The sequence below is a fragment of the Nilaparvata lugens genome, chromosome X, assembly GCF_014356525.2.
Source record: "Nilaparvata lugens isolate BPH chromosome X, ASM1435652v1, whole genome shotgun sequence".
Classification (NCBI taxonomy): Eukaryota; Metazoa; Arthropoda; class Insecta; order Hemiptera; family Delphacidae; genus Nilaparvata; species Nilaparvata lugens.
The window spans coordinates 104,150,061-104,222,149 of record NC_052518.1 but is presented as its reverse complement, the minus strand read 5'-3'; the positions used below and the strand labels follow the sequence as shown (position 1 = coordinate 104,222,149).

General features: G+C 34.0%; 3 protein-coding genes across 5 annotated transcripts; 2 read left to right on the top strand and 1 right to left on the bottom strand.

Moving 5' to 3' along the window:
* The first annotated feature begins 12,539 nt into the window (after positions 1 to 12,539).
* Positions 12,540 to 17,031, top strand: LOC120354734. The gene is made up of 2 exons (XM_039442180.1): positions 12,540 to 13,208; positions 16,690 to 17,031. The coding sequence occupies exons 1-2, from the start codon at positions 12,540 to 12,542 to the stop codon at positions 17,029 to 17,031; spliced, it is 1,011 nt and encodes a 336-aa protein (XP_039298114.1).
* Positions 17,032 to 29,778: 12,747 nt separating this feature from the next.
* On the bottom strand, positions 29,779 to 47,105 carry LOC111045950 (serine hydroxymethyltransferase, mitochondrial). Its single transcript, XM_022331427.2, has 10 exons — positions 46,491 to 47,105; positions 45,211 to 45,357; positions 42,599 to 42,678; positions 41,816 to 42,016; positions 39,774 to 39,978; positions 37,774 to 37,913; positions 37,080 to 37,245; positions 34,310 to 34,568; positions 33,077 to 33,184; positions 29,779 to 31,372 (listed from the first exon to the last, which is right to left on the bottom strand). Exons 1-10 carry the CDS (start codon positions 46,545 to 46,547, stop codon positions 31,242 to 31,244), a joined length of 1,494 nt encoding a protein of 497 aa, XP_022187119.1. The 5' UTR covers positions 46,548 to 47,105; the 3' UTR covers positions 29,779 to 31,241.
* Positions 47,106 to 47,684: 579 nt separating this feature from the next.
* Positions 47,685 to 58,839, top strand: LOC111048219. Of its 3 annotated transcripts, none has more exons than XM_039442929.1 (4): positions 47,685 to 47,997; positions 49,119 to 49,256; positions 50,272 to 50,367; positions 51,406 to 51,867. In XM_039442929.1, exons 1-4 carry the CDS (start codon positions 47,920 to 47,922, stop codon positions 51,463 to 51,465), a joined length of 372 nt encoding a protein of 123 aa, XP_039298863.1. In that variant the 5' UTR covers positions 47,685 to 47,919; the 3' UTR covers positions 51,466 to 51,867. The 3 variants fall into 3 exon arrangements, with proteins under 3 accessions (XP_039298863.1, XP_039298862.1, XP_039298860.1); XM_039442928.1 differs by lacking the exon at positions 51,406 to 51,867 and adding an exon at positions 58,115 to 58,839 and having other exon boundaries at positions 47,695 to 48,052; XM_039442926.1 differs by lacking the exon at positions 51,406 to 51,867 and adding an exon at positions 58,115 to 58,839 and having other exon boundaries at positions 47,697 to 47,997.
* The last annotated feature ends 13,250 nt before the right edge of the window (positions 58,840 to 72,089 follow it).

The following is a 72,089-nucleotide window of genomic DNA, read 5'->3' as shown; positions in this document are numbered from 1 at the left end:
AATAAGAATGATGGATTGGACTATTGCCACATGGAATGTGAGAACGATGATGAGAGCTGGAAGGATGATGGAGATAGCTAATGAAATGACAAAGTTCAAGATAGAGTTGATTGCTCTCCAGGAAATACGATGGCACGGAAGTGGAAAAATAGAGAAAAAAGATTTCTCAGTGTTGTATAGTGGACCAGAAGACAGAACAGGGCAAGGTGGAGTGGGCTTCATGATTGGAAAAAAGCTCAAATCATCTATACTAGGTTTCTACCCTGCAGGCAGCAGACTGTGCCGAATAAGAATCAAAGGCAAATTTAGAAATATATCAATAATTTCTGTGTATGCACCAACTGAGGAAGGGGATGAAAATGAAAAAGATAGTTACTATGAAGCCTTAGAGAGGGAATGCAGAATGGTACCCAAATATGACATGCTGATAGTGATAGGAGACTTGAATGCCCAGATTGGGAAAGAAGATTTTCTGAACACAGTGGCAGGCAAGAACACCATACATGATGTAACAAATGAGAACGGTTTAAAACTCAGTGAATTTGCAATAGCAAACAATATGATCATCAGCAGTACATGTTTTCCAAGGAAAAATATTCACATGGGTACCTGGACCTCACCCTCATCAGAAACAGTCAATCAAATTGATCACGTGTTGATATCTAAAAGACATGCCTCGTCAATCATAAATGTGAGATCCCAGAGAGGTCCAAATTGTGACTCTGATCACTTCCTTGTCTCGGTAAAGCTGAGGGAGAGACTATCAAGAGTCGGATATGAAAGAGGGCTAAGAAGGTGCATGTTGGACATAGAAAAATTGAGAAATGAAGAGAGGACAGATATATATGAAAGAGAACTTGAAAGACTTATCCCTGAAGGCCTGAATGATTTCGAGGGTAATGACAGGAATATAGAGGAGCTATGGGATAATTTAAAAAGAACAGTTAATGAGGTCGCCACAGACAGCCTTGGTGAGAGAAGTAGGGGAAGAAACATAGAATGGTATGATGATGAGTGCAAGGCAGCTGTAAACCAGAAAAATGAAGATAGACGGTCGATGATGCAAAGGGAAACAAGGAGAAATCGTGCTAAGTATATGGAGAGTCGGAAGACAGCCAACAAGCTTTGTAGAAGAAAGAAGAGAGAATATATGAAAAAGCTCATTGAAAACATGGAGATAATGAACGAGCGAAACGAAAGTAGGAAATTTTACCAAGCAGTGAAAAGGATGAGAAAAGGCTTCCAACCAAGCTTGATTGCATGTAAGGACTTGAATGGAAGAGTGCTTGGTGAAGATAGCGAGATAATGGATAGATGGGCTGACCACTTTAGCAGTTTATTGAATCAAGTTGAAGATGAAGAAGACCCAATAGTATATGATAGTGCTGAGCCCCTAATTCAGCCCCCAACATATGCTGAAGTAGAAGAAGTTATGAAAAAGCTCAAAAATAATAAAGCTCCAGGAGGGGACTCAATACCAGCTGAGTTACTAAAGTATGGAGGAAAAAGGATGAGAAGAGCCATGCATACCTTGATTTTATGGATTTGGGAACAAGAGACAATGCCTGATGAATGGAAAATTGGAACAATATGTCCTATTTTCAAAAAAGGGGATAAAATGGTATGCAACAACTTCAGGGGAATAACACTGTTAAGTACTTCATTTAAGATTTTCTCTGCATGGCTTTTGAAGCGTCTAGGTGTGTATGTGGAAGAAATAATGGGAGAGCATCAATGTGGTTTCAGACAAGGAAGAAGTACAATCGATCAAATTTTTACCATGAAGCAGATGATGGAAAAATGTTTTGAGTATGATACAGATCTACATCTGCTCTTTGTTGATTTCCGCCAGGCATTCGATAGCATCAGGAGAGAGAGAATGATGAGAGTATTAATTGCAAATGGAATACCGAGAAAATTGATAAGTCTCATAAAGCTAACAATGTCCAGCACAACCGCTCAAGTTAAGATAGGTAACAAAACTAGCTGAATGTTCAGTGTTACTACTGGTGTTAGACAAGGTGATGCTCTCTCTGCAACACTATTCAATTTGGTTCTAGAGATGGTGCTCCAGAAACTCGGCACAAGCGGAACTATAATCAACAGAACAAACCAAGTATTAGCTTATGCAGATGATGTTGTCCTAGTCTCAAGAAATCAAAATAGCCTCAAAGAAATTTTTAGCAAAATGAGGGAAGAGGCAAGAGAGGTGGGTCTTGAAGTGAACATAAATAAAACTAAATATATGAGAATGTCTGCAAATCAAGCAAGAAGGCAAGTATGTAATCTGGAAATAGCCGATGACTGTGTTATAGAAGGCGTCAGAGAGTTCAAATACCTTGGGGTAACCCTGACAGCAGACAATAAGACCAGTCAAGAAATACACAATCGGATAATGATGGGCAACAGAGCATACTTTGCTAATCAAAAAATATTTAAAAGCAGGCTCATATCCAGAAAAACAAAGGTGAAAATGTTCATGACGCTAGTGAGACCAGTTGTAACCTTTGGGGCCGAAACATGGACTATCTTGAACAAAGATGAAAAAGCATTAAGGTCATTTGAAAGAAAAATGTACAGAAGAATCTGGGGACCAATATGTGACGGAGGAGTGTGGAGAGCCAGATTCAATGTTGAAATAGACCAGGCCATTGGAGCAGGAAATATGGTGCGTTTCATAAAGGCCAGAAGGATTGAATGGCTTGGACATTTAGCCAGAATGAGTGACGAGAGGGTACCATCAAGACTCCTGGAAGAAAGAATGCTTGGGACGAGAAAGAGAGGTCGACCACGGACAAGATGGCTGAACGACGTGATCGGAGACCTCCAGGTGCTGGGCGTGGCAAACTGGCGACGGAGTGCTCAGGATAGAGACGAATGGAGGCGCTATGTTGAGGAGGCCAAAGTCCACCCAGGACTGTAGAGCCGGATAAAGTAAAGTAAGTAAGCAGGGTTGTGTCATTGTTCTCTGCTCAATTTGATTCAAAGAGTTGGTTGCAATTTTTAAAAGCATGATAGCTACTTGAATTTCTTAATATTTTGTCTATGTTATCCACCAACAAAATCTTATAACTTGCTCTGTTCAACTCTCATTACTAGCGTCGCTTAGGAATTGAAATTTAACTAAACATTCAAAAATGTTTAATCTTGGATCAATTCAATTATCTCCATATGTACTTAGTACTTTCATAAAGCACTTGTGGAAAAATCTGATCATCGTATTTGTACTGTTTAATTTATTCATTATTATGTGTAATTATCAAAAGTGTTTTACTTGATTCATCATCATGATTTGTACTGGAATTTTTATCATGAAAATTTTTACTTTTGAGTCATATACCCAATAAAAATTGATTCTCTCGATGCTGAAAGATGAGATGATGATCACAACGATCCCTCAAATTACTGCCCAATAAGAATTTTTAGTGTTTTTTCTAAAATCATGGAAAGAGTAATTTATTCATGGAAACAACTATTCCCTGAAAGAGTTATCATCTTACAAGGAAAAACTATCTGTGTATTTCTTTCAAGAAATGTTTGAAGGCTGACGTGCAATAGGACAGCTCCCTAAAAATTATCTGTTTTAGTGGATTTTTCGTTACTATTTGAGTTGGTTTTTATTTACAAGTGTGATTTAGTTAATCAACCACAGATTCCTGCTCAAATATCGGTATCTAAACATCGTCATGATGTGTATTCTTTTCTTTTATGATCTTTAAATAATGTATTTGTCACCACGAACGACTCGTGCAACAGCCAGTTCGAAAACCAGCAAAGATAAGCCTATCAATCCACTGGCTAAACTTCAGCAGCAAAGTCATCATAATCAGAAGCAGCAGCAGCAACCAAATCGACAACAGAGTGGGGAGACGAGCAGAACTGCCTCCTCTTTGTCTTGCTCCTCGAGTACTGATAGCATTCCTGTTGCCATGGCGACGCAAAAACAAATAACCGAGGCGCTGCTTTTGAAAGATGATTTCATCGACCACTTCCCTGCTAGACTGGAGACTCGTCTGTGTGAGACAATCGGAGCTGCAATGGCGAGCAAACTGGAGGTGGCTCTCGCCAGGGTAGACGAGCTGTCAGGTGAGGTGAAGCTACTCAAGGGCCAACTCACGCATCTACAACAAAACTATGATGACCGTCTGGACGATTTGGCACAATACCAGAGGAGAAACAATGTCTGTATTTCGGGGCTTCCTGAGACCGACGGTGAGGATATGTCCATGGACGCTGTGGCAGCCCTAATAAATGATAAGCTTAGTTTAACAATCATGCCAGCTGACATTGACCGATGTCATCGTGTAGGATGGAGATCGACGCACGCTGATGTGGTGGCTACTGGTGCGCGACCTAGGCCTCGACAGCTACTAGTAAAGTTCATCAGCTATCAGGTCCGTCACGCTGTCATCTCGAATAGGCATAAATTGAAAGGAACCGGCATCGTCATACATGAGGATCTCACTCAAAAAAGACGCTGGTTTTTGAAAAGCATCGCTGATAGATTAGGTTTTAAGAATGTGTGGTCAAGTGATGGAAGAGTGACTTGGAGGGAAAATGGGAGGATTATGTCACAGTTTTCTCCCAGATATGCTGGAAAAAACACTGACGCCTTGCCTCACACTTTAGGGAACCCTGCTAAGTGAACAAGCTGAATATAGTTTATCTGAGGCTTTATTGGTGAGTTTTTGCATTTTTGAGGCTACGATAATGATCTTACCATTGCAAGGTTCTTATTATTATGATTATTATTTTCATTTATTAATTTTTTTTAATAAGCTGGTTTATTTTTGCCTTTTTCCAAGGAATTGTTGCTCTTAGTTGACTGTAATATCCCTTTTCTTATCACACGTATTTACTATTCTGTAATATTTTGTTACTATAATACGTACAATATTCACTATTTTGTAGAACTTTCTGAAAAGGAAAATTATATATATACATATATATATATATATTTCATCCAAACTGAGCTTCACAACTTTAACATGCCTGTATTCACTAGTCAAGCCTAAAATTTATCTGAGAACTCTGACATGGCCTACTCTCCCAAACTGGTCCTCTTTATATCTTTTCTTCTTGGATTAATACCGTATTATACCTTATGTAAATTTATTTCTACAATTTGTAGCAATATTATACTATTTACTGAATGTGCAAGATTGGGAGCTCCAGTGAACCTTGTCAAGCTTCTACTAAAGAACATAAAAACTCTATATTTCTCGGCGACCTAAATATAAATTAAAACTCCAACAACAAAACTACAGCTGATTACTTCAACTGTATGTCCTCAAATGGGTTCAAATCTTACATTAACAAAGATACCAGATTACAGCTCAATTCAAGGACCAAAAATAATAGAAACAAAACATATATGAAAACCCAAGGGTATGCAAACTTGACTGTTCAAATAGCCAAAACTATGACTCAGATCAGAATGGACGTTCATTTAAAAAAAAAGATTCAAAGTATTACCAAGATTTTAACGGTTTCACAGTCTGACAACACTGTAACAATTCAACCAAATTGGCCATAATAATATTGTTGTATACTAAAAAGTGAAACTGCTACAAAAGTTTAAAAAGTGAAACTAAAATGAAAATCTGACAAAAATGAAACAGAAAAATTATTATTGTGTAAATTCTTTTGTTCCTTTTGCTTCAAGGCTAGGATATGAAGGCTAATCTGAAGTACAGTATAAAGTATAATCAGTATAAAGTATACATTACAAAGTACAGTAAAATCTGAAGTATAGTATGCTATTTTTTACATTCCACAGTTTGCAATAATTTACAGGTAGGTTTCAACCTGAAATTTGTCAATTGAAAGGTGATGGGTGATGTTGGCTATTTGAATTATTTTAAAACCACAAACTCTCCAATAAATATTGGCATTTGTAACGATTTATGACAAAAATGAGTGCCAAGAATAAAAGTCGAAATGACCGTGTAAAAAATGAGGGAAATTTTATCATACCAACTAAAAAGAAAGAAGAAAAGATTGCTGGCTGATCAGAATAATGTGCAATCAAAATATAAAGTGGAGATGACAACACTCTACTTGACGGATGAGTCTAAAAAGCTGATAGAACATGTTCTAATATTTATTCATGGAAACAACTATTCCCTGAAAGAGTTATCATCTTACAAGGAAAAACTATCTGTGTATGTTGTTTTGTTAGTTGGATGCGATTATCTACATTGGGAAAGGTACAGTGGAAGCTGGTAAACCAGTTGCTGCAACTCTAGTAAATAGATTAGTCCATTGAAGGATCAAATCGCAATGTAACTATGGACAATTGGTTCAGCAGCATCTCTCTTGTCATCTTAATGCTGAAAGAAAAAAGCTGACGGTCGTATGTACTGTGAAACAGAACAAACCTGAGTTTCCAAAAGAATTTACTAATCCAAAATTGAAAAATAGGGCAGTTGGATCATCCATGTTCTTGTTCCATGAACATTTAACAGCTGTATCATACAAAACAAAAGATAATAAGACAGTGGCATTGCTGTCATCAATGCATAGTGACAGTAAACTGGATCCATCTACAAAGAAACCAGACATTATACTCACATATAACCAAACTAAAGGGGCTGTGGACACATTCAACATGATGTGCAGTAACATGAACTGTGGCAGAAAGACCAAAAGATGGCCAATGTGTCTTTTCTACAATATACTGAATATTGCAGCCATCAATTTATATGTAATCTATGTGAACAATGTTATTGCAAAAGGTGGGAAGCCACTATGTAGACTAGAATTTATGCTGAAACTACATGAGCAGCTCACAAGAGACAGGCAGAGTCTGAGACAGCAAAATGTTCATCTCAATAAGGAAGTGAAGGCCATGTTGACAAAAATTGTTGATGGAGCAATTGAAGAACAACACGCCCCAGTTGTAAAAGACAAAAAAGAAAGAAAATACGGCTCATACTGTCCATACACAAAGAGAAGATACACTACAACCTACTGTTCTACATGTCAAAAACCAATATGTGGAGAGCATCAAAAGAAGACATGTAAGGGATGCTAAATATGATTGATCTCATACTAATTGGACGTATTTCATCAAAGACATTGACTGAATTTCAATTACATCAATATTATCAATTATATCAACATTATCAATTACATTATTTACAAATAAATCAACTGCAGAACTGTATTTCATCATGTTTTCAAATAAAATTATTACATTTCTACTGATTTATTAAGTTATTGCGAAAAAACTAGAATGGGAGTAAAATTTACTCATGGTTACTCTTAAGTGACCTTTTTGGAACGTCACCGTTCTAGGGTTAAATAATAAAAAAAAATTATTATTTCCGTGAAAATGGATGGAAATTACATTGCTGTTTCAAACAATAAGCGATATGTGAAAGCTTGGTGACTCTCAATAACTTTTGACTGATCACACTGTCTCAATACTGGCCATGCTTCCTTCAAATGTCTGCCTTATCAACTGTCGAAAATGAGTTTTAATTAATGAAGGTGAGTTTTAAAACGAATCTTATTTTCACAAGATAATAGTCAATTGTGTATTTTTTAATTTTTCTGATCCATAATTCTAAATAGTAATTTTTGTTTTTTATTATCAAAAAAACTGAACGACCACAGATCAGCTAAGCGAGTAGCCCTTAAATTATTATCTGATTATTATAATCAGAAATTTTGATTGTTGATTATTGTTGTAATCTTTCCTTTATTTCAATTGCATTTGTTTTCCATTTCGCACAGTTTAATATTGGAATATTCGTATTGAATATATAATTTTTGATGTTAAATAAAAACCGAAAGCTATAGTTTCTTTTTCTTCTCACCAGCTACCTTACAATATGATCAGAAGTAACTGAATATAATGTTAAATGAACCAGAGTTTAATTTTGATCAGAATGTTAAAAATAATCTCTGCTATCAATAATATTTAGGAAAAACTATTTAAATTTGATTTCCCGAATTGCGAGCTAGTGCCAGGTGCGTGCCGGTACCAGCAGAAGAAAATTACAAAGAGTTTTTAATCCCGTTTAGGTTTTCCGGTTAACTAACCAAGATTTTAACGGTTTCACAGTCTGACAACACTGTAACAATTCAACCAAATTGGCCATAATAATATTCTTGTATACTAAAAAGTGAAACTGCTACAAAAGTTTAAAAAGTGAAACAAAAATGAAAATCTGACAAAAATGAAACAGAAAAATTATTATTGTGTAAATTCTTTTGTTTCTTTTGCTTCAAGGCTAGGATATGAAGGCTAATCTGAAGTACAGTATAAAGTATAATCAGTATAAAGTATACATTACAAAGTACAGTAAAATCTGAAGTATAGTATGCTATTTTTTAGGGATGGGTTTGGGTATCGATACATCAATACCCACATTCCACAGTTTGCAATAATTTACAGGTAGGTTTCAACCTGAAATTTGTCAATTGAAAGGTGATGGGTGATGTTGGCTATTTGAATAATTTTAAAACCACAAACTCTCCAATAAATATTGGCATTTGTAACGATTTATGACAAAAATGAGTGCCAAGAATAAAAGTCGAAATGACCGTGTAAAAAATGAGGAAAATTTTATCATACCAACTAAAAAGAAAGAAGCTATGATTGAAAAAGAAACTGATTGCTGATCAGAATAATGTGCCATCAAAATATAAAGTGGAGATGACAACACTCTACTTGACGGATGAGTCTAAAAAGCTGATAGAACATGCTCTAATATTTATTCATGGAAACAACTATTCCCTGAAAGAGTTATCATCTTACAAGGAAAAACTATCTGTGTTTGTTGTTTTGTTAGTTGGATGCGATTATCTACATTGGGAAAGGTACAGTGGAAGCTGGTAAACCAGTTGCTGCAACTCTAGTAAATAGATTAGTCCATTGAAGGATCAAATCGCAATGTAACTATGGACAATTGGTTCAGCAGCATCTCTCTTGTCATCTCCATGCTGAAAGAAAAAAGCTGACGGTCGTATGTACTGTGAAACAGAACAAACCTGAGTTTCCAAAAGAATTTACTAATCCAAAATTGAAAAATAGGGCAGTTGGATCATGTTCCATGAACATTTAACAGCTGTATCATACAAAACAAAAGAGAATAAGACAGTGGCATTGCTGTCATCAATGCATAGTGACAGTAAACTGGATCCATCTACAAAGAAACCAGACATTATACTCACATTTATTATAACCAAACTAAAGGGGCTGTGGACACATTCAACATGATGTGCAGTAACATGAACTGTGGCAGAAAGACCAAAAGATGGCCAATGTGTCTTTTCTACAATATACTGAATATTGCAGCCATCAATTTATATGTAATCTATGTGAACAATGTTATTGCAAAAGGTGGGAAGCCACTATGTAGACTAGAATTTATGCTGAAACTACATGAGCAGCTCACAAGAGACAGGCAGAGTCTGAGACAGCAAAATGTTCATCTCAATAAGGAAGTGAAGGCCATGTTGACAAAAATTGTTGATGGAGCAATTGAAGAACAACACGCCCCAGTTGTAAAAGACAAAAAAGAAAGAAAATACGGCTCATACTGTCCATACACAAAGAGAAGATACACTACAACCTACTGTTCTACATGTCAAAAACCAATATGTGGAGAGCATCAAAAGAAGACATGTAAGGGATGCTAAATATGATTGATCTCATACTAATTAGACGTATTTCATCAAAGACATTGACTGAATTTCAATTACATCAATATTATCAATTATATCAACATTATCAATTACATTATTTACAAATAAATTAACTGCAGAACTGTATTTCATCATGTTTTCAAATAAAATTATTACATTTCTACTGATTTATTAAGTTATTGCGAAAAAACTAGAATGGGAGTAAAATTTACTCATGGTTACTCTTAAGTGACCTTTTTGGAACGTCACCATTCTAGGGTTAAATAATAAAAAAAAATTATTATTTCCGTGAAAATGGATGGAAATTACATTGCTGTTTCAAACAATAAGCGATATGTGAAAGCTTGGTGACTCTCAATAACTTTTGACTGATCACACTGTCTCAATACTGGCCATGCTTCCTTCAAATGTCTGCCTTATCAACTGTCGAAAATGAGTTTTAATTAATGAAGGTGAGTTTTAAAACGAATCTTATTTTCACAAAATAAAAATCAATTTGTAGATTTGTGTTTGAGTTTGCACCAATTTGTTTTTATTCATGATTTGGAAAGTTTTAAGTTCACTATTGTCTTTTCATTGGAAAAAATACACATATATAATATAGCATTCCAAACCAAAAACCTATTTTTACCAAAAAATAATAGAAACAAAACATATATGAAAACCCAAGGGTATGCAAACTTGACTGTTCAAATAGCCAAAACTATGACTCAGATCAGAATGGACGTTCATTTAAAAAAAAAAAGATTCAAAGAACACATCAAAAACCCCGAATCAGCATTTGCCACCCACATAATTGAAAACAATCACACCTACACAGACGTAGCCACAAATTTGAAAATTTCACACATCATAAACCTGAACTAAACACCCTAGAACAATTCGAAATTATGATCATATCAAAAGAGACCCCCACAACATCCTTAATGAACAGACAAATTTCAAATCTCACAGCCTCTTCAACCTCCTACTCCAATAACATATTTGTAGGTATTCAATAATTTATTGTTGTTTTGTACAGGAGACTGAATGGGGTTACCTGTTGTCTCCATAAATAAATATAAACTAACTGTATTTGAAAGCATGAGATTTGCTGATCATAAGATTTATTGTGAAAATAATTGAAATTGTGCCATATTATTATTGAAATAAGAGTGTCCATGGAACTTGTTTTTAATGACGGCTTCAACTAGAGAATTGGGAAAGCTGGTGTTTTTGATTCAATCAACTGGCAGAGTTTTTTTTGTAATTTTTTTTTATTTAAAATTGGGAGTGCTTTAACTGGACCTTGAGGAGCAGGCCAAGGGACTCTTTTTAAGATAATAGTCAATTGTGTATTTTTTAATTTTTCTGATCCATAATTCTAAATAGTAATTTTTGTTTTTTATTATAAAAAAAAACTGAACGACCACAGATCAGCTAAGCGAGTAGCCCTTAACCCTAGATTCATAATCATTCGCCTGTCAGACGACGGAAGGGAGTGTGGGGGAGGGCTGTCCTCCCTTCTCATCTACCAACTAGTTCTCCAGTCAGTGCTGTGCATGCGATCGGTGATGTATTGTAACTGGTTTTGAGGTTATGTTGTGTTTTTGTTGTGCCATAGTCTGAGAGACGAGTGTTTATGAATAGGGGAAGGTCAGTTTTCACTTTAGAGGATGAAAGTGAAATACGTCAATTGCTGTGTGAACTTCAAAAAGGTGTTTCTGAAGGTGATATTGAACCTGATATTGACAATGATGAAAGTGAAATATCAGATTATGAAGAATGTGAATCAGAGCATCAAACTTCTGCAGATGACACTGATGCAGACCCTGATTACCATCCATCAGAAGGGGAGCAACAACAAGGCGCAAGTGGGCAACGTTCATCAATACTTTTGCACCTACATAATAGTGAGAACCAGGAGGGAGAGTCTTCATCAGAGTCCATACAATTGGATGAATTAACAGAGAATCCAACAGATTTATCTGATAGGAATATTTCAACAGGAGTTTTTGATCCAAATGTGCCATCAACCAGTCAACAAAGCTCAAATTTTACAATTAATAACAGTGACACCTTCACAACTATGTCAATAGACAGTGACAGCCACGATGACGACGAAGATGCCGAATATCATCCATCATCAAGTGACAATTCATCAGATGAATCCTGCACTGACATGAATGTGGACATGACAGAGTGACTGATATCAACAGATCTCTTGAATCACAAGTGACTTGTATTGATGCCCATGAAAATAATATTTATTTATCTTCTGTAGTTAGTCACAAAATTATTGTTTTATCGAAAAAAGGAGTTTATCTGGCAAGAATGGACATAAATGGTCATCAAAGCCAAGAACTAGAACCAATAGACATCAAAGAAGAAATATTATTCATTTTCATCAAAGACCAGTCAATAATGCCCAGAACATTACAAGACCTGTGGACTGTTTTAAAATTTTTATCTCCCCCAGTATTGTGGATGATATTGTGCAATACACAAATGAAGAAATATCTATGAGAAGTAAGAGCTATCGACAACAATCTGCTACTGTATCACCAACCAATTCAGTTGAAATCGATGCTTTGTTAGGACTCTTAGTGTTAACAGCTGCCATGAAAGACAACCATCTCACTTCTAAAGAACTTTTTGAACCTACCTTTAGTGGAACACGCTATATTTCGGCTATGAGTAGAGATGGATTTGATTTTCTGCTGAACACATTACAATTTGATGATAAAGGCACCCGCTCTGAACGTCAAAAAGTAGACAAATTAGCTTCCATAAGAAATATTTGGGAAAAGTTCATGGATTCCTGCAAAAGTAATTACTGCCCTGGTTCATACGTTACAATAGATGAGCAACTGCTAGGCTTTAGAGGACGTTGTCCATTCAAAATGTATCTTCCCTCAAAGCCAAACAAATATGGCATTGAAATAATGATGCTGTGTGATGTGAAAACAAAATATCTGATCAATGGAATTCCATACTTGGGGAAGGACTCCAACCCATCTGGTCTGCCCTTAGGAGCTTATTATACAAAAGAACTCACCAAAACAATTCATGGTACAAATAGGAATGTAACCATGGATAATTGGTTTACATCCATCCCACTAGCAAAGGATATGTTGAGCAGTCATCAGCTGACAATAGTTGGAACTCTACGTAGTAACAAAAAGGAGATCCCTCCTGAAATGAGCAATGAAAAGTCAAGGAAGATAGGCTCTGTAATGTTCGCTTACAATAACGAGCTGGTTTTAGTATCATACAAGGCAAAGAAGTCTAAAATGGTGTTTCTACTCTCCACTACTCACGAAAATGGTACTGTATCTGAAACAACAGGAAAACCAGATATAGTTGAATTTTATAATTCAACAAAGGGCGCAGTTGACACGTTTGATGAGATGTCAAGTAACATGTCATGCAGCCACAAGACACAGCGATGGCCACTGTGCATTTTTTATGGAATGGTCAACAGCACTTTAGTCAATGCCTATGTGATATATGTTCATAATTCAGTAAAGGAAAAGAAGAAGCCAATCAACCGGAGAGAGTTTGCTAAGCAAGTATGTGAGGAGCTAACAAAACCGCACCTGCAGAACCGAATTGAATACCGACCCTGCGGAAGAATCTGAAAACAAACATTGGAGAGATACTTGGAGCAGAAGCTGGACAGAGTGACCCTGAACTTCACGGACAAGCTGAGAGAAAGATATGTGCATTTTGTCCATCTAAAATAAGAAGAATGACAAGGTTCTCCTGCTTCAAATGCAAAAAGTTTCTCTGTCTACAACATCAAGCAAAAATGAGTACAAACTGTTCATCATTGGACTAAACTCATGAAACATCCTCAAATATTGTAAGTAATGCCTTTCTGCATCATTTAATTCTGTATCAATAAAATAGTTATTTTAAAAACATTTTTTTTTAGTTCCTCTACCAAGGTAGTCTAACAGACGAAAGATTATGAATAGTGCTACAATAATAGGAGATTATGAATCTAGGGTTAAATTATCATCTGATTATTATAATCAGAAATTTTGATTGTTGATTATTGTTGTAATCTTTCCTTTATTTCAATTGCATTTGTTTTCCATTTCGCACAGTTTAATATTGGAATATTCGTATTGAATATATAATTTTTGATGTTAAATAAAAACCGAAAGCTATAGTTTCTTTTTCTTCTCACCAGCTACCTTACAATATGATCAGAAGTAACTGAATATAATGTTAAATGAACCAGAGTTTAATTTTGATCAGAATGTTAAAAATAATCTCTGCTATCAATAATATTTAGGAAAAACTATTTAAATTTGATTTCCCGAATTGCAAGCTAGTGCCAGGTGCGTGCCGGTACCAGTGGAAGAAAATTACAAAGAGTTTTTAATCCCGTTTAGGTTTTCCGGTTAACTAACCAAAATTTTAACGGTTTCACAGTCTGACAACACTGTAACAATTCAACCAAATTGGCCATAATAATATTGTTGTATACTAAAAAGTGAAACTGCTACAAAGGTTTAAAAAGTGAAACTAAAATGAAAATCTGACAAAAATGAAACAGAAAAATTATTAACTTATTGTGTAAATTCTTTTGTTCCTTTTGCTTCAAGGCTAGGATATGAAGGCTAATCTGAAGTACAGTATAAAGTATAATCAGTATAAAGTATACATTACAAAGTACAGTAAAATCTGAAGTATAGTATGCTATTTTTTAGGGATGGGTTTGGGTATCGATACATCAATACCCACATTCCACAGTTTGCAATAATTTACAGGTAGGTTTCAACCTGAAATTTGTCAATTGAAAGGTGATGGGTGATGTTGGCTATTTGAATAATTTTAAAACCACAAACTCTCCAATAAATATTGGCATTTGTAACGATTTATGACAAAAATGAGTGCCAAGAATAAAAGTCGAAATGACCGTGTAAAAATGAGGAAAATTTTATCATACCAACTAAAAAGAAAGAAGAAAAGATTGCTGATCAGAATAATGTGCCATCAAAATATAAAGTGGAGATGACAATACTCTACTTGACGGATGAGTCTAAAAAGCTGATAGAACATGTTCTAATATTTATTCATGGAAACAACTATTCCCTGAAAGAGTTATCATCTTACAAGGAAAAACTATCTGTGTATGTTGTTTTGTTAGTTGGATGCGATTATCTACATTGGGAAAGGTACAGTGGAAGCTGGTAAACCAGTTGCTGCAACTCTAGTAAATAGATTAGTCCATTGAAGGATCAAATCGCAATGTAACTATGGACAATTGGTTCAGCAGCATCTCTCTTGTCATCTCCATGCTGAAAGAAAAAAGCTGACGGTCGTATGTACTGTGAAACAGAACAAACCTGAGTTTCCAAAAGAATTTACTAATCCAAAATTGAAAAATAGGGCAGTTGGATCATGTTCCATGAACATTTAACAGCTGTATCATACAAAACAAAAGAGAATAAGACAGTGGCATTGCTGTCATCAATGCATAGTGACAGTAAACTGGATCCATCTACAAAGAAACCAGACATTATACTCACATTTATTATAACCAAACTAAAGGGGCTGTGGACACATTCAACATGATGTGCAGTAACATGAACTGTGGCAGAAAGACCAAAATATGGCCAATGTGTCTTTTCTACAATATACTGAATATTGCAGCCATCAATTTATATGTAATCTTTGTGAACAATGTTATTGCAAAAGGTGGGAAGCCACTATGTAGACTAGGATTTATGCTGAAACTACATGAGCAGCTCACAAGAGACAGGCAGAGTCTGAGACAGCAAAATGTTCATCTCAATAAGGAAGTGAAGGCCATGTTGACAAAAATTGTTGATGGAGCAATTGAAGAACAACACGCCCCAGTTGTAAAAGACAAAAAAGAAAGAAAATACGGCTCATACTGTCCATACACAAAGAGAAGATACACTACAACCTACTGTTCTACATGTCAAAAACCAATATGTGGAGAGCATCAAAAGAAGACATGTAAGGGATGCTAAATATGATTGATCTCATACTAATTGGACGTATTCCAGCAAAGACATTGACTGAATTTCAATTACATCAATATTATCAATTATATCAACATTATCAATTACATTATTTACAAATAAATTAACTGCAGAACTGTATTTCATCATGTTTTCATATAAAATTATTACATTTCTACTGATTTATTAAGTTATTGCGAAAAAAGCTAGAATGGGAGTAAAATTTACTCATGGTTACTCTTAAGTGACCTTTTTGGAACGTCACCGTTCTAGGGTTAAATAATAAAAAAAAATTATTATTTCCGTGAAAATGATGATGTTGGCTATTTGAATAATTTCAAAACCACAAACTCTCCAATAAATATTGGCATTTGTAACGATTTATGACAAAAATGAGTGCCAAGAATAAAAGTTGAAATGAGCGTGTAAAAAATAAGGAAAATTTTATCATACCAACTAAAAAGAAAGAAGAAAAGATTGCTGATCAGAATTATGTGCCATCAAAATATAAAGTGGAGATGACAACACTCTACTCGATGGATGAGTCTAAAAAGCTGATAGAACATGCTCTAATATTTATTCATGGAAACAACTATTCCCTGAAAGAGTTATCATCTTACAAGGAAAAACTATCTGTGTATGTTGTTTTGTTTATCATTTATATGAATGATCTGCCTGCTCATCTCGTTCCTTCTGATTCAGTGTTGTATGCCGATGATATAAGTATCATTGTGAAAAGTAAAAATCAACAAAAAATTAAGAATGATTGTGAGATTGCTCTCGGAAAACTAGACTCGGAAACTCGGTTACCTGTAGAAGAGTTCAGATACTTGGGGTTTATCTTAAATTGCAAATTCAATTAGTTACCTCAAATCCAGTAATTCAAAATTAAAATAAGATCACTGTAAGCATTCGGTCAGATTAGTCAGGTGTTGGCTGTGGTTCAGTGCAGAACCGCATAATTATGCATACGTTCAATCCCTCCTAGAAACTACAGGAGAACTTCAGAAAAGATTGATGGTGAGCCAGAGGTGTTCAATCTACCCCACAGCTTGAACGTTGCACCGACTATGTTCATCAGCAGGACGACTTCACGCTGGTCAAATGGTTCCTGAAGGCAAGGACTGAGCTCATCCTGCTGAACAAGTACTCCTTTGATTGTGATGTCAAGACATGTTCCCTCTGCAATTTGAAGGAAGATGAGGGTGTGCCTCACTTCATCGCCAGATGCCCTGTTCTCGCTGAGATCCGGACGAGACACCTGCGGAAGAGTATCCTGTCTGAAGAGGAGTTGCGGGCACACCTGAATGGTCAACACTGGCAGGCGGTGAGCCGGTACTGCAGGGAGGCATGCCAGTACACATTCTTTCTAGTCCAGCAGTTCAATTTTTGATCATTTTTGTTCAAGTTATTGTTTTTAAACTTTCTACATTTCTTTAGAATCTGAACATATAAATTCCATTTACTCTTCCAGAAGGCACTCAGCCATGGAGAAAAAATGCTGATGATAAAATGTTATAATTGATTTCTTTTGTAATGCATTTATTGTGAAATTGAATAAAGGCCAATTTATTTATTATTATTATTATTCAATCCCTCCTGGAATATGGCATGCTTGCATGAGTTGGTTCATCTTCAGCTGATTTGAAACCTCTTTCTGTCTCAGAAAATGCTATTATGAAAAACCCCTCAAGAAGAGGGCAAGATATCCCATAAACTTTCTGTTTCAAGATTTCCCCATTCATATTATAAGGCAGGTCTACATGAAAAGTCTTGCAGTTTATATATTAAAAAACATAAATATTCACAACATTAAAGACAACTATCCAATTAGAAGAAGATTACATATGGGTATTCAGATTCCCAGAATCATTCATCACCTAGATTCTTCCAACTCGTATTACTTGGTTCATTGCCTTTACCATAACCTTCCCTCGGTTGCGCTCCGAGGGGACCAGCATTGCTGTCTTTAAGCGTGGGTTAGGGAGGTGGCTGCTCAGCATTGAACATGAGGTCAGCAAACAAGTAATTAGATCATCATACATTTAGGGCCGTTTTCCGAGCTCGGTATCTATAAGTTCTGGACTTACAGAGTTCAGAACTAAAATAAGCTCTCTGATCTAAATTGACTTTCTGAGTCACGATTTTATCTTCTGAACTCCAGGGTCTATAAGTTCTCAACTTATTTGATTCCAGGACTTTAACGGGGTCGCCAGAGTTCCATCTGCCCTGAAAGCCGCCACTTACCATAAAAATGGTCAGTTTTTACGTACGCTACCAAAGTGGAACAGTGAAAGACAAACTGGGTCTATTCCTATTTTACATCTATCATTTTTTGGCAGCACTGAACCTGTATTCCTTTTAGTGTGTAGTAACATTAAAATGGCTGAAAAGTAAATAGGCCTATTAAAAGTGTTTTATAGGAGTTATCATTAGTTTTAGTAATATTCTTGAATTGGGGAATTCCATCATATTCAGGGAAACAATAAATTTATGAAAACATAATGTTGATATCATTTTTTCTTGAATCTCCTTCTAGTATCTAACTGTATCGGAAACAAATCTAAGATATTTATAGGCTCAGATCAGAGAAGGTGGTCAATTTGGGTTATCTATTTTATAGCAATTCTAATAATTATTAGTGATCATCATCCTGGCTCTACTAAATAGGAAAATTCTATTGACCGAACTGTTGACTGCTTGACCAGTTACTCGAAATTGATAGTTGAATATGATGAATAAAATGGAATACTATTTATTACTTATACAAACGTTAATATTATATTGAAATGAAATTATTATTTATATTGATTTTTTGAAAGCATGGATTTCTGCGAGTAAACCAAGCTTGTCCTGTGCGTGAAGTGACCTAGTTTGTCGTTGCCCCAGTTTGACAAAATAGCCCAATTCGTCCCAATTTTATGGTTGTGATGGTATTGAGGCCTGGCGATACTCTGCGACCCCCTTTAATGCAGTAAACATGAGGGAAATTCACAATATTTTGCTGTTGTATTGTTGGCATTATAGCAAAACGGAAACAGCTGATTACAGCGGGACAATTCAAATGAGCATGCTCTCCAAACTATTTTGTAAAAATACATTTCGATTTCTTTTTAGGCCTATTCAAAGCAAAACCTTTGAAAGGTGAATGAATAAACATTTGATTTTACGTTATGCTATTATTGATCATTGATCCTAACCAGTGATTTTGGAATAAAAATGTCATTAGGCTATTGAGTTTCAAAACATATTTGATTAAAAAAAAACTGGAATAGACGAATAATTTGTTATTGTTATATTATTATTAATATGTTGAATATGACATTGATTGATAACATTCAGATTGGCATATAAATTCCAAGGTAATCTTTGTATTATTTTTCTTGAACATTTATAGGTTATGTCACAGTCATCATAAAATAAGGTTATGGTAGTTTTTTACTCATAATTCTGATACAATTTTATTCCAAAATGAACTTGCAAACAATAAATTATTAATTTAGATGTACTAATCCAAATAATTTAGGTATTCCATGAACATCTATTTGGCTTTTCATCTACTCCAAAACAATAAGGGACGGTTTCCAAGCTCGGGATCTATAAGTTCTGGACTTACAGAGTCCAGGACTAAAATAGGCTCTCAGGTCTAAATTGACTTTCTGAGTCACGATTTTATCTTCTAAACTCCGGAGTCTATCAAGTTCTCGACTTATTTGAGTCCAGGACTTCAAGTGTAGAAACACACAGGAAAGCGTAGCGTAGAGTAGAGTAGCGTAGCGTATTCGAAATCACACAGAAAGCGTAGCGTAGCGTAAAGGCGGCAAAATTTAAATTCAGATTCAATCCATTTCACAATATTTACAAATTATAATCAAGCAGATAACAAGATCACAAAGCTCAACAAGATGAAAATATTAAGTTAACAATTATTGAGTAGGCTAATAATTAATGATTAAACATTAATTTTTGACAAAAACTTGGAATAATATATTAATATCTATTACCAGGACTAATCCATGAATTGGGATTAATGAATAATACTTGCCGAGAGTTCAATAGTCTGGGTCTGCAAGCAATAATGAATACCTATAAATTTATTAATCCATGGAAAGATGGAAAATAGAAGTAAATGAGTAGATAGGCTACTATTCAGATTTTCAATGTTTTAATTTATTTCAAATTACCCTTGTAAAAGGAATAATGTTGAGCTCTCCATGATTTCCAATAACTCTGTATGTCTACATTTTTTCAACTGTAGTGTGTTGAAAAATTCTATGCTGGGAAAGTTATACCTTATTCTGAAAGGAAGATTATACCTCATAATATTAGTGCTACTTCAAGTTATGAGTTATTATTCATAATATAATAACTACAATAATTATAACTATTATAACTCAATAACTTATGAGTTATAAGTGAGAATTATATAATAGAAGTTCTTTAATCAGTGTTATTATTAATCAGTATTTTGAAAAATGAATGAGCATATTATATTATTTCCAACATATTTCTTATTTCATAAAAAAATTATACTAATTTTCAATATAATTGATTACCACACAGTGTTTAAATGCTCCCGCCAGTCAGAGTTATTGTGATCATCTTAATATTTGAGGTTATACGCTTGAATACGCACCGAGAAAAACAAACTATAGTAAGGTCCACGTTATAATGACAGTATTTGTTCAACTTTGGTGTTGCTATCCTTGTCAATCATTCGACAAAGCCGGTGGTACTATCCTTTTCTAGGTCCACAACAATGACAATTTATGTTTTTGACAGTGTAGAAATATAATTAATTAATGCAGAAAATCGGCATCGCTTTTCTTCTATCTTTATCCACTGCCATTATAACGTGGACCTCACTATAGTTTGTTCCTCCGGTATACGCTACTCTACGCTAGCTCCAATACGCTACCCAGTGTGTACAAACACCATTCAATGCATGACTTTGTTCACACAAAACATACGCTAGCTACTCTACGCTGTCTGTGTGTTTCTACACTTAACGCAGTAAACATGAGGGAAATTCACAATATTCTGCTGTTTTATTGTTGGCATTATAGCAAAACGGAAACAGCTGATTACAGCGGGACAATTCAAATGAGCATGCTCTAAAAACTACTTTGTGAAAATACAATTTGATTTCTTTGTAGGCCTATTCAAAGCAAAACTTTTGAAAGGTGAATGAATAAACATTTCATTTTACGTTATAAAAACTACTTTGTAAAAATACAAATTGATTTCTTTGTAGGCCTATTCAAAGCAAAACTTTTGAAAGGTGAATGAATAAACATTTCATTTTACGTTGGATTGATCATTGATCCTAACCAGTGATTTTGGAATAAAAATTTAATTAGGCTATTGAGTTTCAAAACGTATATGTTTTAAAAAAATGGAAAAATAATTTATTATTGTTATTATTATTAATATGTTGAATATGACATTGATTAATAACATTCAGATTGGATTATAAATTCCAAGGCAATTCTTGTATTATTTTGCTTGAACATTTTTAGGTTATGTCACAGTCGTAAAATGAGGTTAGTTTTTTATGCATAATTCTGATACAATTTCATTTCAAAATGAACTTGCAAACTATAAATTATTAATTTAGATATTCCATGACATCTATTTGACTTTTTATCTACTCCAAAACAATAACTGAATTGTGTTTGCTCAGTTGAGTCTAGAACTTGAATTTAAACCCTACCCCAGTCGAGGGTTTAAAATCACGCTGTTTTAAATCCTGGACTAACGATTTTTGATGAATCCTCGACTCGGAAAGGTGCGAGAATCTAATTCAAGTCCTGGACTTATAAGCCCTTCACTCAGAAAGCGAAATTATAAACTCCAGGGTCTAACGTTATCTCTAAACTCCATAGTCTATTCAAGTCCTCGACTAGGTTAACGCTCTGACTCGAAAAGCCAATTTTCTGACTCCAGAGTTTAAAGCCAGTTAAAGTCTAGAACTTAGCTAAATCCCGAGCTCCGAAACCGGCCCATAGTGTATATTATTTTTTCTCCACCTCATTCTGAAATTTTCAAAACTTATTTCTTCTCCTGTACTGCTGGATAAAATATGAAAGATTCTAATAGAGTATTAACTTACCTGCTCACAACATAATTCATTAACAGATGGAAATCACAATTATTCAAATGCTAATGAATTAATAATTTCTCACACACAAATTCGTTGTAGGTGAGGTGAAGTATACTTTTTCATTCAATCAATTGTACTTTCTAATTTGCATACATCCTTCAAACAGGCTCCCGTTATGATACAAGATAATTTAGGATTTATAAAAAAATCAGATGAAGAATATTGCCTTCCAGAATCGAAAACCTTATCAACCTTCATACAAACATTGATGTTTCTCATGTGGATTGAAACTGTTTCACGCAATATATAATGAAGAATTCAAATAATCACCATTCTGAGTGTGGAAGTATTCAGTTGAAACTGAGTATTCAGTCTGAAACTTTGCAAGACAAGGCGAACTCCTTGAAAGAGAGGGTTCCTGTCTATTCTGTACCAGTCCACGATCTACCAACATGACCGAATCTACTTCCAGAAACGTTGCAAAACAAAGCAAACTATAATGAGGTTGACAGTAGCCTTTCTCAGTTGATCATTGAGAACGAAAGAGAGTTTCAAGTTCAACTGAGCCAAGCGACCAGCTAAAGAGGGGGATTAATTTACATTTTGATTTACTCTTCAGTGTTTTTAGTTGTATTAACGCTAAAATCATGGAATCTATTGTATCACTGTATCTTTTATTATTTATGTAAGACCTTTTTGTTGTTTTGTTGAGATGATGAGAGTGAGATTGCAGTTGCAAGCTTTGAAAACAGGAGAAAAAGTTTTGGGTGAAAGTAGTGGAGACCCAGCTAAAGAGGGGGATTAATTTACATTTTGATTTACTCTCCAGTATTTCTTAAAATCATGGAATCTATTGTAAGTATCACTGTATCTTTTATTATTTATGTAAGACCTTTTTGTTGTTTTGTTGAGATGATGAGAGTGAGATTGAAGTTGCAAGCTTTGAAAACAGGAGAAAAAGTTTTGGGCGAATGTAGTGGAAACCCAACAACAAAAGTTAAGGATATCATTCAGCCGAAACATCAAAGAGTAGCTCAGAGAATATATGCTGAAAACAGGAGAAGGGCGCAGGAAACACCTAAATTAGAGAAGATGGAGAGCGAAACTCCACCACCTAGAATTTTCCAGTTTAAAAGTTTGTTGGATGCGAAAAATCACAATGATTCCCTAAAGAAGTTGCAGGAGCACATCAGGAGAAAACGAATTCGTGAAAGAGAGAGTGGAGATAAGGGAGAATCTTACTCTCGCCTCAGGGTCAGGAACAGGGTTCTCCAACCTACAGCCCGCGGATAGATTTTGTCCGGCCCGCCGAGAGTTATTGCTACAGATTTTCAAAAATATATATTTATAAACATTTTTGACAATAACTGTGAGTTCAGTACTCTTCTCTTACTAGCCACTCCATTTCTTAATAAGAGTAAAATAAGCAGTAAACAAGCAGCGATCAACCATTGCTAGATATTAGCAAATGGTCTGCACGGACTGTACATGTCTCTCCCAGAAAAATACTAAAACATAAAAAACCATGCTGAAGCTATTTTTTCTCTTTTTGGATCTACCTACAAGTGTGAGCAGACATTTTCAAAAATGAAGTTTGCTAAATCCAAATACAGATCTTCCTTGTCAGATGAACATTTGAAAACAATTTTAATGATCGGAACCACAAAGTTTGATCCTAAATGAGCGGACATTTCAAGTGGAAAAGGAATGCAATCTTCTCACTAAAAATAAGTATTCTCTTTTAGCTTGGCAACTTTGTCCTATTACTATAAAAAATTTATTATCATTTTGTTTAACTTGCTAAATTCATGCATTGTCAAGTTTTCTTATGACCTTTTTACACTCAATAAATTGGACTTTGTATTGAAATGAAATGGCTTGTTTCTTCCTGTGTTTTAATTAAACCTACTTAAAACTCCTCATATTATTTTAATGGAAATATAATAATTTTACACGCCCCAAATCCGCCGTCGTGTGTCCCCCCAAAAGTCAAATTCCACGTACATCCTTGCTATTGTCCCTCTAAGTATCCCAAGAATTAACAATGTGGCCCTTGGCTAAAAAAGGTTGGAGACCCCTGGTCTGGAAGACTCAAAAGTGGAAGGAAAAGGATGAATTTAGTAATGAGTTGCTAGGAACAGGAAATTTGGAAGAACATCACATTGCAATGAGAATTTACTCGGACAACAGGAAGAAGGCAAAGGAATCCCACGCGTTGTTGATGGAAATTGTCTCAGTTCAGTCGTAATCGGGCAGCCGATGAGAAAGCATCTAGTTTCGAGTAGCTTATCGTTATCTTTCTAACCAGCAGGCGTTTGCTTCACCGTGCTTTAACGTGGTCGTTAACAATTCAACAGATTTCAATTTTCAGTTGTTAATAATTTCAGTTTGTAATATATTACATTATCAATTTCTGGTTTGTGTGCATTTAAAATCATGGATACGTGCAAAAAGTGCAACAGTGCAGTTCCAGCAAAGGATAGTTTTAAATGTACTGGTAATGGGTGTAATAGTTCTTTCCACCCAACTTGCGTTGATTCTACTTCAAGTGATCCTAATAAAAAATCAAGTTTACGAAAAAATTGGAAGTGCGACAAATGTTCCACCCGTCTTGATTCCGAAACAGACGATTCAAATTCTCTCACGGAACTAATTAAGGCTTTTCGGAAAGAGAACAATGACAAACTAGATAAAATAAACAAAACATTAAATACGGTGGTTAGTGACATCAGTGACTTGAAAGCTAAATACAGTAATATTGAAACTAATTGCATTGAAAACACTACCGTACTAACATTAATAAAATAATACTAGAAAATACGCGCCTATCCAACGAAGTGAAAGTATTAAAGCAAGATATCGAAGATTTACAGCAGCAAACTAGGAAGAACAATATAATAATTTCCGGTGTACCTAGTACTAAAAAGGTGAAAATATTCTTAACATATTGCAAAAGCTTGCATTCCTACTCAACGTGAAATTCGAAAGATACGACGTTTCAGCATGTCATAGATTGCCTAGCAGAAACAAAAACAATAGTAATCCGCCTACAATAGTAGTAAACTTTGTGTCCCGCCTAACAAAGGGAGAGTGGATTTTCGCGAGAAGAGATAGAAAATCTCTGTTTGCGCTGCGACCTGTTACCGGGCGTGATCTGCTGGGAGCAGTGGCCGGTATGAAGGGTCGCTCTGCGGCAGGTTGGGATGCCATCCCTACTCAACTGCTTAAGGAGAGTGTGCATGAGCTACTAATCCCGCTTCTGTATGTGATAAACCTCAGCATTTCATCTGGGAAATTTCCAGAACCATTCAAAATTGCCAAGGTTATTCCCATCTTTAAATCTGGTTCGAAATCCTCTGTTAGTAATTTTAGACCTATTTCTCTTTTGATTGCCTTGGCTAAAATTCTAGAAAAGTGTGTTAAAATTCAGTTGAGTGATTCTTTAAACGTCAATAACATAATCTCAAACAAGTTTGGTTTCAGATGCTCTAAAACTACCTCTGATGCTTTATTTGAAATAACAAAATATGTAACATCAAAATCAGGTGAGCAAGTACTAATCACATTTTTGGATTTAGCCAAGGCTTTCGACTCAATTGACAGTAGTAAACTTATCACTAAACTTGAAGCAATAGGAGTTAAAGATACCACAATCAACTGGTTCAAAAGCTATCTTGAAAATAGACAACAGAAAGTTTCATTGAATGGGGTGGAAAGTGACCTCAAGACAGTGGATTATGGTGTAATCCAGGGGAGTACTTTGGGGCCTTTACTCTTTCTTGTTTATATCAACAACATATCAAGGTTGAACCTACAGGGTCAGTTGTTTCTTTTTGCCGATGATACTGCCCTGGTCTCAGTGGGTTCAACTTGGAATGAATGTTTCAATCAAGCATCCATCGATCTCGTCAAGCTGAAGGACTGGTTTGACAACAATGTCCTGTCAATTAATATTAAAAAAACTAAGTGCCTCCCAGTTTTCCAACGTAACAGCCCAGGACCAATTGAGCTCAGGTTGCATTCATGTGGCAATCCATTGTCTGCTGTCTGTGGCTGTCCACCTATTGAACAAGTTAAACAGTATAGGTATCTGGGTGTTGTATTCAATCATAAGCTGAGCTGGGGGGCTCATGTGCAGTACCTGAGGCAGCGGCTGCGAAAGCTGAATTACACATTTGGTCAGCTAGGGCAAGTCCTGGGTGCCGGTCACTGTAGGAACGTTTATCATGCTTATGTTCAGTCCCTGCTCGAATATGGCATCTTGGCGTGGGGGGGTGCCTCATCCAATGTATTGCAGCCCCTTGCAGTTTCACAAAGATCATTCATTAAAACGCTTCTTTTGAAAAATAACTGATACCCTACTGATTTGTTTTTCCTCGAATTTCCAGTTTTGAATATTAAACAGCTCTTCATTAAAAACCTTTTAATTTTTATTAAAAAAAAAACAATCCCCTATTCACAGAAATTCAGCATAATTATCCTACCAGGAATAGATTAAATATTAACATCCAAATCCCTTGTCTCGAAAACTCAATGCAATTATCAAACTGTTTCCATTTGGCCCATTGGCTTTATCGTAATGCTCCTCCAGAAATTCTATCAATTGGTGAGGGGTGTAGCATCGCCATCTGTAAGCGTGGAGTGAGCAGGTGGCTTCTCAGTATTGGCCCGGTGGCTGCAGAGGCTCTGTTGCGGTCTCCTTATGTCTAGCTGTAATAGCCCGTCCTAATAGTTCGTCCTTACCTATAATTGGGGTGGTTCAGTTTTTTCTTCTCCTTCAACCACAGATACTGTACTTTTTATTTATATATTGATTGTATGATACCTTAAATGCCGCAAATTAATTTAATAATTTTTTTTTTCGTTCGTCACTTAGTTGAGCCCTATTATTTTTTGCTTATTATTTTCAATTTCTTATTCTATTGTTAAGTTTTTAGTTACTAGATTTTTTATTGTATCTAGTGTCATTAAAGTATAGTTATAATTTTTCTTATCGATTGTCAGAAGACTCCTCCATGCACACGGACTTGTCGTCCAAGCATGGAGTTATTCATTTACTTTTTACTTGTTTTTCATATTAATGTTACAAACTAATGTATCGTCTTTACTTTGTTTTTACATACTATGAAATGTATAAAGTTTTTGAATAAAATGAATTGAATTGAGTGGGTGCCAGTCCTCTCTCTCTAAAGCGTCATAAACGGGAAGCTCAAGAGAGGTGTGATTTAGAAAGGTACAATTTTCTTAAGAAAATAGGGTTAGGCAAGTTAATAGCATTGAAAACTCTCACTAATGGAAAACGAAACAGGCTCAATATGAAGTGATTCTGAAACAGTTTCCAGAACTGCGTAAAGTTCGAGAAGACCAAAAGAGACAGAATAGGAGAGAGCAGTGGTCGCCAAACAGTCGATCACGAGCTACCGGTAGCTCACAGAAATGCTCGTGCAAAAGAATGTCATCCAGTTTGAATATAAACTCTTTCCTAGTCTGAAGAAAATCAATGACGAGAAAAATCCTCCACAGCACCGCAGCAATAACCAAGAATACGTTACAATTCTTTCAGACTTGAGACAACAGTTTGATCAACGATTTAAAGATTTTAAAAGCATATTATGGTACAATTCATCAACTCTCTCTTGTAGAGATCCATGCAGAAGATTTTGCAGCTTGTGCTGTAAAACATTGATGGAGATCCATTTTGATGGAGATCAGGCTTCAGTTGAAATGGAATTTGTAGATTTTCAAAATGATCTGTCTCTCAGATCACTTTCTACAACAGGAAATATTTTGCCTCAAGTCCCCAAAGAAAAATATCCAAATATTATTCAACTTGCATTGAGGTTGAAAGCTATGTTCAGCACTACTTACTTGAGTGAAGCATCTTTTTCAAGTATGAAATTCATACAAAATCTATATAGGCTGATGAAAATTTGGAGACACTGCATCAGAATGGCGACTAAAAAGTACACTCCAAACAGCAAGAAAATACTTTATGACCAAAAAGAGTTCCGCTGCTCTCATTGAAATGTACATTTCAACTTTTGTTATACTTTTTTATATGAGATAAGTAGATTTCAAAACTAGAAATATATCTTAATAGGTAATAAAAGTGTGAAAATTTCATTTTGCGTAGGTACCGTACTTTCTTCAGTCTAATATTCCTAGGTAGCTGTAGCTCACTAGAAGATTTATAAATGCTATTCTAGCTGACAGGCTCATAAGTTTGGCGACCATTGGGATAGAGGCTAGCAAGATAAATGCCAAAGAAATCACCCAATCAGAGGTGCAGTCGCGTACTGCCATACTGCCGCAGCTGTCTCAAACGAAAGTATTGTATACAAAAATCAACGGAAGGGTTGAAGACTTTCCCAGTGTATTCGAGGACCTAATAAATGTGTGGAGCGAGATTGAAAAAGAAATCTTCAAACAGAAGTAAATCAAATTCCCAAAAATGTTCCATACCATATCGTCGTTTTTGCCTAGGAAAAGCGCTCACGATTGTGTAGAGTATAACTATGCGAGTAAACAAGAGTATGAGTAGAAAAGACTAATTGCAAAGTCGAGAGTGATGTGGCCTTAACCGGTTCAGGACGCAGGTGGGAAGGTGTGCTGAGCTGATGACAGCATGGGGATACACCTCTGATCCTCTGTGCCAATGTGGACAAATTCAATCAATGAATCATCACCTGAGATCTGAGTGTCCACAACACTCCTATCATGGAGGGCTGACACAAGTTCATGATGCTGCAGAAGAGGCATGTCAGTGGCTCCACAACTTACTTGAGTCTATTAGTATCTAACATATCAAGTGTAAAATTATTTTTTTCAACCTTGGCCTATGCATATATATTGCAAAGTCGAGGGGACGAACCAAGTTGAGTCGTCGCACCCCAGCGGGTGCTGAGGCAGCAAGCCCAGAGGCCGTCCTCGTCTCTGCCCCCAACACAGTAGAACAAATGTTGCCGCCTCCACTGCTATCAATGGATCAATGATGTAACTTATCACTACGGCAAATGACTCCTATTTAAGACCAAGACTGGACAGTTCCTATATGCTTAATTAATTATGGAAGTGATGAGGCTCTCAAATGTAGATGTACATCAAAATACAAGGCTGCAAAATTCTTTATAAATCCCAGCAATGTACAAACTAGGACCAATTCATCTTGAACCTATCCTATAAGGTTAGTTATCAAGCTGTCGAAAACAATGCTATTTCTATTCGAATGTTCTGAATTTAGTTTTTCAATAGCTAAGACAAGACCAATATTTTTATGAGTTTATTTTGAAATCAATTCTTAATTCGGAAATGATCATCTCAGTATTTGGATGTAAAACTTTAAAATGTTATATGATGCAATGTAGAAGTTTATCAATTAGTTTTTTATTCATTGATAAGTCACTTATAGTTCTATAAATATTATGTCTCTTAAATTAGTATATATTTGTTTGTTGTTGGAGGACAATGACTTGTTGGAAAAAATCATTAGTGGATCCAAGCCCCATGCAATTTCTAATGGTTTTTCGTCATAAACAACAATTTTCCAAACATAATAAGGATTACAGCGATTATAAATAAATTATCATATACACTTGTTACTGTGGGTAACACATATACATTTACATTATACATTTAAGGTTAAAATATAACATTTTTATTGGGTTATTAAATGATGTGCATCATTAATATGAATGTGTGGGATTACAAGAGGAGATAAAATAAGAAATGAATTGATCAGAGGCACTGTAAAAGTTGGACCACTGGGAAAGAAAATGCAGGAGACAAGGATGAGGTGGTTTGGGCATGAACAGCGACGGGAGGAGGATTATGTTGGACGAAGAGTGCAGGATTTGATTTTGGATGGCGTGAGAGGACGAGGTAGACCTAGGATGAGGTGGGCAGATAGAATAGCGGGAGAGTGGTTGGAGGAGAGAGCAAGCATTGGATAGGGCTTTGTGGAGAGGCAGACTACGAGAAAGGAATGCCTTCCCCATTTAAATGGAATAAGGCACAGCCAAAGAAGAAAAAGAAATTATGTACATCAATAAAAAAAAATCAGTTTTATTTACACTTTATAAGGCAGAAGTGAATACTATCATGCGAGTTTTCAAAGTTTAAAGTGCGAGCGTTATTGGTGCAAGTCCTGTTCATGACAACGTCATATATATTTTTAATGGATATAGAGGAATATATACAATCCTTATAAAATTCAACTTATTCGTTGAAAATCATCTAGGTTAAAATTAAAGTTTTTCTAAGATTCTTCCAAAGGAAGTTGAGAAAAAATAATCAAGTCAATGAAATGATGACATCATTTTTGAAATGGGTGTCATTCATATGTGCGATACCTCAAATGTGTAAGTATTTCAACTTTTCGTTATTTGTGCTTATCTAAAATCCATATCCATACATTTATAATAATATTAAGATATTGTAAATAATAAAACAGCCAAAAAAACCAATAAAAATAAAAAACCATTTATAAATAATATTAAAAGCCAAAACCTTACGGTACCTTTCTGACCTTTCCTTTACCTTTAAAGCCTAATTGAACATAACCTTTTAGGTAATTTCAATTTGAAATCTCGTAGAATTGAGGCACTCCCATTAAAATCGAAATAAATAAACATTGAAAATTTAGAAAAAACTAGGGATTTAGATCCCAAGGTAAAAAATTAAGATTTGACTAGAGTAAATGATTAAATCATTTAGTGATAATTCAATATAAAAAATGCCTTATCATTTTTTATATTTGATTATTCTATTTTATATTATCTTTTATCATGAAATTGATCAAATTCTATGTCTACATTAAACTAGGTTTGAGACTGGAGTCTTACTCAAATTGTTTGATTCTATTTTATGATCAGTCACCAAAAGAACTTTTATGTCTACTTGTGTTTGTTAGTCTAGTCTGTTAAAACAGAAAAAAACAATAAAACAGTTCGTTAATTCAATAAAACCGTTCAAACTAAGTTTTCAATTATTTATGTACAGAATGGAGGTTTAAACTGCGTTTACTCTAAACGTGGTTTAAACGTTTGATGTGCATATGGCACAGTATCTTTTCAGTGTTATGGTACGATTAAATTTTAAAAAATTAAAGCTTTATGTTGGTGGGGAGTCCCTTGCGGGAAGACCCCACCTTACCAAAATATATAAATTAGAACCTCGCTAATCCTTTTATTTGCATTCAAACATCAGTTAAATTTACATCTATTCATTTGAAAAAAAGTAATAATGATAGAATACTTCATCAGTAATGTATATAATTTTCACCATTTAAAAGAGTCAACTAATCGGAATTTGAAAAAAAAACATTAAAACTTGTTAGCATGATTAGACTACGCTAATAGGAGACGGGGCTAGCCAGTCTTCCTTCACATGTATTAACGAATAGCCAGATTAGCAAGGTTCTAACATGACAACAGCTGAAAGCGTAATAGAAAAGCATTTCATACCGAAGAAAATAAAGATTTCACACTTAAAGATGGTGAGGGTCAGTGATCCTCGAAGCCTGGCATCGTGAAGGTCGCTGAAAATTGTTCTACAGACGTCTTCAAATCACTCATTCGTTTCTGCACTGAATCATCACCTTTCACGAACTCTTTAAAGTCTTTCAATTTTGTTCCTGGGAAAGGAAACATTCAAATTCTTGAATTCATGAATTCGTCACTACAGGGCAAATGCAATGTTCAAATAAGCAAATTGATATTCCTCTCTTACAATACATGAGTAAGGACATCTAGTAAATTGCAACTCAAGATTCGAATTATCGCGGAAATGGATAAAACATGTTTCAACTAGAATAATTCACAGTAGATACACATAATATTATGTATGAACAAGTATTACTATGTACTTTGTATATAGTCCGTACAAAATTACTTTTGACTTGGAGGAATATGCGGCGCAGAGAAATGGAGGGAGATCAGCCAATTACAGTGATGGATAGTCATAGGTAAAGGCGCAGTTGCCAATTTGTCAATCGTCTGACTGCTTTCAAACAGGACACTTCGCATGTCTAGCATGAGCACATGAACAGTCACTAGAAGTTTGAGAACGCTGGCCGCTTCAGAACGGCAACATAGCGCCTCTGTATCCCTTCCGCTATATGCTTTCTCTGCATGTCCCTCCCAAAAGTTATTTTGTACTGACTATAAAGGTGCGTACAGATTTACTGAAAAATATTTCTCAATGATTAAACAATAAATTTCATCATGGAGATTGAATATCTTGTCAATTATATTTCTACTTTGTTAAAAACCGATCTTACAACGTTGCGGAGCTAGAAAAGGATAGTAACATCTGCTTTGATGAATGATAGAAAAGGTTAGCAACTCCAGTGTAACCAAATATTGCAATTATAACGTGGACCTCACGATAGAACAGAATAAGACATACTTAAGGTGCGTACAGATATACGCGCTGCGAACATGAGCAATTCACTTTTAATCAGCTGATGCCAAGCTTTTTATATCTATATCTTATACCGTGTCTGTAAAAATACAGATATAGTCTCTGCTGATTAAAAGTGAATTGCTCATGTTCGCGGCGCGTATATCTGTACGCACCTTAAGTATGTCTTATTCTGTTCTATCGTGAGGTCCACGTTATAATTGCAATATTTGGTTACACTGGAGTTGCTAACCTTTTCTATCATTCATCAAAGCAGATGGTACTATCCTTTTCTAGCTCCGCAACGTTGTAAGATCGGTTTTTAACAATGTAGAAATATAATTGACAAGATATTCAATCTCCATGATGAAATTTATTGTTTAATCATTGAGAAATATTTTTCTTTGTGAATAGAATATCATTGATTATTTAAACAAAAATGAGCAGTTAATTTAACAGCAGATATACCGGTATCAGGTATTCTTTATAGAAGGCAGCGACAAGGCTGAACGCTGATCTATCTTTCTCCACTGCTATTAAGGGCCGGATTCCGAGCTCGGGATTTAGCCAAGTTCTAGACTTTAAACATCTGGAGTCAGAAAATTGGCTTTCCGAAACGGGGCGCAGTCGTAGTCTTTATGATAATCTTTATTTTCTCATTTCTATAATTGGAAACGTTTTTCCTTGACGAAATGAAACATTCCTGGATAATTCAAAATATCAGCTGAAACTTTACACTATTTTCTTTTTTTATTTTGAGTTCTAGTTTTTCGAAATGTAATTTAAATGTCGACTAAGCCCCGTTTCGGAAAGTCAATTCTCTGACTCCAGCTGTTTAAAGTCTAGAACTTAGCTAAATCCCGAGCTCGGAAACCTTTCCTAAAACTCATATATTCATTGACACCAAATTAATATGAATTTGGATTGGTTTTAATACCTGATTTATTCTTAGCGTCTTGAGCAATATGAACAGCGACATCTAAGAACTCAACAACTCGCGTGAAATCGACTTCCTTGAACTGCCTGGACGTCAAAGCTGCTGCACCTGAAACATTGAAATAAACAAATAAAAGAAAATTCGAACAAGATTCATCCAACGCTAATTTTTAATTCTTACAGGCTATTTATATTCAGAATTGTAATCTCAAATTGAAACACAAAAGAGAGATTAATATATATTCACTGCTTTTCATTTATTGGTAGAAGTAGAATTTTTGCTTCAAAAAGGAAGTGTAAAGATACTCACAGACTTATGTGCCACGGACACGCGCATTTCGCTTTTTATCAGCTAGTGTATATGTGTTACTGTTTGTTTACAAACACAGATATGATATTAACAGCGAAAGTTATGCTGGACTCTGGACATGACCTTACTTAGTATTATTCCGTGGACACAAATTTGGAGTAGAAGAGTGTTTTGAATAATCATTTTTTTCTCCTTCAATAATATATTTTCTCTACAACTGCTCGAGAAACACTTCACGTACTCATCTCAAGATAGCTGATTTTTGGGTAGGTAACCAATAATCTGCTCTACGCTCACTGCACATGCGCATTGCGTTCATTTCGCTGCGCATGCTCAGTACATTTCTTTACTTCACCGCTTGCTAAAATAAATAAATTATAATTACAATTTTTTGTCTATGATCAGCTGATTGATTGCTGGTTCTACCCATATAGTGATCCAAGCTCCATGATGGTTCATAACCTCAATAATGGTGAGAATACATTATTATGTATTATTGTATTTTGTATTCCCATACTGCAGTTGTAGAAAAATTGTGTATGTAATTGGAGCGTAAAAACTTCTTTATTGTTTTTGCGAATTCTTTTTTTATTCGCCATTTTATAAAATAATACAAATATTTATTCTGCAGTGCATCCTTAAATTATGGAGGATATAAACATATAAAAAGTTCAACAGTTATGCTCAATGGCTTAAGGTTAGAGGATTTTACTCAACAGATGAGTATCTAAATTGTAATGATTAAATCTGACAAATTGACTCAATTATTTTGGCAATTATGTTTTTGGCAATAAAAATTTTGATTTTGATTTTTAAAATGAAAATATTGTTAAGCTGACGATGCCTATTGTAAACTTGTTTTATTTTATGTTTACGCTCTTAATACACAGATTAGAAACAGATTGAATTTAAAAAAAAACGTACCCAGTCTTAATCCACTGGGAATCATGGCTGATTTGTCCCCTGGACAAGCGTTCTTGTTGACAGTGATATGGACATTGTTGCAAATGTGCTCAGTCCTAGCTCCGTCCACATTCTTAGAGCTCGCCAAGTCCACTAGAACCAAATGATTGTCCGTCCCTCCTGACACTAATTTATATCCTTTTTCAATGAGTGCATTCGCCATAGCTTTGGAGTTGAGTAGAACTTGTGTTTGGTATACTCTAAAATACTCGGTTTTTGCCTGAAAGCAACAGAAATTAACAATGTGCTACTCAAATAATACATTATTGCAAAATATATTTTCGCCACACTGCACAGAAAGCAGCTGTTTTCCAGTCCCTACGTAGATCTGAAAGACATTGTTTGCAAACGACTCTCGGCCTAGGCCGGAAAGAGTACCCTTTCAGCCGCTAACATGGAACTAAGAAAGGTGATCAAAAAAACAGCTGATCAAAAAACTTTTCATTATTTGTGTTTATTATTCAATAATTAAAACATTTATAATAATATCATCTTATTGTCATTTGAAAGAATAAAAAAGTATAAACTCAACCTCCCACATAATTGAACATAATCTTTTAGGTTATTTTGACAAATCAGAATGAAAAATAAAAATACTTGGACAATTTCCTGATATTCAGATTACCTCAGATTTGCTAGAGCTATGACCTTCCACTTCTGCTTTCGGAAGTGCTTAGTAAACAATCATTATTATTAATTCATATATATTGTTTATTTTTGTGTGTGGCGAAAAATAGCGGTCGCACCACGGGCAAAAATGTTTTCCCGGCTCTCAATCTTTTCTATTCCTCGGCCTACGGCCTCGGACTTGAAAACCGATTTCGAGCCGGAAAAATCTCATTTTCTGCTCTAGGTGCGAAATATACTATACTTTATATGTGTTTGTAAATATGTTTAAGCAAGAAAAGGTTTTTTGGTGCGTATTGTTAAGGTTGTGCATTCATTTTTTTTTTCTTTTTTTAATCTATTGGACAGGTTCTTAGGACATAACCTATGCAATTGAAATATTTTTATCAGCTTCTGTTAGCTAACAATAGGGCTTCAAAAGTCACTTTTTTGAGGCAGATGGTGCACATACCCTACAAAAACTACTGGTCAGAAAAATATGCAAGTCTCCTCTTCAATATAGCAAAAATTATGTCAACTTTGTTTTTGAAAATCTGAAAAAAAATTTTTTATGCATTTTAAACTCCTTTTTCACATTCAATGTTCATTCTATAGATTTCGAATTCATAGAAACTTGTAGTGCTGTTCTTAATGAATAAAGTTGATGCTTAAATTTATTTTATAGACACAATAATAGCCGCTGGTATGTGTACCTTTAAAGCACGGTTTTACACCTGCTATGCTCGTGCAGCAAGTGAATAGTACAGCTGGAGCGATCTAGCGCAATTAGTTTGTCCCTAGAGCTAAGCGCTCGACGTTAATTTCAAAATGTGTTTCTCATAACCTAAATTTTCGACTGTCTATTATAATAATACTGAGGGTGATGCCCACATAAGCTCTTAGGCTTGTGCGTGGGTAATGAGTGAGAGGGATGATGAGAGATGACAACTACTTTTTAGGTAGACGGGACCGACGGCTAATCGTCTCCTCTCAAAGACGGGCTGGCCGTATGTGTATTGTTTGAGGGTGTCTTGTATTCATAGGAATAGGAGCAGTTTAAGGGGGATTGAGCCTTTTGGTCCTTTCCGCAAGTGATTGTAATCTATAATATAAAGGAAAGAATTGGCTTATGCACATACGGGAAAGAAAATTCACGAATGAGGCATAGTCACGTCTGAACTGCAGGACTGATCAACTTGAAATTTTTTACATAGATTCTTAAGGCTGTGCAAAGGCTAAAAATAAACTTTCTACTGCTAATATTTTCAAAGTTTCTCGATTTGTATATCAGCAAGCTATCATACTTGAAAAGTTTTCTCAAGAAAGCATTTTTTCCGAACATTACTTTTTGAGATATGAGCGCCTAAAGTTTACATTTTTGGGACAGAACATTTAAAATTCGGTAAGAGATAAATCCATGATATTTAGAAGGATAAATTCTTCATGTTATTGTTGATGGAATTAAACAAAAATGTTCTGAAAATATCAATTTTTGAGAAAGTTATTCAATTTACCAAAAATAACTTTTAGATGAGTTATGTCTCATGAGTTAACTCATCTAAAAGTTATTTTTGGTAAATTGAATAACTTTCTCAAAAATTGATATTTTCAGAACATTTTTGGTTTACTAGATCAACAATACTATGAAGAATCTACCCTCTAAGTCTCAAGGATTTATCTCTTACCGAATTTGAAATGTTCTGTCCCAAAAATTTAAGCTTTAGGCGCTCATATCTCAAAAAGTAATGTTCGGAGAAAAATGTTCTCTTGAGAAAACTTTTCCAGTATGATAGCTTGCTGATATACAAATCGAAATACTTTGAAAAATATATAGAAAGTTTATTTTTAGCCTTAAGAATGAGTCATCCATCGGAATATTCCTTTAAGCGAAATTTTCAAATTTTTATATGAAAGATAATTTATGTAGAGTTCACCTCGAAATAATGGGAAATTTCTTCCGTAGTACATATAATATTTGAAAAACCCTGTCAAATCACAAAATCACACTAATTTTGATACAATTTTGAAACAAACTGTTACCAAAAATCAATGGGCTCTCACAAATCCACATCAAAAAACTTCTATATCAAGTATTTTATTGATTTGCAACTCTTAGAAAATTTACCTGTTTCAAAGCAACTGCTACAGCACCAATAGCATGGTTGTGGGGACCTCCTTGCAAAGCTGGGAAAATTGCATTGTTGATTTTATCCTCAAAATCATATTTTATAGGCTGGCCCGTCTTTTTATCGATGCTCTTAACTCCTTTACGGAAAAATATCATACCAGATCTGGAAACATTGACAAAAATTCAAATATTAATCCATTGATAATCTAATACAATATTAGTTTTATTTGCTGAGAGAATGACAAAATAATTCATTTCTATGCAACCAGTATCTGAATGTGTTCAATCTGGAAATCAAATTCAAGCATAAATAGTAAGATCATCTATAGTGAGGTGATGGCAGTGAAGAAAGATAGGAGAACATCGTTGCCGATTCTCTGTCTTGCCACTGTCGGATCTCCGAAAATACAGGTATCTGACGTGATATCAACCGTTCATTATTGTTTCAAATAATCAATTAAATTATATTCATCAAGAAAAAATATTTTCCAATGATCAAATGATGATTTTTTATAATCGAGATTAAATATTTTGTTGATTAATTATATTTCTACATTGTTGGAAAACGATCTGGCAAAGTTGCGGAGCTGGAAAATGATAGCCTTTTCGAATGGTAGACAAGAATAGCAACATCAATGTTGTTCAAATACAGCCATTGTAACATGGAGCACACTATAGTGAATGATCATACCTTGCGCCCCGCAACGTTTTATGAGTGGTCGTTGTAACAACATCTGCATATTGAAATGGACTCGGAATGACACGGGCCGCCACTAAACCGGACACATGAGCCATGTCAGCTAGAAGTAGGCTACTACTTTCATCACAGATCTACAACAATCCAAATCAAATCAAAATCTTTATTTTGCCAAAATACAAAATCACTTGAAATAGGTACTTCAAATCATTAATACAATAATAACTGAAATATTCAGTAGATACATAATCATCAAAATGAATAATACATTTCGATTGAATAAATAGAATTGGCACAGCTAGCAAAGCGAACTTGTGCGCTAGCTGTGAGTTCATTTTCATAACACAATAATAAACATTAATTTTAAACTATTAAAATTAAATAAAATAACATTACTACTCGTTACAGACTAACCAAAGTCAATCTCTTTTGGGAGGGAAATATAAATAATAATAGCATAACGTTGATCCTAGACATGTAAAGTAAGTATCCCATCAGTAAAGCCAGTCACACAAATCTATTCTTGGACGTTCGATTTTTTGCAGTCCTTATGAATTCTACCAAATTAAACGGAGCTTGACAAACATCACCTGTTTCATCCAATAGAATTTATAAGGACGACAAAAAATCGTACGTCCAAAAATCGATGTCTGTGAACTGGCTTAACATAACTAAATCAATGAATTCAGATTCTGTTTTTGTCGATATTTATCCACAAGAAAGCACTAGAATATTGTCTAAAAATAATTAAAATACTAAGTGCCGGTTGCACAAAAACCGGTTAATTTTAATCGTGATTAATTCCAAAAGAAGGTGTATTATCAAAAAGGCCTTTTTTGATTGGTTCTCGTGGAATGAATCACGGTTAAAATTTAACCGGCTTTTGTGCAACCGGGTTTAAAAAAATTAGGTTGAAAACCAAGATTGAAACTCTACAATTATAATAAGTAAAATATAACTGAATCATGAAAAACTATTCATAAGTGAATTATAAATTTTTACAAGGTTTTTGTAGAAATTGAATCAACTAAATTTTTTTCAAAATTGAGTTACAGCGGCCTAGTAGATTAGGTGGCATTAAGCTGTCTCCAATTTTCTAATGAACTCATGTTTTCTCGACTAGAATGATTGATGAATGAAGATTAAGATAAAATATCTCAAGTCAATCAATGTTTTTATGCGATCATATTTCTTAATGTTTTGAAAATTGCCATAGAGGTCAAGTTTTTTATTTTATTACTTGTTGGTCAAGAGGTGAAAAATAACCTTGATAACGTGTTACATAATTCGAAAATACAGAAATTAATTGTAATGAGAGGGAACATTAGAGCATAGTGTCAAAGCCAATTAAATTATTATTACTGAGAAAACTGAACAATACCATTAATGGAATATAGTTTATCATGATATTTTCAGGAGTTGTGCTATTGTCCACGTGGAATTCGAGTCAATAGGAACTCTAGGAAGGCTAGTTACACACTCATCGATTTTTTGTCGTCACTATATATTACATTACATTAAACAGTTGATGTTTGTCTGTTTAATCTGATGGAATTCATAAGGACGGCAAAAATCGAACGGCCAAAAATTGATGGGTGTGTAACTGGCTAATAGCATAGCAGCGGTTTTTCGAACAAAGTGAGAGCTGTGTAGATTCTAGTTATAATTGTTGAAGAGTTGGTTACTCTCACAGTTCAATAAGAAATCTTTTTCCATCTTTAAATAGATGGTAACGTTGCCAGTAAACGACAATTAAAAAAAAAAAAAAACAGGGTCAGGCATTGCTATTAAATAATCATCATCATGTTATGAAGACTCTAACCAGTTACACACACATCGATTCTTGGACGACCTTATGAATAGTATCAGATTAATAACAAACATAATCTGTTTAATTTAATAGAATTTATAAGGACGGCCGAAAAATCGTACGAACAAAAACCGATGTATGTGTGTAGCTAGAATTAGCCTAATAATGGAATGTCAATTATTACCTCTCTAAATCTCTTATAGTCCAGCAACCTTGGGTAAGAGGAAGCCCCGGCAATGATTAGCTTTGGCCGGAAGAGTAGAGCATTAGCTTGTAGCGTATCGTAATCTATTAACCCAGTTTCCGGATTGAGTCTGTAAGGCATTGATTCAAAGTAAACAGAAGTGGCCGACACTCTTTTTGTCGGAGTCATGAATCCATGGGTCAAACTGTAACATTGAGCAATTGAAAAAATTGTTATTTTATCAGAGCCAAAACATTTTTTAATCAGTTATTGTAAACAAAAGTTATACGTTAAACAAAACAGTTATTTTATCAGTTTGATGGAGAGTTCATGCAGGGTTCAATTCCTAATTTTACAAACAAAATTTCAGATTATTAGTCTCCAAAAGATAATTAAAATCATAGTTACATCACTCACTAAGATAATCTGATACTCTTATCAATAAACTCATAAATTTAACTGAATAATCGACCCAACAATAGTGCTAGACCCTAACTTATGCGATCCAAATAATTTTTCACATAAATGTCATCAGTAGTCCAATCTTTAACTTAAAAATGCCGACTGTATTCAAGTGAAAGAATAAAATTAGACTGTTCAAGGATCATGTGCTACAGTCATTGAGTAAATGTTTCACGCAAATAGTCGTCATTAAAATCTTAAGATCTACTGTAATTCTCCAAGTTGAAGAAATTCAAGACTTGGTTTATTAATCTACACAACAGCACGCTAATCTCGGTTCATAATCATCATAATTATAGTGAGCACCACGTTATAATGACAGTGGAGAAAGATAGAGAGCAGTGTTGCCGATTCTCTCTGCCGTCTATAGAGAATAGCTGATAGCGTTATATCTTAGGTGATATTGACAGTTCATCCATGTTTAGAATGATCAATATTTTATTCGTAAAGAAATATATTTTTCAAAGATTAAATAATTAATTTCATGGTTAGATTAAATATTTAGTTGATTGAATATTTCTACATTGTGTCACCTGGTCATATGGGACATATATATGAATCATATATTTATCTCATATTGATCAGGATTTTAGAGTTTTAATTTAGAAAAGTTTAATGAACAGTGTTTTTGTCTTTGAACAATTTTTGCCATCGACAGAAAGATTGTTTATTTCATTTGTTGTCAAAATTATTGTAGCTTCTCTTTTTATTTTTAATAACAAACGTGCCGCTTGTGCGACTGATAAAAATATGTATTTGAAATGGCTTCATGTTTGGCATTGACTGAGTTATATTTAATACCCAAAATTTTTCTTTTGGTCGGCGTGTGAGCTCGTTCGTTAGGACCGTGAGTAAAGTCCGGCTGTTCTGGTGAAGGGGATAGATTTTGCTCTTGTTTTATAATACAGTTTTCCTGTCGCAGTTCGGGCAGTTTAAAGAGAATTGTATGGTTGAATAGGACGGGATCTGAACCCATTTCATTAGATCAGTTATTTTGATTTTTAATTAATAATTAACGCCGCGAAATACCAGTGGATGCCAAAGTGGGAAGCATTTTCAAAAAAAGGTAGGTGACTACTGAGTCATTGTTCTTAAATTTTTCATAACCACAACACTTGAATCTTCATTAGCAGCAAAGCGAGTAGCCCCTGAAATATTCATCTGATTATTATTTCGTAATTTCTAATTATAATTCTAATTTTGTAATAAATAATTTATTGTTTTGTTTTAAATATCAAAAACCTGTACGATCTTTTCTTGTGTTTTTTTTTCATTTTCCCACCCTTACATATTTGGTGAAGGCATAATTATATTGCTTACATATTTGGTGGAGGTTTCTCCCGCCGTCCAGATCTTGCTTACAATTGTTAAAATACGATCACGTGGAGCTAGAAGAGGATAGCGCTATCTGCTTTGTCGAAAGATGGACAAGGATAGCAACACCAATGATTATCAAATACTGCCATCGTAGCGTGGACCTCACTATAGCAATAAATAAGTTAACGAGTTTATTAAATCCAAATGTTCTTCATTAAAATCTTGATACTAAAAAATATTTTTATTCAATTAACAATACTTACTGTCCACCATGCGATAAGTCAAGACCCATTAAACGGTCATGAGGTTTAAGTAAAGCTGTATATGCGGCAAAATTGGCAGGAGATCCTGAGTAAGGCTGAACATTGACACCCCATTTTTCTGGATCTAAATCAAACGCCTCCAATGCCCGTTTTTGACAAAGGAGTTCAATCTTGTCAATAACTTCTGTTCCACCGTAATACCTGAAAAAATTAGTTTATTATATTTCATAATTTGATATTTAAAATTGATGTGATTGAGAGATAAATAGGCATTAATAGATCGCGAGTCTATCTTGCTTATGTCTAATTCGACAAAAAAATGCATTAATAAAATTTAATTACAATAATTGTAATGGTCTGGCGATATAATTTTCAGACTGCACCTGAGCAAGTTCAATTTATACTGTCGGCTTTCCCAATAAATAACACCATCGCTTACCATTCAAACAAAGCTGACACATGATTTGTATACAAAAAGAGCGATCAGGCGTTCCGAGTTCATGTAAACACATGGAAACTGAAGTAAATTATTGTACGACAGACAGACGCATATCATATTTTATTACATTCATAATGAACCTGTCTGGTATCATCTTGATTTCTTTCAATTTATCAAATCGGTCTATTTTTTCAATTCTACCAGATTAAACGGAAGTTGACAAACATTATCTGTGTATAATTGATTAGGACGGCAAAAATAGATGTGTGTGTAACTAGACATACAGTAAACAAAATTTAAGATACCAGAGATTCAAGTCGATTTATATAAACTTGCGTTTTTACCTTTGACCGGGATATCCCTCTGAATATTTATTGTTCAAACAGGAACCAAGAGCCTCGAGTGCAGATCGGCTGCAAAAATTCTGTAAACATAAGGAATGACCCTATAACTTTTACGATTTTTTACAAGAGAAAACTTCATTTCTTTTTTCCTAAAGCCAGTTACACATACATCGATTTTTGGACGTCCAATTTTTTGCCGTCCTTATGGAAATTCTAATAGATTTAGCGGACTTGACAAACATCATCTGTTTAATCTAATAGAATTTATGAGCACGGCAAAAAATCTACGTCCAAAAGTCGATGTGTGTGTAAATTAGTCTAATATTAATTTGATATAATGAAACGCATATAACATTCAACAATACAACATACTAACAATCGATTGTATCTTGATCATTATTCCTCAATCTCTTTATATTATAAGAGACGAGGACAGGTGATACCCGTGCTCAAGTTGTGTTACTTGGCTTGTACCTGTGTAACCGTAACGAGGGAGAATTAGCCGTCTTTCATCTCTCTACAGCCGCACTCGAGGGTCGTTAATCAGAACTTGATGCGTTCTGAAGGCCAACACACCACAGAGATATAATGGCAGCGCCTCGACCAGTATGGTTCAATTTCAGTCACCTGAACGCCCACAATAGACCATAGAACTTGTCAGTGACCCAGCTTAGAGATTGATTGCTAGCGTGGTATGGCCTCACGGGTGAATCTAATACCAATTCGGCTGTGATGGTCTAGCAATTGTGCGCAAAAGGCAAACAGATTCCAGTTTGAGAACGCTACACAAATATACCGCAAACCCTGTAACTATTTGCATCACTGGAAGTGTTATAAACTAACTACCGGTATTTGTTCTAAGCACAAATATATTGAATTCAGTTTTATAGTTCCATGCCAAGCCATTTTATAGTTCCAAGCCATTTGATTAGGCTTTTTATTTCAAGTAAACATTGTATCATAAATTTAATAAATCTGTTCTCATTATTAAAATGATAATCAAATGATAAAAATAGGCCTATTACCATCCTCAGCAAATTAAGAATCTTTATGTAAAATTTGATCAGTTCAGTCAGCTAGTTCAGAACCTTCTAATAAGTTAATCAGTTTAGACATGATGATGAGTCAGTCAAATATGTATCTCGTATCCCGTACATATTCAAGACAATTTCTTCCTTTATATATATTGTATAGATTAAAAGGGGATAGCCATCTTTTAATATCTTTTGCTTGGATATGACGATGAAACACAACTATTACTCCCATATATTTCTATCATGCAGTTATGTTCCCATTTTAGTAAATCAAGAATTTTACTAGTATATTGATAAGCTTTGATTTCATGTCAATAAATTGGGATTTGAAAAAATGAAATCTTCAAACACTGCAGTACCGTAAAAAATATGAGGATAATCGCTAAGAAAGCAATTTGAGTAAGTTAAGAAATCTGCTAACAACCGTCATAAGTGAGCATAAACACAAAATAGACATGCATCCATTCAACAGAACATAATGGAAACTGTTAAGATCTTGAAATGCATATCGATAACCCTCATTCAAAACAAGCGAGTATATGTATGTTTTAAATATTTTCAAAGAAATTACTGATTTATGGCATAGAAAAGACTCAGTGGAGCGAGTCTGTTGACGTGATTCTAGAATATGTTGAGCTATTTTCTACATGGTTTTCGCTTCAGTTTGTTGTTATACCTTTAATAATAAGTGAATGTATAGATTAATAACTCAAAAAAATAATGACAGCATGTCTTTGTTGAAGGTTGTGCTACAGGCTGAAAAAAAACTCTACTGATAAAATTTTTCAATTTGTAAACTATCAAGCTATCAAAATAAAAAAGTTTTCTCAGAAAAAAAATTTTCTCCAGATCATTACTTTTTGAAATATGAGCACCTAAAGTTTATATTTTTCGGACAGATTATTTCAAAGTCGGTAAGAGATAAATTCTTGAAATTTTGAAGACAAATTCATGGTATTGTTGATTGAATAAAACAAAAACTTCCTGAGAATATCAATTTTTGAGAAAGTTATTCCATTTACAAAAAATGGCCAATAATAACTTAACTACAAGTTATTTTTTTGTAAATGGAGTAACGTTCTCAAAAATTATTATTCACAGGAGAGTTTTGTTTTATTCAATCAAACAATACCATGAAGAATTTATCCTCAAAATTTCAAGAATTCATATCTCACCGTCTCTGAAACGATCTCAAAAATTTAAACTTTAGGCGCTCATATCTCAAAAAGTAATGATCGGAAAAAAATTTTCCTGAGGAAACTTTTCAATTTTGATAGCTCGATAGTATACAAATCTAAAGAATTAAAAAATATAATCAGTGAAAGTTTTTTCAGGCTGTTGCACAGACTCAAAAAACATCAGGATAGTATGAATTGATCGCAGTTCGGAATGGATAAAGAAACCATAATCATGAAAATATGTTACCCAAAAAGCTAATAAGTTCGAATACGTATGATAGGTGAATGTATGGATAAACAACTCAGAACATTATGTTACCCATGAAGGATGAAGGTATATAATAAGTTTGAATGTATGATAGGCGCATGCATAGATGAGTAGCTAAAAACATTATCATACCTCTGAAGCTATAAGTTCTAATCCTTTTAGCTGCCGCTGCTTCTCCTCTTGAAGCAGTTTCCACATTTCAGGATCATCATCGGCCAAACTTTCCTGACCTGTCTGACCAACCCATGTCGAGTTTCCCGCCACTAAAGCAGCTCTTACCTGTCAATTAATTCCACATTTTATTGAATTATTTCAAGTTGTAGTGGAGTTTGAAATTGTAGCCTATAACTGAGATTAACAACTAAAAAGGAAATGTGTTGCACAGTAAACTATTATGTTGTTAAACTATACTACCGTTTCTAGGGCACTTCTCGATAACTATCATGTTGTTAAACTCTACTACCGTTTCTAGGGCACTTATAAAATTTAATAGCCCTTTAAATCAATAGATTTGAAGTGTCCTAGAAACTTCAGCCTTATTAAAAGAGACAGTATCATACACTAAAGAACTGCAATATAAAAACAGACAGGTTGGGTTGCAACTGGCTAATTACTGAAATAGAATTATCTGTGATGTAAAACTTTTCAGAATATCCCATCAAACTTTCTTCATAATATTTTCCTAAGAAGATAGGCCTATCACCGATTATCAGTAACTTATACGGCCGATGAAGCTATAAAATGACACAATTTTTTCTTTTGAATTAATTATTTTATTCTAAGTACAGATTGGGCTACTCTCATTTACTTTATTTATAGAGTAGTGACAATAATTATGCAATAGGCCTACCTGGTAATACAAACGGCCTACGTTTATCTGCATATAGAAAAGCAAAAAATGCTTCTACCATATAGGCTACAAGTTCAAGATTCCATGTTAATTACTAAAATAAAATCAACACAATTTGGTAGAAAAACATGCTGAAAACAAAACATATAGGCCTAGTTGAGATATTTTCATCAGGAATATGAAATTCGGAAAAAGAACATGTTCTATAGAAAAATTACAGAGTTTAGCTTCAAAAAGCTTCTAATAGATCACCTACAACAACTTTTCTTTGCAATTAAATATTAATTATTATCTTGTTCTTTGTACAAAATACTTTCTTTATTAAATAAAAGTAGTGCCAAGTATGCAATGTGCCTTGCAATAGGCCTACCTGGTAAAACATGAGGTCTAAGTTTATCAGCATATAAAGAAGGATTCGATGATTTTCAAGTTCAAATATACCTGCTAATCACTGAAATAACATTGAAATAATTTAGTAGAAAAACATGCTGAACACACAACATATGTTTAAGTTAAAACATTTTTATCGGGAATATGAAAAAATCACATGTTTTTTACTTACAGAGCCCAGCTTCAAAAAGTTCTTCAGGCACGAGGAATGTAGTTTGGTAACAAACATAATGGAAGAAAATGAATCACAATACTTTAGTTCAAAAAGTAACAGAATTGAAGGCGACAGTTGAGTAGATCAACTAACTTTTTCACTTGAACTCCACCCGGTGTCTTCAACTTCGCCATGCCATGTTAGTAAAAAAAAATTCAATCTCTCTAGACATGTGTTGTCAAGATAAATACGTGGTACGTTGCCTTGAATTTGACATTGAAATGCTGACTTGGTTACCATAGGACCGACGCCAACCAGTCAACGTGACTAAACAAAAAAATCACTTCCATTACTAGCCGCTTCGCTTCCCACCAAAGAACAAAGATGGTTGTTAACCTAAAACTTGACCGACTAGCTAGCCACGTTTTTATACTCGGTTACAGAATTATGTCAAAGGGTTTGTGATAAAATAGAGATTGAGAGATTTGATGAAATTAAATTATTAATCCTCGCAGTTTATTTTCGAGATCACCATAAAACAAAAGAAAAAGCCGAACGGATTCAATTCAAAAAAATACACGTTTTTATAGTCAACGGTTCAATGTTCCAAGCGCCAATCGGAAAAGAAAGGAACAAGCACAAGGAAGCCAATGAAAGGTGTAACAACATAACACTTTTTATGCAGATTCCCTTCTCAGTGAATAATGATTATTGTTAAAATCTCAAGAAAAAACTTGAAAAATAGAGTGAAAAATGATAATTTGTATTTATTTGATCAAAATACATTTTGTTATAATCCCTGTTTTGATCCAAATTCGATTATCAAGAATCATCTTACATCACATGGAGACTATAATCGAGCTTACCAAAACTGAATGTCTTTTGTTATAGAAAGAAGTGATTCCTCAAACAATGAGAGTAGGTCTCATCAGTTGTTCGAAAAGTGTGTTTTAAGCGAGAATCATTAATATTTTGTTGAATTTGGTCTTCTTCACTGGGAAATAAAATATTCCTTTCAGTTGGGGTTTATTTTGTACTTTGAGATGTTGAAGTCGCCAGACAGATTTCGTCAAAGTATAAAACAATACACAAATAACTATAGTGGGGTCCATGTTATAATGACAGTGGATAAAGATAGAAGAACTTCGTTACCGATCCCCTGCCTCAATTAATTGTATTTCTACATTGTCAAAACCAGATTTGGCATCGTTGCGGAGCTATAAAAGGATAGTAACACCTGCTTTGTTGAATGATAGACAAGGAAAGCAACATCAAAGTTAATCAAATACTGTCATTATAACGTGGACCTCACTATAGAGTTGATTGCAATTTTAGTTGCATAGATTTTGATATTTTTAATAATTCTAATTCATTATGGTGGGGTGCTCGGCACCAAATTGTGCCAATAAAACAGAGAAAGGGTTTCGCTTGTTTAGATTTCCTACAGATGAAAGAAGAAAGGCAATTTGGCTTCAAAATTGCAGACGTGATAAATGGAAGCCAACATCAAATTCCAGACTGTGAAGTGGGTGTAACTTAAACTTAATTTATTCATTCGATTTTAAAGAATGAGAATAAAAGTAATTCATAAAGCATTGTAATGTCATAATTAAATTTTAATAACTTCATTATTCAAGTAATGATGCTTTCGGTTCCCAATTTTAAGGTTATGAATTATTAAACTAACCTAGTTAAAAAGTTTATTCATTTATTCCAATACGGTAAATGAAATATTATTACAGGATGAAAATAATATTTATAATAGAAATAATACTTATTATAATCATACTTGATATTGAAATCTGTGAGAAAACATCTGCAATTAACTGTTCAAGATATCTTAAAAACATCCCATTATTTGTTTAACACTCTAACCGAAACCCCGGTCTGACAGGCCCAAGGGAATTTTTGTTAACCTATATTGGCAACACTGCTTAACGGTCACGCCCCATCCCCCCAATACCTTCCTTCAATCACCTCCCCAACTCGGTGACATATTGTTTGTTCAGTTCCGTTCATTGTCTTGACCTTGACGGGTGAATTGTCAAAAACGTGCCGGTCTGAGAAGCCCAGGGTTTCGGTTAACGTTGTTTGGAGTACGGTTTTCCATATGTTATTTCTAGTATCTTTTAAGATTGGGTTTGGCTATTAATTTTATTTTACCCATTTTTATTGCATTTTTTACACAAAATTATTCAATTTAAGTTCAAAGTTAAAACAGATTTTGTTTATACAGTACAAGCAAGGATTCAAGTATTAGTCTCTTATTCTACAATAACTTCTTATAATGTTCTTGTTTTTTATAATTAAATAAAATTACAGTTTTTATAAAAAGCATTGTTTTTACTATCCTACATTCTTGTGCGTATTCTAGAGCAATATTTATGAACATTACTTAACAAAAACGCTGGAAAATGCATTACTTTACTATGGTGGTCTCACAGGCCCAGGGTTTCGGTTGGCGTTATAAAAATAGGGTTTCGGTAATAGTGTTAATTGGCCATAATGAATAATTACATAACAAATAAATAATATCTGGGAATTTGGAAGCATAGGCAGATGGTAGATTACACTTTTGCTTTATAATAATACAGGTTGATAACCTTTCTATCCTCAGCTGTTTAATTCTAATTTTATTCTATCCAGGACCACTTTGAAGAAAATCAGTGGGAGCTCCATCGAGCAGATGAGTGGAGAAAGTTGAAGCCAAATGCTATTCCAACTTTATTTAATGTTCCGAATCCACCAAAAAAGCTTATATCAACAAGGCGGTCAACTTACAAGGTAAGTGAAAATAAGTTAACCTATAGATTTTTTTAATTTGATTGATTTTCTTTCTGAGGGTTATGCCCACATGATCTCTTAGGCTTGTGCGAGGGTGATGACTGACGCGCTATCACGTTCTCCAATGAATTATCACTTTCTCCACTCTGATAATCCTTCAACTTTAAGCCTGATAAGCTTAATAAAGTTAGTTTGTGTAACTATGGTTTTCAATGCTCATTGATGAAAAGTTTATAAACTTTCAAGAGCTGTATCTCAATACATTTTAGGCCTACAATAACCATCTTGGCATGGATAGTGACTATCTTTAGCTGTTATACAGAGTATCTCAAAAGTACCAACCCCAGTACCACCACGGTATTCTCCAAGCAAAAACGAACAAAAAATCTCATTTGCAAAACATCTCATTCTTCTTAAATCTTTTGTAATCTGCCGAGTGTACATCCCCTAAAGAGGGTTCTGCCCCTTAAATTTTTCAGGTTGGCAGTCCTTGAACCTCTGAGTGAGTGATCTGGCAATTGATGGATTGGACTGTTAATGAATTTAATTAGTAATTTCAGATCCTTCAATAAATTAGTCTCTGAATATCAAATAAATTATGATTATTGTTTAACGATGTTTATATAAACACATAAAAAAGATTGGAATAAAACTTTTTTTGAAAATAATATAGTCTGCAAATGGTGAGAATAGAATATGGGGGCCATGCTATATAGACAAGTTTAGCATTGCATGAAACAATTCAAGAATAAATTGAGTTCCAGTGGCTAAGGAGCTGAAATTATTTTGCGTGGTTTTTGTGTGTGTGATATTTCCGGTATCAGCGTTTTTCACTGTGCGCAAAACATGTCCATATATAACATGGTCTTTAGACAGCAGCAGCAGCAACTCAGAGCAAACAAGCTGTCACATAGTTGTACAAAAATGACTCATCATGAAACTTCTTATTCATGAGTGTGACTCTCTCCATAAAAACCCTGTAATATTAAATTCTGTATGATACAATATTTTTCAGGACACAACCCCTAGTGAGATAGCTGGAGGTGCTACAATCACAGAAAATGAAACTGCTAATCTTGGTGTAGGGAAAGGCACAGCATTATCTCATGAGGCAAGTATAAAACAAACATATAAAACTGCTCTTTGAATTGAATTTATTGCCAAAAATCACATACAAATACTTGTACAATACAATCACTAAAGTATGCAATTTACAATTACCTACAAATAGACATTTATTGTCACTTGCACAACAATAATTATCAATGTAATATTCGGCACTGCCAACATAAGAGTCCTTGTGTGTTGGCAGTGAGATGCAGACCACTTATTCTGCTTCAATTCTAGTCAAGTAAGAAGAGATATAATAATTAAATTAAAAAGAGCTAAAGAAAGTATTACACCAATATACAAAAGTCTCAAAGGCTCAGAAAAAAAATTAAAAACTTGAGAATAGTACATAATAATATATGACAAAGTAGTATCCAGTTAACCACTGTGACGTCTTGAGGCCATCATGAAGTGAATCTTTCACACAGGGAATACATAAAACAATACAATAAAAAAATCCTGTAAGATGATGTGGGAACATTTACAATACCTGGTTCAAGAACGTGAAAATGGAAAAACCATTGCTCAATGTTTTTAGTAACAATGCTTGTTGGATACAATATTATACTTTATACAACTAGTTTGAAGAATATGTTATGCTCAATCCAATAATCTATGCTTTTGCTTAAATTACGTGTCATTTGTTTATCTATAAAATCGTTTGGAATTTTATTTATAATGTAGCTGCAATAATATGTAAATTGATGCCTGCATATGGTTAGCTTAATGAATTCTTTGTTAAATCTATTGTTAGGACGTGTGTTATGGGGTGTAATGTGTGCAGGAAAATTATATTTATTCTTATTGATATGGAGTATTATATTTTTCATATAATTCTGTCTTATTGTAGGGACCTTAAATTCAAGAAAAATTTCCCTACTAGGATAGAGTCGAGGTCTTCCTAATGCTGCTCTTATAATATGTTTTTGTAAGATAAATAATTTCTTCTATTACCATATAATTAAAAATGTCAGCTTTTAATTCGAGGAAAATTAATCTTCTTCTACATCTAATAAACAATTTTATTTTCATTATACAGAGTTTTTCACGAGGAATGTCCAATACTTCTCAGGCTGATTCCCAACCCAACACCCAGTAGTAAAAAAGTTCCATGGGACATATCCAAATTTCAAAAACATACAGAAGAACTTTTTTCATTATATACCTACTATTTGTGATATTTTTTAATTAATAAACTAACAGTATAATACAATATCATAACTAGATTATTAATAAAATTTATTTATCATAGGTTTATTAATCGAAGTCATGTATTGAAGTGTTAATTTACTATAGTCTAAACTTCTATCATTATATATGATTCTATCATTCTATCATTTGATAATGACCTTGAGAGGTTTGTGAATGAAAGTACTACATAATTTCGCTCCTGGCTTTTGGAAGATTTTGTGTTATAAATAGTCACGGATAAGTACAAATTTTGTGTTTATTTCATTATTAATTGTTTCTTGATCACGTTTTATCATTTTGTTTTAGATTTTAATTCTTAATTCTATTTTAATAAGCCAAACACCGTTTAGAGGTTAGTTTGAGGTTAGGTTTTTGAGATTTAAAAATAAACATAGATAGTTTACTTGACTAAAATTATAACCAAATTAAAATCCTATCATTTATAAATCAATTATTATTATTGCAAGTAATATAATTTCTTAGATAGGAAGATGAGCTCAAGTAGAACACCGAAGGTTAATAATAGAAATGTAAACATAGCGGGAGTACTTACGCGTTCCCAAAACCAAAATTCAAAAACGCCAAAACCAAAAACCCCAGTTCTTCAAACTACTTTAGCCGAAAAAGTTGCTCAACTACAAAGTAGCCACACTAATTTAAAAAACTAATTAGAAGTAACTCTAAAAACGTCTGAGGAAGAAAGGTTAGGGATGATAGAAGAAATTAAATCTTTGGAACTGATTATAAAATTACAAAATGAAGACCATAAAAAAGAAATACTAAATCTAAAAAATCAATGTAGTCTAATGTCGGAGGAAATAAAGAAACTAAAATCTAAATTTGATAATACTAAATGTATGATAGAACCTCCGTCCAAATGCAAAAAAATAGAATCTAACCTAAATGATGGGAAATGCTCTGAAAATGGTCGAAATAAAACGTACAGTGAGGTTTTGAAGACAGCAACCAAAAATATAGCTGAGGGAAATAAAGATAGGAAAGGGAGAGTTCTGCTACTGACGTCCAGTCATGGATGTGATTGCAGTGATCTCCTTGATAAAAGATTGAAAAATAAATTTGATGTCCAATGTTTTTTCAAGCCAAGTGCATCAATTAATGCAGTTGTAGAGTCAGCTAGGGAACAAACTAAAGACTTTGATGAAAATGACTATCTAATTGTACTGGGTGGCTCAAATAATATAAATGAACCTAACTTGAATCATCTTCCTCAAGTAACAGAAAAAATCAAGTAAATTGTGCCACTCAGCAAAAAAACAAACTTAATAATAAGTACTATTCCTAATAGGTTTGATAGGCCAGAATTAAATGAAGCAATCAATTCGACAAACAAATCAATCCATAATACAATCAACAGCCTAAAAAATAAGAATTCTAAACAACTGGGAATTTGTTTTCTAATGAAAGGCTGAAAAGACATAACTTCACTAATCATGGGTTGCATCTAAATCGATCTGGCAAAGTAATCTTTTGTAATAGATTGGCAGAGCTGATTGAAAGCCGTTTGCAATCCTCTGGTTTAAAAACAGTCAAAAAAACAAATAACGATTTTTTAGTAAATTGGCTCAAAACAGGGAAAGGGAAATAGCTACAAATGCTAGAGATAGAGTAGCACAAGATGGTAAGGTTTTTAGTATTTATCATCAAAATATTCAGTATCTTCACAACAAAATTGACAGATTAGAAGTATTTCTTAAACAGGAGGATCCTGACATTGTTATTTTCACAGAGCATGGCTTAAAAATAAAGGAAATAAATCAAGTTAGGATTCCAGGCTATTCACTGAGATCAGAATTTTGTAGAATAGCTCATAGAAGTGGTGGTGTATGTATATTCACTAGCAATGCTAAACATACCCAAACTTATGAACTGGATTTTGTTAAGAGATTTTCTGTTGAGATGGATTTAGAGGTGACGGGACTAAGGTTAAAAATTGATGATCGATTTGAGGTAGTAGTGTTAGGTATCTATAGGTCACCAAATGGAGACTGGCAAAAATTTTGTGAGCTGCTCCATACACTTTTGGAAATTACAACCGCTCATTTCACAAATGTTATAGTAGTAGGAGATTTCAATACCGATTTTGCCAGGCAGGATAAAATGACAGAGGATATTAGAGATATTATTAATATGAATAATTTAGAAATTAAGGTCCACGAATATACAAGAGTAACTCGAACTTCACAGACAATTATTGATAATATCCTCACAAATATAGAAGGCTGTAATGTCAGGTTAGGTAGCTCAGATCTATCAGATCATAACTATCAAATTTTAGATGTTAAGTTGCAGGGCCAGAATCCAAGCAGAAAAAATTTTTGTGAAAGAAATTCAGCAATATGAGCTAGGAATATAAATTGTTTGAAGCAGGAACTGCTTCAAGAAAATTGGAGTAGTGTTTATAACAGTTGTAACCTAAATTACAAATATAAGCAATTCATTGATACTCTAAGATTTCACATTAGTGTATGCTGTCCGATAAAAAAAGTCAAAGTAAAAAGTAAATTAAACAAAGTAGATGAATGGATAACTGAAGATATCCTTACTCAAAGAAATATTGTTAGGGAAGCTTATGAGGAATTTAAATTAGTGAGGGATGTTCCGAGTGAGGTCAAATACAAATGTCTAAAGAAAAACTATGCAAAGGAAGTGAGGAAAGCTAAGTGTAAGAAAACAGCTGAATATTAACAACTAGTACCAATTTTAACTCTGCTGTTTGGGAGGTAATTAATAGAAATAGGAGAGCAGCTCAAAAGGATACAGTTACTAATGTCCCTAGGATAATCGATGAACATGGAAATTATATGGATGATAGTATAGACATTTGTAACTTTTTCAATAAATATTATCAACAGGTTGCATATAATCTCCAAAAGTCACTGAACACTAATACTTATAATACAACTACATTAAATGCTGAGCCAATTGAAAAGGTATTTAAATTTCATCCATTATCAAGAGATGAGTTGTCAAGAATAATAAAAAATTTGAATAACAAAAAAACAGTAGGATTGGATGGGGTCTCAAGCAAAATTTTAAAAGAATGTGAAAATGAATTACTGGACCCTTTATTGCATCTCCTTAATACTTCACTAGAGCAGGGTATTTTCCCTGATGATCTGAAACAAGGAAAAATTTTGCCAATTTTCAAGAGCAGTGATTCTGAAAGATTTGAAAATTATAGACCCATTAGTATTCTAAATGTAATAAGTAAAATTTTTGAAAGAGTAGTTTTAAATAGGTTATTGATGCACCTGGAAGAAATTAATTTCATATGTGATGAACAGCATGGGTTCCAGAAAGGGAAATCTACTAAGACTGCAATAGTATCCCTTGTTGAAAGACTAATAGATATAATAGATTCAGGTGAGAAGGCAGCCGCAATATTTCTTGATTTATCCAAAGCTTTTGATTGTGTGAACCATAGAATATTATTGGAAATACTAAAAACTGTAGGTGTGAATGGTATAGAACTAAAATGGTTTGAATCATATCTCATAGGTAGAAACCAGTGTGTTGAGCTTACCAAGGTGGATGGGAATGAAATAGTAAAAATTAAATCTCAAAAACTGGAGGTCCAGGCTGGAGTACCTCAAGGCTCAATTCTGGGTCCCTTACTGTTTCTGTTGTATGTGAACCAATTACCAAAAGAGTTAAAAGATCACAGAGCTCTGTTGTTTGCTGATGACACATCGCTTATCTTTAACAATTATATTTTAATGCTTTTGATAATAAATTATTTTCTTTTTCAGTGAAGCCTATATTTGTAAGGTTCTTCACTTTATCATATGATTTATATTCTTCAATTTCATTGTAGTAGTTATTATCAGTATTTTTCTTTTGTTTTTGGATCAACAAATTAATTTTCTTTGTTTGTGTGAGTTTTTTCTTTTCAATGATAGGCTTAATCCACATTTCAATATTTATTTTGAATTCATCTATTGATTCGGCATTATTATTTATTAGATAGTCTAGAAATAAATGCTTTTACTGGAGTACAGTCAATTGTCCAATTCTTGAAGCAAAGGCAATTAACAATAAATAGTAAGAAATGTCAATTCCTACAATTCAAAAGTAAATATAATTCAGTAGAGGATAGAGAAATAAATGTATCTCTTTCCTGTATAGGGCTACTTGTAATATAAATATAAAGAAAATAATTAAGACTTGAAAATGGCATAATTGACCGAAACATGTCGTGATAAAATATTTTTAAAAAAAGGGTACTGAGATTTTTAATTATTTTCTTTATATTTAGAAATAAATGTGTTTGTAGAGGAAAATGAATTAGACCAAGAAGAGAAAGTAGCATTCTTGGGAATTTTATTGGACAGGAAATTAACATGGCATCCTTACATTGAGAGGATATGTAATAAGATATCATCTGGGGTATTTGTCCTGCGGCAGCTTGCTAGGCTGAATGATAAAAAACCACTGTTAACTGCTTACCATGGACTTATACTATCTCATATTAGGTATGCTATTTTAGTATGGGGTAATTCATCTCAACAAAATATGGACAGAGTGTTTAAGATTCAAAAGAAGGCACTCAGATGTATAGAGAAAGTGAATAGGTTAGACTCTTGTAGGCCTTATTTAAAAAGCTTGGTCTATTAACTGTGCCATCTTTGTATGTATATGAAGTTGTAATGCATGTGAAAACGAGTGGTGTGATCCAGAATTCAGATGTTCATGAGTATAATACGCGAAACAGAGCAGATTATCATATAATGGGTCACAATAGTAGGTTATTTGAACAAAAACCAGATTATATTGGTAGGAAATTTTATAACAAGCTCCCTCAAATCTTGAAAAGTAATGATGATTTGAAGATTTTCAAAAAACAAATGAAAAAATATTTAGTTGATAAAGCTTTTTATAGTGTACAAGAATTCCTTTCAAACCTAAACTAGGTTGAACTACTTAGTGTTAGAATTATTATGTAATAACATGACTTGTCTTATACTCCATGACTGGAGTCTTTAGGACGTAATCTAAAAAAAAAAAAAAATTTCCTTGTCATTTACACTTATTATCAACAATTTATCTCAATAGATTATTAACATAATTTCACGTCAGGAATCAAAACTTTTATTCACGTTCACACAAAAACTTATTATTCAAAACAATTATTTTCCAATAGTTTTTTCTCAAATATTTTTTGTCTCCATAGCAACTTGAACTTTTTATCAGCAACTTGAACTTCGTTTCTTCTTCTTACTATAGTCTGTCCAGACTGCCATGAGCGCTGAAAGATTAAGCCGACCCTCGCTCCCCCACGCGCAGGCACGAGGGCGCGACAGTCGAGACCGACGACATTCGTAGGCCTCGACTGTCGGGAGTGTACGAAAATTAGAGTGGCCTCAACTGTCGCCTAACGCAGGCGACATTTGAGGCCACTTTTTCAGGAGTCCTCTCCCGTCGTAGGTCTCGACTGGTCGGGGCTGTACAAAAATTAGAGTGGCCTCAACTGTCGCCTAACGCAGGCGACATTTGAGGCCTCTTTTTCAGGAGTCCTCTACCGTCGCTGGCCTCGAATGTCGCTGGTCTCGACTGTCGGGCCTGTACAAAAATTAGAGACTCGCTTGCAGCAGGCGACAGTTGAGGACACATCCTACTGCAAAAACAGTTGATTTGTAGAATAATATCCTACATCTATCATGAACTGAGAATTTGACATCAAAGTATCAAAAAGGTATTTACGAGATTGAAAATTTCGTTTTTTATGATGAAGAAACTAAGGTTTATTTACAGTTGTAAAGTTGCAATACTTATTCATAATATGGAAGGAATAATGGGATATTATTCAATTGCTGGTAAATCCATACAAATTAAATGATAATATTCTTTTGGTGCTACCATTCTGGAGAGCCTAGCGCAGACGACAGTTGAGGCCTCTTTTTCAGGAGTCCTCTACGGTCGCAGGTTTCGACTGTCGGGGCTTTACAAAAATTAGAGTGGCTTCAACTGTCGCCTAACGCAGGCGACATTTGAGGCCACTTTTTCAGGAGTCCTCTACCGTCGCTGGCCTCGAATGTCGCCGGTCTCTACCGTCGCTGGTCTCGACTGTCGCAGGACTCTTCTGTCGTTTGCCTCGTTTGACATCGACCCGCAGGCACACACGCCCGGCCTACCTGCGCCATTATTATTATTATTATTATTATTATTATTATTATTAGCGTATGGCTTTGAATGGTGGGGAGACCCAAGGGTAGTTCCACCTCGCCGTATATAGTCCAAAGTTCCCTAATGGGAAACCGGACACTAAGGTTATAGTCAGCACAATACTTTAAATTTACCTGCGCCATTGATATACTATGTATACTACGTAGTATACAGGTAGGCAGACCGTCCCTTTACTCACACACACAAAAGGAGACTGCGCTTGTGTGTCTGAGTAGTAGGAGGGTCGGCCTAATCCTTCAGAGCTCATGCCTGTTTGGACAGAGTATAATTATATTTCTATCACACTTTATTAACTTGTGAACCACTACATCTTGAATGATATAGTCTACATGAATATTCATTTTTTGTTTCAGGCATTTCCTGCTGGGGAGGAGGAGCAAATAAAGCAGCTCAAGAATGAAGTTGCTTCACTGAAGGAGTCCAGGAGTTCACTAATGGTCCAGATGGTCCAAGATTTAAATAGTTCAAAACTATTTTTTCAAGATATGCTTATTATAGTATTAGTGGTGTGAGTTGTGATATGGATTATCAAACCATGTTATTGAGAGAAATTTGTAGATAGCTAAACGTTCTCCCTCTAGTTTCGTCTCTGCGCGGTCATCACTCTCTCAGCTCACCTGTTCAAAAGTCCAATTTTGTGGCCTGAGTGATGACTCCGCTATTTATTTATTTATTGGATAGAGCATACAATAGACTATTATTTTATGTAGACTACTAATAATATGAACCTATGTGAGCGGGGTGTTTGAATTGTTACAGAAGAAAGGTATTTCTTAAGTTGTGTAGGTAATAATCTATTGCATTGTCAGGATTTGCTTGAAAATATATTAAAAAAAAAAAAAAAGTATAATACTTGTGTATTGTATAATGAAATTCAATGATAGTTTGCTTACACATTACATGTATCGTCTTACATGTTTCTTGTAAATGTGTTTCAAGAATGGAAAGTATCTTAATACTTAAAATATAACAATTCATATAGATAATATAAAATATATAACTATACAGGGTGATTCATAATTATGGTGAAATATTTTAATACGTGATAGTAGAGGTAAAAATAAGAAAAAAAGTTCATATAAACATATATCCATAAACGCTTCATTAGCGAGCTATACAGGGTGAAAGATTTCGCCTGGAATTCAGTTCCTCTGGTGAAATACACCGATGCTGAATTGTTTGGGGACTAGTTTTTTAAAAACTTATGCTGGATTCATATGGAAAAATATCTGAAAAATTGAATAAAACTAGTCTGGAAGCTGTAGTGTGAGTAGTTTTTGAGAAAAAAGTTGAAATATGCAAAAAAATCCAATTAGAAAAACACAGACTTCTACGTTTGATGTCCAATAACTTTCTTTAATAACCAGTGAACAAATCATTTTTCGCAATAAAAATTGTAGAGAATTTAATTCTGAAAAGAATTATGTAAGCTGTGTAAACTAAATTTAAATAAAAGTCGAATAAAATGTATTCTTATGTAGTACATTACACCACAAAAATTTGCTGTTTTATGAGGAGAGAACTAATAACTCATAAGTTGTAGCTGATTGCAAATAGAAGTATAAGTATAATGTCATTTAGATATGCTACTTTCATATAAAAAAAACTTTTCATAAAAAACCGAATATTCTATTTGCAATCAGCTACAACTTATGGTCTAAATCGTGTGGGGTAGGTGTGAGGAATTTCGGGTAGAATGTTATATCTATTTTTTTTAGAAAGAGCAGTAGAGATTTTATGTAAAGTTGTCTAATATTTAAAACAGGAAATTCAGTAAATAATTCAATTGTTGGGTAGTGCTGTTCCTTTTTCAAAACTGTTTTAATTATTTGTCTTTGCGACACCGCAAGCGGCTCCAAGAGAGTAGCGTGCAGACCCCCCCACACAAGAATGCCATACTGGATGATTGACTGGACGTAAGCGAAGTATACAGTCTTACAGTGCGCCTCACTCAAAACATGGCCTAGCTGGGAGAATGCATACAATAACCTTCTAAGTCTCTGCTTCACAAACTGGATATGCGGACCCCAACTCAAACCACTATCAACTATAATACCTAAGTACTTGTATTTATTTACTCTTTCTAGTTTTGAGCAATTACAGACAGTTGATGTTGGATCTCTGCACGAATGAAGTATTAAGTCTCTTGGCTCTGGATCTTGCTGGTTACGGGTTGTGATGGGCATGTATTTGGTCTTATCTATATTAACGGTTAAGGAGTTATGGTCGAACCAGCTCTTTATTCTGGCCAAATCAGAAGTAGCATTTTTGAATACATCGTCCCACTGTTTTCCTGATGATACTACAGCTGTATCATCAGCAAATAGAAAGATTTTACTATTAATGTCAAGCAATGGGAGATTGTTAATATAGATTAGGAAGAGAATTGGCCCAAGGGTACTTCCCTGCACAACGCCATAATCAACCTTTTCCAAACCACTTCCACTGTCATTGATCTGGACATATTGTGTCCTGTTCTGTAGGAAGCTCTTAAACCATTGTAAAGCAGTCTGCTTGATCCCAACCATTTCAAGTTTGAACAATAGCTTCTGCCTATCAACAGAATCAAAGGCTTTAGCAAGATCAAGATAAGTTATCATTAATTTGCTTCTTATTTTTACTTTATCAGCTACAGTATATGTTTTGATAGGTCGAATAAAGCTTTCAGAAGAGTTCTTAGATTTTTGGAAACCATACTGTGATGTGGATAGAATATTATTTTGGTCCAAGTACTGCATCAACTGGGTCTTTACACATTTTTCAAGAATCTTAGAAATAATAGGCAGAAGAGAAATGGGACGGTAGTTGGTGTAATCATTTTTTGAACCTGACTTATAGATGGGTATTACCTTTGAGATTTTGAGCATGTCCGGAAATTTACCTGTCTGAATACTTGAGTTAATTAGGTGAAGAATAGGATCAATTAGGGTATGAATATTGTCCTTGATTACTCTTGCTGGAATACGATCATGGCCTGGGGCGCTATTACCTCTCATGCTACCGATCACCTGCATGAGATCTTCTCGCGTGACAAGTCGAAACTCGAACACAGAACCAACAGCATGATCGGAATCGCTTATTTCTGGCTTGCCAAGGGGAGTTAAAGAATCAGCCAAGCGCTTTCCCACAGAGGCAAAGAACTCATTGAAATTATTGCTAACCTCGGTTGCAGTGATTTGAGCAGGAGCCCGACCATCCCGCGCGAACACATTGACAGGAAATGCACGCACCCTGGCAGGCCTCCCCGAGACCTCATTCACAGTTGACCAGAATTTCTTAGGATTATTTGAGACTTCAATTATTTTATTCTTATAGTAATTATATTTTGTTTGTTTAATAAGAGAGTGTAGCCTATTTCTGTATTGAATAGATTCATTTTAAATACTAGATTCATTTATCATAATCTTAGAATATAGATTCATTTTTAATTAATAAATAAAATGATTATTCATATTTAAGCTGTACTAAAAATGAATCACCTGCCCACTCTATCCCAGTCCCCGATTAACCCCCCAAACCCCGACCCCAATTGCAGAAGAAGAAACATAGAAAAAACTCGGCGAGACACATTCACACAACACACACACACACACACACACACACACACACACACACACACACACACACACACCACACACACACACATGAAGCCTCAATAGGATTATTTTGAATAAAAAAAAATATTTAAAATATTTTTTAAGATTGTTAATAACAATTATTATTTTTAAGACTAAACTGAATTCATCTAGATTACAATCTAGAATCTGTACTCCGAAGTGATCAATCTCTCACAGCACTCATCTCTTCCATACTCGAAATCCACCTTTTGACAGCTATTTTAAATGAAGATATCGTATAGTTGGCGAAATCCGCTGGAGCTATTGGAAGATGTTTCACCAAAACGTGAGCTATATAGTAGGAGTTGGTAATAAATATAGTTCTATTTACTCTAGGCATTTGAATATTATACTGTACTGCTCTCCTAGTTGCATGACTATGTGTAATGGTATTGAATATGCTAGCATGATTCTTGAATATGTACGATGCCAAGGTTCTAACATATATTGTCTGACATCAAGCACCTTCATATCCTCAAACACTGCGTTGGATGGGTAATCTCGACGCCTTCCAAGTGCAGATTTTATTATAAGTTTCTGGGTGGTGAATAGTGGGTTCAAAATAGATCTGTATCCTCCTCCATAAGCTAGAATTCCCCCTTCAATAATGGACTGTACGAACGCATAGTAGATTGTTTGGAGTTCATTCCTATTCAGATATTCTCTGAGTTGCCGAAAAACATTTTTCTCAGTCTACTGTTCAGATAAGCAACATGTGCAGTCCAATTAAGTCTGTTGTCCAGAATGACACCCAAATACTTGTAAGAGTTCACCCTTCCAACCGATGCACAGGCACAAGAGTCATTTTCAATGTTCCCACATGTATGGAGTTTGATTCCTTCAACTGATGTGTCACTTGAGTCCCGAAGGGAAATCGGCATTATCTTTGTCTTGCTAACATTTAGTGTTAGAACATTATGGTCAAACCATGACTTCAAAGTGGCTAAATCACATTTTGCCCTATGCAGTACAGTTTCCCAATCAAATCCCCTAACAAGGACAGCAGCATCATCCGCAAAAAGGTAGATCCTACTATTTAAGTTCACTTTTGCAAGGTTATTTACATAGATTAAAAACAATAATGGACCCAAGGTGCTACCCTGGATAACTCCATATTCTACCTCTTTTAACTGACTGTTTACTCCATTTATGACAGTTAACTGCTTGCGGTTACTAAAGTAGGAATTGAACCAATCAAGTGGAACTCCATTTATCCCCATAAGTTCCATCTTTTTAAGCAATTTTCCTCTATCAACGGAATCAAATGCCTTAGCCAAGTCCAAGAATATTAGAGCACTCTTTTCATTGTTACCTATAGCCAAATTCAGGTCTCTAGTTATAGAAAAGAGGGCATCTGAGATATTTTTTGATTTTCTGAACCCATATTGGGAGTTAGTTAGTAATTCATTACTTTCAATGTATCTTGTTAATTGATCTTTTACTATTTTTTCAAGGATTTTGGAAAATATGCTAAGCAGGCTGATTGGACGAAAGTTTGAACTCTCTCTAATATCTCCTGACTTGAACAATGGACTACTTTTGCTATTTTGAAAGCATCAGGAAATATACCAGAGGTAATGCTTAAGTTGACAATATGTAGAAGCGGAGCAGATAAACTGTCAAAGTTAGACTTCAGAGTATCGGAAGAGATACAATCATAGCCAGGAGCCGAGCCGCCGCGCAGGGAGTTAACATAGTTGCGCAATTCAGTATTATCTATAGTGCGAAGGTTGAATCTACTGTGCACTGCATAGTCTGAGTCATTGACAACCGGTGGGCCAACAGGGTTAATTTTGCTAGCTAGACTACTTCCCACGTTGGAAAAATAATTATTGAATTCATCTGCAACCTGTTTTCTTTTGTCTTCTAAATATGTCTTACCTGATGTATACTGGTCCAGTGGAAAAGGGTCTTTGTTTTTTCTCTTACCTGAAATTTCATTTACTGTTTGCCAAAAAAGTTTAGGGTTATTTTTTGAGACAAAAATTTTAGATTTGTAGTATTGGATCTTAGTTCTCTTTATTAACGAATTCAAGTGATTTCTGTAAGTAATGTAGTAATTTTTGAGTTGTTGATTGAAGGGTTGATTTCTGAGCTGTTTACATATTTTATCCCGTTCTCTAATAGAGCGTAATAAACCGTCTGTCATCCAGGGCTTTAATTTTACCTTTCTGTTACTACTTTTTCTGTTTTTGTAGGATTTACATATGAATTCATCTAGTGTGGAGAAAAACAAATTGCATGATGAATTTATGTCTTGAGAACTAGTAACATTACTCCAATCACACTTGCTGATTAACTCATGAAGAGTTTTTTTGTCAATATATTTATCTTCTTTTTTTGATGAATTGATTCTTGGGAATGAAATTTCTAATACAATACTGAAATGGTCGGTTACATCAGTCATGACTACCGCTGTTTTTAGACTATCACAGGTCTCGTGTCTGACAAAGATATGGTCTATGCATGACTTACTGTTTCCTTGTACCCTCGTATATTTATCAATGCCGCTCATGAAACCATTTTCATACAACATATCAAGATATCTTTCTGTTTTATTATCTGCTTGTAGTATATTGGCATTAATGTCACCCATCAGAATACAGAAGCTATTTATATTGAAAGAGTTATAATAGTTATGCAATGCTTCGGTGAATTCATCCAGATCACTGTCGTGAGTACGATAAACCGAAAGAAGTTTATATTTTTTCCCTGGAATGATATATCTATACTTAAACCATACACGTGGGCCAGCTCCATCTGTCTACATTCATTCACACTCACTCCCTCCCTCACATACACAAGCACTCCATCATTTCTGTTTCTCCATCCGCTTGTTTTGAAAACCCTGTAACCCTCTAATTGAATACCCGCCGTATCATCCCCCAACCAAGTTTCTCCCAGCATTATCACATCCCATATTACGTTACTTCCTTGTAGATAAGCTATGAAGCTATCGAAGTTTTTATTGAAGCTTCTGATATTCAAGTATATGAACTTTAGGAAATGTTCACCATTGGAAAAAACGTTATTCACCTCAAAAGCTTCAATACTTTTACATTCAATATGTCTATATTCATCCAAGTGAATGTCCCTGAATGTCATAGAAGAATATATTAAGAATAAACTAGTTAGGGAAGAACACGAAGAAAGAATTTATGGTGATAAGAAAGATAATTGGAACCCGACCGATAACGGCTCAACGACCAATGCGACCGTTGAAGAAAAGAAAAAAAACCCTACCTCGCTCAGCCCTCTCAAGAAATAATATAATAAAGACCTACAAACCCCAACCAAAAATGCATAGAAAAAGAATGTAAATATGAAGTAATAAATAAGAGACATATCTATTGATCATGAGTTAAGGAATTGTAAACAAAATTGAATAAATAAAATAGATAAACCGCATAAATTGATTACATGAACAAACCCACCGGCAGTGATAATTAATAATGTACTCAGAATAAGAGAGAAAAATGAGAGATATTGATTTATATAATTATTAGGTACTCAATAATAGTTTTCCAATATCGCATAAGCGAAGCTCATAACAACAATCATTCTCTTCACAAGAAGTGAAATGTACTTTTTATAGGCTTCTATGTACAATTAGAATAGATACAATTTATCACATCATGTTTGTTGAGTGACCACCTATCATCAAACATTAGATATTGATAAAAATTTATCGCTAGTTTCTCTTCCAATTATATAATATTTCATCTCATTCAAACGTCATGGAAAGTGAAAAAACTTAACTTTTATTTATCATTAATTGTACTGAATAGAGTTTCAATACTAATAAATTTGAATAAATGAATAAAGAAATATGAGACAACAAAATAAACCAAACAATCAAGAGCCAAAAAAGAATAGTTCGTCTGAAGAGTATGTCTATATACATTTCAGAATAAATTTCTAAAGACCAGTCTAGCAATAAGAAATGGAAAAATAACTCGAAACAATATTGGTCTATCAAGAGCTGCAAAGTGATATCATTCATTTTTAAAAATAGAAATCAGCGTTTGTTCTTTTCATGAGATAATTCTCCTAATTCTTGCTTGTAACAAGATAATTATTGCGATAAGGCATCAGCTGCAACACTATATTTTATTAAGAAGCAATTATTGCGAGTGATTGAAACTTATATTACCGTATGATTCTGCCAGTAGATATTTGATTTCAGCAATTCAAGACTATTAATACGGTAGTACTTACAATATTAATTTATATAACAATCCCTAATTTCAATTTATCAAGCAAGTAGAAAAACAACTAATTTAAAATAATTATTGCCTTCTTCAAAATTCTATTTCCCATACTAAAGAGATTTACCAATCCTTAACTAAATATTTATAACATATTTACAAGTGTAAATTGGCTTTTACAAGTATCATTCAATTCAGTATTGAATGTAAACTCTTCTCGATGGGATATCTCTAAATTAATGTGACTAATAAGTTATTATTATTCTATATGTAAATTTAAGCCAATTTATGTAATTGGCTTTTACAAGTATCATTCAATTCAGTATTGAATGTAAACTCTTCTCGATGGGTTTCTCTAAATTAATGTGCTAATAAGTTATTAAAAAAGCCTTTATTAAAGACTAAATATGTCTAATGAAATTTGCAATTCCAGGTATATACCACACTATAATTATAATTATAATTATATAATATAATTATTACTGTACCATTTTATATATATTTATATATGTAAAATTACTACATATTTACGAATACAATTTTGATAGGGAACGGTGGGGATTGGGGCTTATTTCTTTCCTTCATTTAATTTTTTATCATTTTTGTAGTTATTAGTAAATGAGTAAAAAATAATAAGTTGATAAGTTAATAAGTATATATTGTACAAGAGTACCAATAAGATACTACCTTGGACTCATTTTCGCACACAGGCAGCATGCCTATGCGAAAATTTTATTTCCTATTCATATTAATTTGTATTTAATTTAAGACTCTTTTCAGTGTACCTTATTCATTGTCAAGTGTATGATTATTTTGTACAGCTGGAATTTTTATTATGTTTCTTTGAAATAAAATCTTTTTTGAATTGAATTTTTGAATTTTTTAGAGTTGCATTAAAAGTTTGTCTATTTAATCTTTTTTTCAAGTTATCCCGGTGCCTGATTGATTGAACTAAACCCAAGCTAATCCAGGGCTTCAATTTACAATTTTTTGCTGTCACTTTAATTAGTTTTGTGTTCACTTCTATTGTTTTCTGGAGTGTATCTGTGAAGAGACGAGTTGCCACACTCACGTCCCTTTCATCAAGGATAGAGCTCCAATTTTGTGAAGAAATATCATTATTAATACCATGCCAGTCAATCTTGGAAAAATATTCGTTGTTATTTTGTGAAGATATTTTTGTAGAATTTTTTGCTAGATTCATGTATATAGCATAGTGGTCAGTCACAGAGGTTTGGACTACAGTGGTTGAAACATCAAATGAGTGAGGAAGTTTAACAAAATAATGGTCGATGCAAGTTCCACTAACTGGCCTGGTAATTTTATCTATACAGCCGTTAATCCTGCATCGTTCAGTACATCATGTATTGCTCCTCTATAGATCCTGTAGCAACATTAAGAATGTCACAGTTAATGTCCCCTGCTAGAATTTGAATTTTCCTATTGCTTCCTGATGTGGTTCTGAAATGGGTGTCAAGAGCATTTAAAAATTGATATATATTGGAGTTTGGGCTTCTATAAACTGCAAGAAGTTCACAGGGAGACCCCTCCCAGTCGAATTCAATTGATAGACAGGTGGCCACACCACCCAGCTGAAGCTCCCTGCAAGACACTGAAGCTCATTATTTATGTACACTACAACACCATCGCATTGATTTAGACTTTTGTAGGATCTAAGGAGCCTATACCCCTCAATATCCAGCAGGTCACTATCGTCATTCAGCATGCCTCGGTCAAAATAATACAGCCAAAACGATGCTTTAGACTCTCTAAAACTATTAAAAATTCATCTATGTTTTTTGTAACTTCTTATGTTCATGTGAATTACTGAGAAATCCGTCTTGTCCCTATTTCCGGAAGAAGTTAAAATAGGAAATTTTAAAGAAAAATCATTAATATCCGTGCACTCAGTGCACTCAATTGGTGAAGCATCAATTGGCTCCATCAGATCACTCATTGTTCTATACTGTAAATACAATGAGACAAGCCATGCCGCCTGCCGGGCACAAAAGAATACAAGTACCGTAAATAAATAAATGAATAATAAACAAACTAAAACAAAAATTGGAAAAATACGTTTAGCGGGAAACAATTTCGTGCTTAATTCTAATTGATAAATATAACTAGTCACGATCATCTCAATGACTAGCCAAACTAGAAAATGAATTAGAAGCATGAATAATTGTATATAATATCATTTCCCTAATTATATTTAATTTTGCGATTGTGTGGACCATTTTCATCTTTGTGAAATAAGAAATTAGATTTTAATTATTACTATTAGTGGCCCATAAATGTTCACATTACTCTTACTATAAATCAAGAGAACAATGTTTTTTATGTGTTAGTTTATTCAATAAGTAAATTCTGTTTCATAATCATCCTGTCAATCATTAGTTGTTCTAAAAACGATGTTTGTGCATACAGTGGGAACTGAATATTCTGTTAAGAAAGAAGATCCCGATAAGAAAAGACAATCTAGACTATTTAGTAATGTTTAGACATGACACAGCCAATGATGTGTAATCTAATATTTAAATTATAGCCTATCTTTATGTAATCTAATTATATCTAAATATCTATTTATATCTTAAGTACTAGCCTATCTTTATAATTATATCTTATATTATAAGATTTAATTCTTATGTATAAAAGAATACATAAAGAATAGAGCTAATTATGTAAATTAAAAATCTAGAATTTAAAAAAGTATAAATATAGGTATTGATATGAAAGAACTAGCAAGATAGTAGAAGTGCTTATTCTACTATGAATTGAATATCAAGGTTTACACCACTTACTGAGGTCTAAATGATACGAGTACTGTAATTATAATAGTACCGTTTTCATTTGAAAATTAATATATGAAGTTTATAGTAATAACTAACTATCTATCATTAAATTTATTACAGAATTAAAATTTATAGTGGAGTAAAAGAATATCTACTAAACTATTGATTTGGATTATTGAGTTACTGATATGAATGTAGGTATAGAGAGACAACGGGATGGAAGTGTAACAGGCTACTGTAATCTTATCGCCGATTATTATTATTATTATTATTGTATTCTTCAAACTGTACCGGTAACATGCCCTTCTCTTGTTTTCGAGTAAATAATTCTACTGTGATCTTGCAGACTGCTTCAATCTCAAACAACTAGATAATCAAGATCTATGATAATACTAAGAACTGCTATGCACTGTAAATGGGGCTTGGTTCAACTTATAATTTCAGGTGCAGTAGCTACAAACAGTGTACACAGAAGGCTAATGATAATTTATGAAACAACAAATTATTCTGTATATATTTAGATAAATTGAATTAAAATGAAATAGTATTATTCCCATTATGTCGAAAACATTAATCAAATACTAAAAAATTGTTTTATTAAGAGGTTAAATACAGTACGGTAGGCTAATCAACTTTGTTGTCAGTACGGTACGGTATATCCATTTTGATGTTTATGTTTAGCTTACATAGAATAATATTTGATTGAATAAATTGACAAAACTTGAAGATTTTGCTATAGCCTACTTTGAGTGTTTATTCTACAACCTTTATTAATTTCCTTTTCTTCTCTCATTTTTACTCTTACATGAGCTGTTTTGTGAGCATTATTATATTGATTTGTTTTTCATGAGTCAAAGACACTGGATATGGTACTGTCCAGGTACTGTCCCAAAGATTTATTACTATACGTTGAAAGCATTTTCTATTTTACTAATTGATGATTATCTCAAAACAATATTACCTTAATAATTGACAATTATAATGTGACCTTACAAACTGTAGGCTACCATACCTATTATAACATTATATAAGGTAGCTAATATAGGTAAGTGTTGAAGATGAGCAGTAATTTGGTTTATAATATTATCACTAGTTTATAGGATTACTTACAAATTCATGAACTCTATAATAAATAATTATATTGTCTTCAAAAAATACCGATCCTAGTGGCTTAGAAGACTCACTAACTATTAAGCTTCGTTTACACCAAAGTTATTAACAAAATGTTTATAACTTATTCCTTATAGATTCTATTAGATTGAACATAACTTATCATACACCTGATGATCATATGTGTTTGTCAATTTCCGTTGAATTTAATAGAATCCAGAAGGATTAAGTTATTAACATTTTGTTAATAACTTTGGTGTAAACGCGGCTTTACAATACACTTGTAACAGCGAGTCTTCTAAGCTTGTGCAAGCTACAGTAGTATTATAGCCTAGGCCTATAACTTTTTCTCATCCAAAATCGGACTGATATGAATAATTTACTGGCCTACTGTGGTATTGGTAATTTTTACATCTAATAATAATCCATGCAGTAGTGAGTAGACTATTAATTATGATTGATAGAAACTTTTTTCTGAAGACTGTGCCTTTCGAAAACTAATAATGTTGAGGCACAGAGTTGAAGGACTACAGCTGGACTAGTTTTGTACGGTATCGGGTTTTGTTTTATTAAATACAAATAATTTAATTTGGTTCTGAACAATACGTTCATTTTTTGAATGTATCCTTGTTGGAAAAATATTCTCATCAATCTATGAGCCACTTCAGTTCTTCAGTGATGTCAATGTAATTCTGTCCAAAACCATACAACATAGCGTATACGGATATAATTTGAATTTGGCTCCTTCTTCTGTAACTCAAAATGGCGACTGCGCGTACCTGGTATTTATAGTTTCCTAGACCAATTGGCACGACTTATCAAGCCAAATAAAGAGCGAGAAGGCTTCAACCTTCCCCGTCACCTTTGGAAGGGATTAAACAGGGCATGGTGTATGTGGGGACAGTCTGCATAAATGGGGGATCATTCCATCACCTGAATGTGACTGTGGAGCTCCAAAACAAACTTTGAAACATATTACCGAGGTCTGTCCTGTTAGGTTATATCCCCATGCTATTGAGGATTTTGTAAATGCTGCACCAGCATCTCTTGAATGGCTGGCTGATTTGGACTTAGCTTTATAAATGTCTAGTTTTATTTTTTAATATTATGTTATTAAAACTACTGGTTCTCTACATGTGCATAGTTTTATATTTTGTGTTTTTTAATTTAATGACAATAAATTATTATAATTGAGCACATAATTCATATTTGAGAGGTAAATATGTCAAAATGCCATACGCTATATATATATATATATATTATATATATATATATATAATATATATATATATATATATATATAATATATATATATATATATATATATATATATATATATATATAGGTAGTTTCAAGTGGCTCTGTAGATGGACTGCAATACTAAATCATGAAACAATCTCAAACTGGTCCACAAGTCCACTGGTCTCATCATCTCTCAGTAAGTAAGAGGGTAGTTGATGAGTTTCTCATGTACCAGCCTACAAAACTTCCCATTAAGTTGACTTGTTAGGTCAACCTCTATCCATAGCCCGCATACCAGCCAAATCTGGTTATTTGCATTTTCCATGAATAAAACATCATGGACCTTGTATTGTAGCAATACGTCTCATATTATACCGTAACTGTAGTTATAGCACAACACTTGTTAGGTCAACCTCGACCATAGACCAAATATCAGCCAAATCTGGTTATTTGCATTTTCCATGAATAAAATATCATGGATTTTTGAAAAAAAAAATTGTTGAAAATTAAAATCGCTCAAAGTCTCAGGAATTATATTACTTGACAACAGCAACAAAAATATGTTTTCCTACAGTTACCTTGAAAAGTGGCCATTCCTGTACTGATTACAGAACGCAAAGAATCACTTTTCCGCTCTAGTGCGGGAAAATTTTTTCTGCACTCCAGATTTGCAACATGGCAACGCAAAATAGTTAGTAGGTTATATGGAGCACCAGTGCAGCAAAATCAAAATGAAGTTGGTAACAGTGACTGTGGTATAGTGAGGTGCACGTTATAATAATAACGAGGACAGCGACATGAGTGGCAGCCGCCCCTTCATTCATTTACTACATTATTATTCAATTTTATTTATTAATAATAAAATTACACTGAAAAACATTTGATGGATTTCAGGCAATTTTACCCATAATTGCCCACTTTTCATATTCAATGGTAACTGTAGGAAAAATTTTATGTGAAATACGTGCGCAAAGTTCCTCTGCTGCACTCAAGAAACCATTCCGCCCACGCCTACGGCTCGGGCGTAAACGTTTCTTTCGGTGCAGCAAACTGTCACTTTGCGCACTAGTTGCACAAATAACTATTTTAACATTAACGTAACTAACACATTAGCGAAATTCACTCCTATTCTTGAGTTATAAGCATTTGAAGATGAGTGATTTTTCTGATGTGAGAGTGGAGGTAAAATTTAATGTTTCAGTGAATAAGTCACCCTGTATTGTAGCGAAACGTCTCATATTATAGCACGACACTTGTTAGGTCAACCTCTATCCATAGCCTTCTTTTCAGAAAAGCCTTCTCTGATTGGTTCTCATGAAATTAATCACGATTAAAATTGAAACGGTTTTTGTGCAACTG

Excerpts from the sequence above, each read along its gene's own strand:
- LOC120354734 (XM_039442180.1), top strand. The coding sequence starts at position 12,540 with ATGTATCTTCCCTCAAAGCCAAACAAATATGGCATTGAAATAATGATG. Across the intron at positions 13,209-16,689 it reads GGAGAGAGTTTGCTAAGCAA|CTTGAACGTTGCACCGACTA; the intron begins GTATGTGAGGAG and ends TCTACCCCACAG.
- LOC111045950 (XM_022331427.2), bottom strand. The coding sequence starts at position 46,547 with ATGTTTGTTACCAAACTACATTCCTCGTGCCTGAAGAACTTTTTGAAG. Across the intron at positions 42,017-42,598 it reads GAGGGATATCCCGGTCAAAG|GTATTACGGTGGAACAGAAG; the intron begins GTAAAAACGCAA and ends TAATTTTTTCAG. Across the intron at positions 37,246-37,773 it reads AAAACGTTGCGGGGCGCAAG|ATCTGGTATGATATTTTTCC; the intron begins GTATGATCATTC and ends CAATGTTTCCAG.
- LOC111048219 (XM_039442926.1), top strand. The coding sequence starts at position 47,920 with ATGAAAGAAGAAAGGCAATTTGGCTTCAAAATTGCAGACGTGATAAAT. Across the intron at positions 49,257-50,271 it reads CAAGGCGGTCAACTTACAAG|GACACAACCCCTAGTGAGAT; the intron begins GTAAGTGAAAAT and ends AATATTTTTCAG. Across the intron at positions 50,368-58,114 it reads GCACAGCATTATCTCATGAG|GCATTTCCTGCTGGGGAGGA; the intron begins GCAAGTATAAAA and ends TTTTTGTTTCAG.